The sequence below is a fragment of the Saccopteryx leptura genome, chromosome 6, assembly GCF_036850995.1.
Source record: "Saccopteryx leptura isolate mSacLep1 chromosome 6, mSacLep1_pri_phased_curated, whole genome shotgun sequence".
Lineage (NCBI taxonomy): Eukaryota > Metazoa > Chordata > Mammalia > Chiroptera > Emballonuridae > Saccopteryx > Saccopteryx leptura.
The window spans coordinates 169,666,349-169,727,296 of NC_089508.1; the positions used below are offsets into that span (position 1 = coordinate 169,666,349).

The 60,948-nt window shown below is 41.7% G+C and overlaps 1 protein-coding gene, 1 long non-coding RNA gene, 1 other non-coding gene and 1 pseudogene across 3 annotated transcripts; 3 read left to right on the forward strand and 1 right to left on the reverse strand.

The window, feature by feature from the left end:
* Positions 1-9,344: 9,344 nt before the first annotated feature.
* On the reverse strand, positions 9,345-16,904 carry C6H5orf46 (chromosome 6 C5orf46 homolog). Its single transcript, XM_066342409.1, has 2 exons — positions 16,803-16,904; positions 9,345-10,166 (listed from the first exon to the last, which is right to left on the reverse strand). Exons 1-2 carry the CDS (start codon positions 16,870-16,872, stop codon positions 10,015-10,017), a joined length of 222 nt encoding a protein of 73 aa, XP_066198506.1. The 5' UTR covers positions 16,873-16,904; the 3' UTR covers positions 9,345-10,014.
* On the forward strand, positions 11,518-11,593 carry TRNAS-CGA (transfer RNA serine (anticodon CGA)). Its single transcript has one exon. It is a non-coding gene; the product is annotated as a tRNA-Ser (tRNA).
* Positions 16,905-45,979: 29,075 nt separating the features above from the next.
* LOC136407708 (uncharacterized) lies at positions 45,980-54,473 on the forward strand. Its single transcript, XR_010751997.1, has 3 exons — positions 45,980-46,108; positions 52,125-52,314; positions 54,163-54,473. It is a non-coding gene; the product is annotated as an uncharacterized lncRNA (long non-coding RNA).
* LOC136376031 (MICOS complex subunit MIC19 pseudogene) lies at positions 49,142-50,232 on the forward strand (annotated as a pseudogene).
* Positions 54,474-60,948: the final 6,475 nt, after the last annotated feature.

Genomic DNA, 60,948 nt, shown 5'->3' on the forward strand with positions numbered 1-60,948 from the left:
GAAGTATGTCATTGGTATTTTAATAGGAATTTATTTGACAAAGGAAGTAAGACCATACAATGGAGTAAAGACAGCCTCTTTAACAAATGGTGTTGGGAAAATTGGACAGCTACTTGCAAAAAAATGAAACTAAACCACCAACTTACACTATTCACAAAAATAAACTCAAAATGGATAAAAGACTTAAATGTAACTTGGGAAACCATAAGCATCTTAGAAGAAAACATAGGCAGTAAGCTCTCTGACATCTCTCGCAGCAATATATTTGCTGATTTATCTCCACAGGCATGTGAAATAAAGAACAGGATAAACAAATGGGACTGTATAAAACTAAAAAGTTTTTGCACAGCTAAAAATATGAACAAAATTAAAAGACAAACCACACAATGGGAGAACATATTTGACAATATGTCTGATAAGGGGTTAATAACCAAAATTTATAAAGAACTTGTAAAACTCAACACCAGGAAGATAAACAATCCAATCAAAAATGGGCAAAAGAAATGAATAGACACTTCTCCAAAGAGGACATACAAATGGTCAATAGGCAGATAAAAACATGTTCAACATCACTAGTCATTAGAGAAATGCAAATTAAAACCACAATGAGATATCACCTCACACCAGTCAGAATGGTGCTCATCAACAAAACAACACAGAATAAGTGCTGGCGAGGATGTGGAGAAAAGGGAACCCTTCTGCACTGCTGGTGGGAATGCAGACTGGTGCAGGCACTGTGGAAAACAGTATGGAGATTTCTCAAAAAATTACAAATGGAACTGCCTTTTGACCCAGCCATCCCACTCTTAGAAATATATCCTAAGAACACCACATCACTGATTCAAAAGAAGAGATGCACCACCATGTTTATAGCAGCATTGTTTACAACAGCCAAGATCTGGAAACAGCCCAAGTGTCTGTCAGTGGATGAGTGGATTAAAAAGCAGTGGTACATATACACAATGGAATACTATGGGGCCATGAAAAAGAAGGAAATCTGCCCTGGCTGGTTGGCTCAGCGGTAGAGCGTGGGCCCGGCGTGCAGGAGTCCCGGGTTCGATTCCCGGCCAGGGCACACAGGAGAGGCGCCCATCTGCTTCTCCACCCCTCCCCCTCTCCTTCCTCTCTGTCTCTCTCTTCCCCTCCCACAGCCGAGGCTCCACTGGAGCAAAGATGGCGCCCGGGCGCTGGGGATGGCTCTGTGGCCTCTGCCCCAGGCGCTGGAATGGCTCTGGATGCAGCAGAGCGACGCCCCAGAGGGGCAGAGCATCGTCCCCTGGTGGGCAAAGCATCGCCCCCTGGTGGGCATGCCGGGTGGATCCCGGTCGGGCGCATGCGGGAGTCTGTCTGACTGTCTCCCCGTTTCCAGCTTCGGAAAAATGAAAAAAAAAAAGAAGGAAATCTTACCTTTTGCGACAACATAGATGGACCTGGAAACTATTATGTTAAGTAAAATAAGCCAGGCAGAGAAAGAAAAATATAATATGACCTGATTTGAGGAATCTACTGAACAATGTGAATTGAGGAACAGAATAGAGACAGAGGTGGGATCAAAGGGATCAGAGGGAAAGCGGACAGAGGGAGAAGGGGATGAGAGGATGGGATCAGAGAAGGGAAAGAGATTGATGAAATTATATACACATAGCACAGCGTTATAGAGAGCAGAAAAGCAAATCCTGAAGGGAAGGGGGAGGGTGTTGGAGGGAGGAGGGCAAGGGGGACATTGAGGGGAACACGGGGGAGGGGGGATGCATTCGCAGGGACACTAGAATCTATGTAAACACAATAAATTAAAATCAATTAAAAGAAAAAAAAAGAGCCCCCCCCCAAAAAAAAGTGAAAAAAAATAGAGATCTTTTTTTTTCAGATTTTTATGTGATTTGATTTATAGTAAAATCGACTATAAACACATACCTGAGAAAATAGGCAACAATATAAACAAAAATGCAAGAAATAGAAGGCAGAATTAGGAACCGGGAAGAAGGCAAACTCACTGAGGTTAAACACAGGAATAAATTGAGTCTTCAGTTGCACTTGGGTTTCCAGGCAGAAGAAAAAAAGAAAGAAAGAAGCAGACCAAGTTACATAAACATTATAATCAGAAAGGAGGAAGCAGTCCTTAAGGAAGGCAATTTTTTTTCCTTCAAGATTCTAAAATTCAAAATCCTTTCCCCATCATACCTCAAAGAGTGGATATCGAGTGATGTCATGTCCAACGGCAGCTGTGCTCAGAATAGGTGATTTCCATCAGCTGTGAGGGAATTACCTATTAAATTTACTTTTGCCAAGGCACTTTTATATATACCTTTATCATTTCTCTGAACAGCCCTGAGGTACACTGTGCTGAGTGATAGCCTGTCTACAATCTTCATATAACATCAGAGTTGTTAAACTCTTTTGCAGGCCGGCGTGAAATTTCTGGTGGATGAGTGATTGAAAACCACTGGCCTAGACTATCAGCTTCTCAGTGGCTGGCAGTGTTACTCATCTTGGTAGCCCTGGCCGAATCTGGCACATAATAGGCATGGATTAAATAGCATTAAAGGAATGTATAAGAAAGGAGTGGAAGTTATAGGAGAAAGATGGGATTATCTATTCTCTGTCTATCTATCAATCAATCTATCTGTCTACCTACACACTTACATACATATCTTAATTTAGGAAATACCAAGAATTTTGGCCAAATGGTTTATAATGGAGAAATAGGCATTTCTTTGAATTGCTTGCTTTTGATGTGATGATTTGCTTTTGATTAGATGAGGCAATTATCATAAGAATGAAACTTTAAAATACCAAATGCACAGCCACCAGGGTTTTAAGAGATAGACCTAATCAAATCATCCAAAATATTTATAATATGTCTGTTTTAGAGGCGTTCTTCTCTCAGGCTTCAGTTTTCTTAGGACTCTAGATTGAGCCCTTCCTCCTTGCCTATTAGGGCCCATTGTTTCATGAATCCACTAAAAGCTTTTTAGATGCAGTTGAAAAGAAGTCTGGCATTAAGATCCAGAATAATTAAGTCCCTCACATTTTTAATATTAATAAAAAGAAATGATAGACTCGAGGAGGACAGGTGACCGCCCCATGGTCACATAACCAGTAAGGAGCTGAGTTAGAAGTTGAACTTACTTCATCCATGCCTTTTGCTCTTCCTAACTCTTTCATGGTGTCTGCCTCATACACTGAACCTCTAGGAAGGTGCTCCAAAGATTCGGCTGGTGGGTACTAATGGATAGAGGTAGGTACCGGTGATCTGGATGAAGGCAAAGGGTTAAGGCACCTGCAGTAGGAGGTAGGCTGTTTCCTGAGAAGATGGGAATCGGAAAATGTGAACATCTGTAGTCTTTTTGTGTGTGACAGAGACAGAGAGAGACAGAGAGAGGGACAGAGAAGGACAGACAGACAGGAAGGGAGAGAGATGAGAAGCATCAATTCTTCATTGTGACACCTTAGTTGTTCATTGCTTTCTTATATGTGCCTTGGTGGGGGGGACTCCAGCAGAACGAGTTACCCCTTGCTCAAGCCAGCTACCTTGGGCTCAAGCTGGTGAGCCTTGCTCAAACCAGATGAACCCATGCTCAAGCCGGCGACCTCGGGGTTTCGAACCTGGGTCCTCCATGTCCCAGTCCGACACTCTATCCACTGTGCCACCGCCGGTCAGGCTAAACATCCGTGTTTTTAGGAGCTTAGCTGACTTTGGGTTGAGGGTCAGGAGTATTGGGGTTGAGCATATATTGATTCCATTGCTGAAGCCAGATTCCCCTCCTTCAAAGTATATAGAATGGGGGGGGTGTGTGTGTGGCTAAGCTCTGGGATAACATAGTGGCTTTCTGAGCTTACTAATCACACCCAAGTTATGAAATGGAGCCAGTAGGGAAGAGGAGCCTTCCCAGGTCAGATAGGAAATGGAAGTTGGGAAAGGCCATGCCTCCTGGAGATGCAAATAAGGTAACTAAGTGGTGGTTTATCTCTTTGGGCACCTGAAGGCATGTCTAAGGTCAGATAGCTTAATTATCATTTTCTACTGCTTCCTCTTACACTCTTTTCCTTTGTCCTCATATGGCTTAGTGAGCAAGCACAGACTGGAGTCAGGCTGCCTGATTCAAATCCTTCCCTCCTCCCCTCTACCTCAGCCCCATGCATGAGTCTCCCTGAGCCTTCCTTTTCTTATTTATAAAATTTAAGTGGAATAACAGCTATTTTAAATAAGGATGTTAGCTTAGCACATGTATAGAACTTAGCTTCATGCCTAAAAAGAGTACTCAATTCATGCTAGATACTGATATAATTGCTTTGCAGCTGTATGTTTCTGTTTTTCTGTTTCACTATCCATTCTTAGGAGAAAATCAGATAAGAGAACAGCTGATGTCTCTGAGCCCTCAACCCCATATTGTTTGGACATCAGTCTGACTGTGTGGGATGAGAGAGGTTGGTAGCCCTTCTTCCCGGAATTAGGTTCAGCAGATCTTACTCTTGTTGTGAGTGACTAATGGCATGCTGACACGGGCCCTTGGATTTTCGTGCATCTAGCCTGTCATTTCATGGGTAGAGTTGTAACCGGAGCCACGTCTATTGCTGGGGCTTACTTGTTTCACCCCGCAATTGTGCCTCCTCCCTTATCCCCTGTCATGATCATCTTTAAGATTATTTTTAAAAAATTTATTTGAAATTGATCTTTAAAAACTCCAGCAAGGACAAAGCAAAAACAAAACAAAATAATACACTTTTTTTCTGCTTATAGGTAGGCATGGCTGTCCAAGTTCCTATTGTCCCATATATTATTGTAGTTGTATATTGTTAGTTAAAATTACCTTGAAGCTCACTTTGATGAATGTTTTTATTTATCATCAAATTCCATTAATCAATCCTCTTGGGGGAAAGAAAAGAGGAAAAAAATGAATTATAATTTATACTGAATAGAAACATTAGAATGATAACTAGGCTGTCTTATAACATTTGAACCACAATTTCCTTTTCCAGCTTTTCTTACGTCGGAAAGAAATAAAATCTAGGATTTTTATAATAGTTCATAATTAGAAAGCTATTTTGAATAACTATCTCTTTGAATATGCAAACAAATTTGTTAATTAGGCATCTATTCATATATATACTCCATATAAACATTATTTTGATATAGTTGTTCAGAAATATATCACCAACATCTAGAACAATGCCTGGCACATAGTATAAGTTCATAAGTATTTATTGAATGAAAAAATTTATGATTTTAAATCTCTTTTTACATATGGAAAAACCTCTTAAGCTCAAAGAGATTAAACCACTTGTTCAATTCATATGTCTGTAAACTGCAAGGCCAAGTCTAAAACTTAGATCTCTAGAATCTTGAATTAATGCCTAAATTGCTATAGTCTACTGTTCAGGGCTTGGATACTGGGTAGCTGCTGAGCAGGTAAAAGATGACTTCAGTATTTGGTCTGTGAGGAGGTTATAGACTAGTGGAGAAAACAGACGCAATGAGATACATTATTTAAAATGAGGGAGGAAAGCTGTTATGAAGATTTCTACAAAGCATTATAAAATCCCAGAGTACGAATACCTGAGTTTTTAAAATTTAGAGGTCTGGCCTGACCGGGCAGTGGCACAGTGGATAGAGCGTCGGACTGGGATGCGGAAGACCCAGGTTCGAGACCCCGAGGTCGCCAGCTTGAGCGAGGGGTTACTCGGTCTGCTGAAGGCCCGCGGTCAAGGCACGGATGAGAACGCAATCAATGAACAACTAAGATGTCACAACACGCAATGAAAAACTAATGATTGATGCTTCTCATCTCTCTGTTCCTGTCTGTCTGTCCCTGTCTATCCCTCTCTCTGACTCTCTCTCTCTGTCTCTGTAAAATAAAATAAAATAAATTTTAAAATTTAGAGGTCTGTGATGTCTCCAGAGCGCTTGTCTTTGACTTGGATTTTAGAAAGTGATTAGACTTGCCCTGACCGGATAGGTTAGTTGGTTAGAGAGTCTCCCAATATGCCAAGGTTGTGGGTTCGATCTCCAGCCAGGGCACATACAAGAAAATGATTAGACTTGTCAGATGAAGAGAATGGAGTTAGGGTTTGGGGGCCAGGCATTGCTGGCAGAGAGATAAGCACATGTAAAGATTTTGTCAGTTTACACAAACATGACCTGCCCTGAAACAAGTCCTCTGCCATTAGGTCATCCGGTGCTTGACTTCAGGAGTGAGAGAATGATTGAAGGATATATTGGAATCAGGGAAGAACCTTTAACATCAGCTCAATGTCTTTGCTCTGATTTCATAGGCAAAGGAAGTGCATGGAAGGGGTGTAAGCACGGCTGTGGTAGAACCACATATGTGTTTTGCTATATAACCCTGGTAGTAGGTAGAGGATGGACTGGAGTGAGTATAGACAAGAACGTGGAAAAAGCTACACGTCTTATTAAAAGATTGCAGGGAAGAGATGACAAAGGACCCAACTAGGCTATTAAGCCAGTGGAGTTAAAGAAAAGGGATGGTATGGGGGAAAAGGGGGTAGAATGTTCAGAGTTGGCTGAAGGTAGTGATGAGCAGGCAGACTCCCAGAAGACCCTGAGGTTTCTGGATTTTGTGTGACAAGGAATGTGACTTTCTGAGATGCAGAACACAGGTGGGGTAACAGTTATGTAAATGAGATGACGGGCTTGCATTTAGATGAGTTGAATATGAGATGTTGCTGGTAAACCTTGGTGGGGTTTTGTAACACACAGTTAGTCATGTTGATCTGTAGCTTAGGAAAAAGAGTGCCACAGATGTCTGAATTTGAACCTGATTAGATTATAAGTAATATTCCCAATGTGGAAGGTGTGATGTGAAAAAACCAGGCAAGTTACCTTTGGAGCCTTGAGGAGCAATGATGTTTAAGGGGCAGATGCAGGAAAATAAGTCAAAGAGAATGAGAATGAATGACTAGAGGTAGGGAGAGAACCAGGAAAAAGTGTCACGGAAACCCAGGGAACAGAGAAAAGTCACAAGAATTGAAGGCTTCTCAAAGGTGACCAGAATCCAGTTTACATAGCTCTAAGGTACCCGAGAAGGCAGGTATAGGGAGCAGGCGGAGGACAGGACCAGGTCGATTCACCGTGGTAAGAGCACATATCTAACATTTATTATGTGCCGGACACAGTCCTTAGGCATCAGATATACTGGAGTAAACAGAGCAGAATTTTCACTTTATGAAGTTTCACTATGCCTGTCATTCTCTCTAATCAAATCTCATTGAGTCCTTTATGGCTTAAATTGCATCTCCCTTTTGTCATAAACACTTCCCTACATATCCTGGCTCAGGTGACAGCTCCTCCCTCTAGAAATTACCTGTAATCTCTGGCTGACATTTATCTTATTTAGCGTTTTAATTATTATTGCATTTGCTCATGTCACCTAACCATAAAAACTGCACATTTTTTGAAGAGAAGAGATTTGTAGTCCAAATTTTCCCTTCATAATTTCTGCCTCTACTTTGTATGTATTAAGTGCTTAGAAATACTTGGTGATGGTCCCCTCCCATCCCTCAGTCTTCCCTTGAACAGAAGGAGGATGGCTAGATTTGTCACCTTGAGCAAGAACTACTGTGTCTTTTAACAAAGGTCTCTCAGGATTCTCAGTCAAATTGAGTAGATGGGCTTTTAGATCTGCTCTCTAAGATAGTTTTCCTTAATGAACTAATGAAACAATTTACTAAGTATTTGATACAATTTACAGGGCACTGTGCTATAGCAGTGAACCAAGTCATTTTGTGTTGATCCCTACGTTTTTATTGAAAATATTCATACTGTGGTTTCTCTTCAGATTATATTAAAAATAGTTAATATTTTATATTAAAAATAGGTAAGTTGTTTGAGACATTGATATACCTTATAATGACACTGTGACAAGGTAAAGTGATTGAGAATAACCAGGGAATGAAAAAAGACACCTCCTCATGAATGAAAATCCTCCTCAGAAAACTATTCTACAAACACTGCTACAGTGATTTTTAGGTGAACTTCAGGATAAGAAACCAACCATGAGAAGAGGAAAGAACATTGCAGACAGAAATGAGAGCAAGGACAGGGCGCCTGAAGCGTGTGTAAGTTCCAGGCACAGAAAGAACATTATTCACTCAGAATATAATGAAATAAAATGATAGAAGGGGAGGTGTCATTTCTGAACCCAGAGCTGACTGCAGTCCATCAGTATTTCAGATACTCTACTTTCAGCGTTAGCAGAGAGAAAAAATGTTATTTTAAACCTGGGGAATTCCTCAGGGAAGGAAGAAAAAGAACTACAATATTGTTGTTCCAACCCTTTATATTGCTATTGTTGTGATTTATAGAAATATGAATTCAACTGAATTCTAATCGGTACTTTGTACATAATATTGTTACTCTTAATGTTTGCTTGTCATTTTCCAACTTGTTTGCATTAATAATCATGAGGACACAACTCTTGCTAAAGCAACCACAATAGAAAAAATTACTACACAAAAACAAACACCTGCAAGTTTCAACATTCATGCGTGAGGATTGTATGCAGAATCCTGCCCATCTACATTGTAATATATTGATTTAAGCAGATCAGAGGTTACAAAATGACCCTTAAATCTATACAGGAGTGGTTCTTAATCTGGTAGTAGTCATAGGCCCCATTGAGAAGCTAATAAAAGTTAGAAGCAATTTTTCTAGAAAAATGCAAATAGCCACATTTTAGACAAAATATGAATGAAAAGTTAGGCTATGTGGCTCTTTGGCACCCAGCCATGCAGCCCAGAACATCTCACCAAGGGCTTTCAAAATTTATTGTGTATCAGAATCACCTTGAAAGCTTGTTAAAAGGCGTATCCTTAGCCTTATCCCTGAAAGGTGCAAGATGGAAGGAAGGGAGCTGCATTTTGTGTAAATTCTTCGGGGGACTTCTGAAGCAGATCGATAACAGATTACACTTTTTCAAATTCTGCTTAGGGGTCTCTGAAGGAAAGAATTGGAGAGCAGAGGCTCAGAAAGGTGGTACTCAAAAGTACCTAGAAATTCAGACTGAACTAAATCTTGGAGAGCTGGAATTGGGGCGATGAATGTGGGAGAATGAATAGGGTGAAGTAGAAACAAAAATCGGAGCTGTGTAGACTGGAGCAAGACATGAGGATTGGGACCCAGGCTGAGGTGGATTTCACAGCGGGCGCGACGGGCACGGGCTCTGGGCCCCGACTTCTGAAGGGCCTCGCAAAACCCCAACTTTACACTTTCTTCTAATGACACCAAGTTTGGTTTCATATATGCAATTTTAACATTAATAGTACATAATTTTTTTTATTTATTTAAAAATATAGTTAATATGTATTTTTATTTTCCCTGCCTCTCTCTCTTTATTTTAAGGGACCCAATATTTTCTTCTGCGCCTGGGGCCTCAACTGACCTTAATCCACCTCTGGACTCAGGGGCTTCAGTGCAGACTGGGAACATTAGGAAGATTCTGGGCTGTGTGATCAGCCCCCAGGGCAATTCATCACAATCAAAACCCTCATATAGATTGTCTATGAGGAGCGATTAGCTACTGTCTCTGACCTTTCTGAGTTATTCAAACTAGAAAATAAAGCAGGACTCATCACTATAACAATCTAACACATTATTACACACCACCTTTCCCAAAGAATTACAGTGTGTGTACTGGGCGGGTCCTTTATTCCTTTCATTTTATAGATGAGCAAACTGAGGCACACAAAGGAGAGCCTTGCCCAAGAGCACCCAGTGAAACAGCACCCATGCCATGACCAGAGCCTGGTTTTCTGTCTCTGTGTCCGGTGCTCTTCCTCCTCCTTCCTAGGTCCTGAGATGACGAAATAGTTTATGGAACCCCGTGATGGGAATGCGCTCGCCCCAAGGAGTTCAGGGAAACTCGGCACTTAAGGGAGGGCAACACTTTTCAATTAAAGTCATGCGTTGACGTGTGCCACAATGTTGATTCTTGTTTGTTTTAATACAACGCGGTCATTACCAATGACGACACGGACAAAGCAAGGCTTGTGTGGTGCTCATTTCTCCCTCCTCACAGTGCGGAGGACGAACTTCACCGCGTTCTCAATGATCTCTCTGCCCAAGAGGTTTAAGAAGTGTGGCAAGTCAGGCTTTTTGTCTGAATCCGGTTGGTCATCTGGTTTGTTATCCGGTTTATCATCTGGCTTGTCTGAAAAACACAGCAGAAACTCAGAGGTGATTCTCAGTAGCAAGAAAGGAATGTCTGTCTGCTTTGTAGGGAGCCCCCAGCTCCCATTGGGTACTAAGTTAGCCCCACTAACTAACGTAGGAGCCTCTTGTAGTTGCTTTAAATCAATATTGAATGCCTGCCCAGTGAAAATCTACATGCATTATATTATTATTCCTAAAAACAATCAAACAGACCAACACATATGGATTCTTTGGTAGGTGTTTCCTTTCCTGAATGAGAAGACTGAACCTCATGGAGGTTAACTAACTTGGCGAGAGTTAAGCAGCTGGAATACGCCAGAGTCAGGATTGAAATACAGAGTGTCTGGTTTCATTTCAATTACGTGGACTCTTTCTCCATGTAATCCCTGGGCCCGTGGCAATGATAGTAATGAAGATGAAATAATAATGAGTAGTATTTGTTGACCACATACCTATGACAGAGAACTAACATGCATTGTCTCATTCTGTTCTCACTACAGCCTATGAGATGGGCAAAATGATTATCCCGATTCAAGGTAAAGAGATAGAATTTGAGATAGGCTTAGAAGTTGGTTCAAAGCCACAGTATTAATAAGGGGCAGAAACAGAATGCAGTCTCATGTCTGTCTGGTATTAATTAAAATCTGGACTCTTAAAAAATAATTTTATTTTTTAATTTATTAGGTTGACATGGTTTGCCAAACCATACAGATTTCAAGTGTACAGCTCAATATAACACCCTCTACACACTGTATCGTGCCCCCTAAAATCTGAATTCTTAAGCATTCAGTGATGAACTGCATAGTCTTTGATAGAAAAGTGATCTAACCACCAATGTGTTATAAGATTGAAAGTAGTATAATGACCCTGGCCAGTTGGTTCAGTAGATAAAGCGTTGGCCTGGCATGTGGATGTCCTGGGTTCGATCTCTGGTCACACATGAGAAGTGACCATCCGCTTCTCTTCCTCTCCCTTGCCCCCTTCTCTCTCTCTTCCCCTCTCATAGCCAGTGGCTTGGTTGGTCTGAGCGCATCAGCCTCAGGCACTGAGTATAGCTCGGCTGATTGAGTATCGGCCCCAGACTGAGCTTAATGGGTGGATCTCGGTTAGGGTGCATACAAGAGTTAGTCTTTCTCCCCTCCTCTCACTTAAAAAAAAGTAGTATAATAACAATGATGAGGAGAAATTCAAGCACTTGTAAATCATCTGATAGTTCTGAAAATAATGATTTTTACAAACACTGTACTTTTACCATTGATCAATCTTACGAGGTGTGCATATTTTTGCTCATTAAACTAAGAAACTGAAGAGATTAGGTGGCTTGCAGAAGACTCACAAATAGCAAGAGAGCCCTGGCCGGTTGGCTCAGTGGTAGAGCGTCGGCCTCGAGTGTGGAAGTCCCGGGTTCGATTCCCGGCCAGGGCACACAGGAGAAGCGCCCATCTGCTTTTCCACCCCTCCCCGTCTCCTTCTTCTCTGTCTCTCTCTTCCCCTCCCACAGCCGAGGCTCCATTGGAGCAAAGATGGCCCAGGCGCTGGGGATGGCTCCTTGGCCTCTGCCCCAGGTGCTAGAGTGGCTCTGGTCGCGACAGAGCGACACCCCGGAGGGGCAGAGCATCGCCCCCTGGTGGGCAGAGCGTCGCCCCCTGGTGGGCGTGCCGGGTGGATTATGGTCGGGCGCATGCGGGAGTCTGTCTGACTGTCTCTCCCCATTTCCAGCTTCAGAAAAATACAAAAAAAAAACAAAAACAAAACAAAAAAAACCCACAAAAAACAAATAGCAAGAGAATATGACACTGTAAGTGGAGGCCTCTTACTCTTGACTTTTAATCAGGTGCCCTTTAGAATGAGGCCAGGGATCCAGAGAGTGAGGTTGGAGGTTGGAGGTTGCAGGGTTGGCTTTAGTAGTGGTCTAAATGGCTCCAGAGATTAGAATGAATGAAAGAGGGGCAATGAGCAGCTATTTGTGGCCTCCCCACTGCACCCTGGTGCCAGGATGGAGTTGGATCTTTTTTTTTTTTTTTTGCATTTTTCTGAAGCTGGAAACAGGGAGAGACAGTCAGACAGACTCCCTCATGCGCCCGACCGGGATCCACCCGACACGCCCACCATGGGGCGACGCTCTGCCCACCAGGGGGCGATGCTCTGCCCATCCTGGGCATCGCCATGTTGCAACCAGAGCCACTTTAGCGCCTGGGGCAGAGGCCACAGAGCCATCCCCAGCGCCCGGGCCATCTTTGCTCCAATGGAGCTTTGGCTGCGGGAGGGGAAGAGAGAGACAGAGAGGAAGGCGCGGCGGAGGGGTGGAGAAGCAAATGGACGCTTCTCCTATGTGCCCTGGCCGGGAATCGAACCCGGGTCCTCCGCACGCTAGGCCGACGCTCTACCGCTGAGCCAACCGGCCAGGGCTAGGAGTTGGATCTTGATCTTGTTTTATTATAGCTTCACAAGCAGTGCCATCAGGTTTGGTAAGTAAAAACACAGGATGCCTAGTTAAATTTCAGATCAGCAATAGTTTTTAGCATAGGAATAAACCATGCAAAATTTAGGTCCTACTTGAACTAAACAAATATTCATTGTTTATCTGAAATTCAAATTTAACTGCGTGTCCTGTATTTACCATAAGTTTTGACTTCAACTTCTAACATTGTGCCCCAGGACTCTGAATGGAGGAGGTGTAACTAGCTTTTCCTGTGGCGGCTGTCAGATTATGTTAGAAGCCTTGCATCTGTATCATATCCTAAAATAGAAACTCTTAGTAAAAAGATACAACGTTCAGTTCTATAAACATTCATTGCTTACTATGCCACAACAAAAGATTTGAAAGGAGCACTAGTTGGGACATATAACCAAAATTAATATACTAATCACCAAGTATTCATTCATTGTTTTTTTGTTGTTATTTAACAAGGATTTTTTTGAGCCTACTATTATGTACACAGCATATGCTAAGTGTTAATGTAAAAATGGATATATATGGACATGATTCTCACATGAAGTGCAGGGCAACGTCAGTCACCATAATAGCTTCGTTTTTGTCATCAGAAGGGGAAAGAAATAGAATGGGTATTTGTGATGATGTGCCTGTGGTGCAGGTACTGGGGGAGTGCTTTCATAGCATGCCTTAATCCTGATTCAGTTCAGTGATGATATTGCAGTTTTACAGGAGAGAAAACAAGACACTCAGAGAAATTAAATGACTCACCTAAAATCACACATCTAGAAAGTGGCCGAGCCAGATTTGGACCTAATGTTTTTTAACTCCACAGACGTTGTTATTTATATGATACTAGCTGTACCCAGCCACGCGTTGCAGTGGCTCAGTCTGGTTAAATGGAAAAGAAAGAAAAGAGAAAGCGCACGTTTGTAATATGTTTAATTTTACAATGCTTGTGGGTATACAATATTTTTTGTTGTTCCATTGTCTGTGCAGATATAGAGATTGTCTGGTTTGCCGAATCTAGAACACACAACATATAATTGTCCATGTGAGAGTGTATGTTGCTTTTATGTCCAACAGATGGCACTGTTTTTCAAAAAAGCATGTTTTTACCTGTCACAGGTGTCAGGTGTGACATCTATATAATAGTAGGTACATAGAAACACACATGTATTTGAATGCAACGTGTCAAAATTTCAAAGCAATCGGTGAAGAACTTTTGGAGATTAAAGATTTTGAACAAACGAACATTTACATTTTTATTTACATAGATAATATTACCTTCAAGCAATTGTCCCCTGAAGACATCTACCAAGTGCAAAACAGACGTCTCTTGCACAGAAAGTGAATTATTTTTGCTGTGTTCTTATCTGCCTACTTGTATAATGAGACTTTTTATTTTAATATGACACTAGGCCCTGGATGGTTGGCTCAACGGTAGAGCATCGGCCCAGCATGTGGAAGTCCTGGGTTTAATTCCTGGTCAGAGCACACAAGAGAAGCACTCATCTGCTTCTACAGCCCCCGCCCCCTTTCTCCTCCGGCAGCCATGGCTCAGTGGGAGCAAGTTGGCCCCAGGAGCTGAGAATGGCTCCATGGCCTCGCTTCAGGCACTAAAATAGCTCAGTTGCCAAGCAATAAAGCAGTGATGGGCAGAGCATCGCCTGGTAGGAGGCTTGCCTTGTAGATCCTGGTCGGCTTGCGTGTGAGAGTCTATCTCTGCCTCCTGCCTCTTATTTAATTAAATAAAGAAAAAATAAATAAAAAATAAAAAAAATGTGACACTAAATGGTCGCTTTTCAATATGCATAGAACTTTGGATTGGAGTGTGTGAAGATCAGGTCCTAACCCCATTCCTTGGACCATGTAAATTTGAGCAGTATTAGGATGTAGTAAGTCACACGTTTTAGAGTCCTACATACCTGAGTTTGATTCATATGTACCAAAAATTAGTCATGTAACCTTGCATACAATACTTAACCACACTCTCAGTGTCCTCATTGTATTATTGTCAGGATTAAAAGATGTTTCAGAAATCTTTTATATATATATATATGTATATATATATATATAAGTGTGTGTGTGTGCATATATATACCACTTATCACAGTATCAGGCCCAAGGTAAGCCCACAATAAATGATCACTGTATTATTATTACTATTTGTAATAATGATAACAAAATGATTCATAGTAGCGTTTTCCTCTAGTATTTTTGGAGATTATGAAAATTAGGAAATAGTAGTAAAATTTTAATAAATTTGAAAATATTGGAAAACAAAACAAAAATTAATAATAATAAAAAATTAAGAAATTTAACATACCTGGAACAAATTATGATATAAAAGACAATAGTTGAATATTTTCTCTTTCCAAATATGGGATAGCCCTTATGTACATTAACTAACTGATTGAGTTTCTTAGTAAATGCAATCATCAAGTTTTGAAAAAATACAACAATGCTGATATTTGTACAGTTTTTAAAATTTACAAGTGATTACAAAAGCATGCTCATTTGATCTGGTGAAGTTTATAATTATCCCATTTTATAGACGAGGAAACTGAGGTTCACGGCAGTGAACTGATTTAACCAGTTTTAGTGTTCATGAGAGACAGAGCTGGGACTGATCTTTAAGATATCAATCTCACCTGCCACTTTACCAGGGAGATGACTTTAGGAGTGGATGGACACAGTAGTCTCTGAGGCCATCTCTACAGTAATTCTGTTGGAGCATCTGCCTGTGTATTGCGCCAGTGGACAGAATGTGACTGAGGATGTGAGTTCTGCCAAGTTACATGTAAAACACTTTCTTAATTAATATAGTTTTTTTCTGAAGCTGGAAACGGGGAGAGACAGTCAGACAGACTCCCGCATGTGCCCGACCGGGATCCACCCGGCACGCTCACCAGGGGCGACGCTCTGCCCACCAGGGGGCGATGCTCTGCCCCTCTGGGGCATCGCTCTGCCGCGACCAGAGCCACTCTAGCGCCTGGGGCAGAGGCCAAGGAGCCATCCCCAGCGCCGGGGCCATCTTTGCTCCAATGGAGCCTTGGCTGCGGGAGGGGAAGAGAGAGACAGAGAGGAAGGAGGGGGGGGGCGGTGGAGAAGCAAATGGGCGCTTCTCCTATGTGCCCTGGCCGGGAATCTTAATATAGTTTTTGAAAAAGGCAGGGAGAAGAGGGACAGAGAGGCAGGAACATTGAGCTGTTCCTGTATGTGCCCTGACCGAGAATCGAACCAGCAACCTCTGTGCTTCGGGGTGATGCTCCAACCAACCGAGCTATCCAGCCAGGGCTTAAAACACTTTCAAGGGCAATGTCTGCACTGTCTGTGTTTTCTGACCGATCATTCTGAATAGAGACAAATCAAGACCTCACCATCTTCTACAGACCAAAAAGAAACGAATGAATGAGAGTTCTGCATGCCGCCTGATGTTCCTCTCTGTGCTCAAAACAGACATGAAAGTAGGTGCTCAGTTATGCTGGAAGGGACCGAGGGCCTTAGGTCCCGGTCCCAGGTGCGGCACTGCTGCCTTGGCCATGCTCCATCCAGTAGCTGCCCCTTTGCAAGCTTCATTTCCTTTTGCAAGGCTTATTAACCTGCCGAAAGGGAAATGATAAAACTCTGCATGTTTACATAAAAAGGAGTATGATGAGACTCAAATGAGATAATACATGATACTAATACTTATTGGTGCTCATTATGGACCAGATACTTCTCTAATTTTCTTGACTCTTTAATTTCTCATGCTAACTATTGATATTTTATATGTGAGGCTCAGAGAAGTCCAGTAAAATGCCTGATGTCACATTTCTGATTAGTCACGAAGCCAGTCCTAGGAGTCCTATTCCAGAGTGCATACTCTTCACCTGTAAACATTATTAGTCATAATCACCAAAAAATAAACACCCAGGCTCTCCTAATTTATAACATAATAGTGTCACTGTTATCATATGGATATGTAAGAAAGAAATCATTTTAAACTTCATACATTCACTGAGGATAGAAGCTGTCACTGAAGTACGTTGGAATAAAAACACTATTTTTTGTTAGAAGATCTGCTGCTTGTCCCTTAGTCCAGTGCCCAAAGGTCCCTCCCCCTCTCTGCTTTTTATGTTCTGGATCAGGGCCACCAACTTCCTCCAACTGTGGCTCACTCTGCCCACTGCACGAGCTGTGACTGCAGGCACTTACCAGCACGGCAAGTCAGGATTAAGACAAGCAGCCCCAGGACCATTGTCATTCGAAGCGATGAGGCAGCCATGTTTGTTGCACTGGGAATTGGTGCAGAGAAAGCGTTCCAATGCTCCTGAAGCCTTGCTCCCTTTATAGGACATTCACGGGTGACATCATCTGCTGTGGAATTTAGGTTGTTGCACAAGGTGTCTACACAGCCTCTTCATTGGATCTAACAAGCCCTGCCCTATCTTTCAAACCTACAGTTTTTCATATAGGGACAGGAAAGCCCTCTTGCTTTTTCTATAACGTGTAGTTTTAAATGATGCGGCAATAACTCTTTTAGAGGCAGTTCCTGTGCCAGTATTGACAATCAGATGGGTATCAGACAGCATTATTATTCAGCGCCAGGTAGCAAGTATTCAATCAGATTGGTGAGGTGTGCCTACTCCCATCCCTGCACACTCTGCTTCTTTCCCCATGCTCTGAGCTAATTACTTGTCCCCATAGGGCATGTCCATTCACACCCCCATGCAACCCCCGTGCCTTTGTTCACACTCTGTTTTTCATGGGATGCTTTCTTCATCATCTCCCCTTGGAATGTTCCCACTATTTTGTCAGGCTCAGGTTCAAATGCTCCCTTCTCTGTGAACCTTTATGACGAGCCTTTCACTCTACGCCAGAGAGTTAGTTGCTCCATCATCTGGCGTATAGAACCCTTGGACTATTTATTGGTTGAGAACTACATACTTTAATAGCTCTCTTCTCTTTCAGCCTATGGATCTCTTAAGGTCAGAATGTTTCGTTCACTCCTGAATCCTCAAGGGGCCTAATATTGTGCGTGACAGTGGCTCCAGCTTTGACTTCCTTGGGAAGCTTGTTCTGATTTTTCCAAAAAGCACAAGGTGTTTCTCGCCTGTACCGCCTAGGTCCCTGATCACATGTCTCCACCAATAGGCTGTAAGCTTCTTAAAGGCAATATTATCATTTTCAGAGTTGAATGCATAGTACTTGAGGCATATAGCAACCATGAAAATAATAATAAAATGAGTGTACACAATGAAGAGAACTATTGGGCTTGAGAGGCTGCTATGCATCTAGATGGAAAATATCCTTCCTTTTAGTTATAAACACTCAAGGGGATACAATTTGTTTTGAGTCTAGAAGATGCTGGTTATCCTGAGGAATGCGGTAAGTTCAGTGAATTGAAGTGAGAACTTGTGGGTTCCTGAACTTACAGTTTTTTGTTGTTGTTGGAGGGCCCTTTTAATAAATGGTGAGATGAACTGGGCTCTGGAAAGAGGGGGCTTGTATAGCGTCGCAGAACCATGGCAAAGACATGGCCCTCTTAGCCCCGGTTTCGTACCCTTCACAAGGCACCGAACTGCACTTGAAAGCCATCGAGCTGCTCTGCCTGGCTCCGTCCAGGTCTTTCATTTCATCTTCTCAGGAACACTCTGATCCTGCCTCTCCTAACAAGTAGTGATCTAGAGATAGTGGTCCACAGCAGGAAGTTATCAGGGAGTTAGAGCGACGCCACTGTAGTCATTGCTTAGTACTGAGCGCTGCACGTGTCCAAGGGTCTGTTGAAGAAATGACATTCCAGTGTCTTCTATCAGCAACGGACCCTGACTTGTGGCTTTACTTACCTGGGAAAGGGTGGCAATACCTTTCACTTTTTACACGTTTTGAGCCTAGAGGGGCCTATATTTCTGAGCTACTATAGGAACGCTGTACTGGCTAAAGCTCTGGATATTGCAACCTAGGAGGGAGACCTGCTGGCTGCTCAAGGACTTCAGCCGAAAGGGGCATGCAGAGAAGTCCTGAATCAGATGCTTCAGGTGATCTGGTGTCATGGCTATAGCACTATCTCCAGGGGCGGGATAGCTGGCTTCTACTGTCAGTACTATTACTCCCCATGTGACATGATTGAAGACATGCTGGGCCTGACAGTCTGTTTTCCCTGCTATATTCTTTTCTCATCTCTTGGTTTATTATTGTTAGCTTTAGATTTCAGCTAAAATGTCTTTCTCTTTGGTGAAAATGTGTGTGGCCCACTAATTCACCTCAGATGCCTCTATTATAACCGTTTATGCACTTTGTATTCTTCCTTATTGCCACTTAAGTATTATTTTTGTCTGATTATTTAATGTCTCTCTTCCCAAGAGATGTCACATCACAGGATGGAAGGATTCTGGTCTATGTTGTTCATGGAGAGAGCTTGTGTTTCTAGGACAGTGCCTTATACACACACAATACCCAAGAAATATGTACTGAATAGATAGCTTAATGAATAATTTTGAGAAGAGAAGCCTGGATTCGTGTAATAGTTCCATCAGTTCTTATCTGCATGACTCTGACAAATGATTGATACCACTCTAAGTCGCAGTTTCCTCATCTGTCAAACTGGGACATCTTATAATTTCCTGCCTACTTATCTGCATTTGTTTGAAGATAGAGGAGATAACAGATAAACTGCGAAGAGCCTATAATGCATGCTACCTTAATAGAAGTTAAGAAGATGTGACTTATCTTCCAATGACATAAGCAAATGAACTTGACTCAAAGTAGAGGAGAAACTGGAATCAGAAAGATGGTTTTAAAAAGGCTGGGGAGAGGAAGATGAGGACCTGTTTCCAGAGGCCCTTCGAGTTTGGTAAGACGATATGAGAATGAGAGAGATATGGAATGCTTTAATTCCTATGGATATTTATGTCCATAATTGAAAATCGTCAGAGTTCTTCCTTAGGGTAGGAAAGAATTACAATCTGGGTTGGAAATCACACAGAGAGCTTTTGATGTATGTCATGATTAAGAGTGTGGGAGTAGGGACCAGAGAGAACTGGGTTTGAGTTTCAGGTTTGCTACTTACAAGTTGTGTGACCCTGTGACCTAAGAAATATTTTCTAATTTCTTTTTGCCTTGGATCTAATGTCTGCAGAATAGGGATAATGCTATCTTTCAGAGCTGTTACGAGGATTGGTTCTGAAAATACATGTAAACAGTCAACACAGTGCCTTGTACATACTAAGTGGAAAATTAATGGTAGACTTATTCTGTTCTGTTCTGCCCTGTCTGGTCTGATCCTATTCTGTTCTGCCTTGGGTTGTCCCAGAGGAGGGAGTGACAGTCAGCCATGCAAGCAGGATCAGGGCTAATAATAATATGAATAGTTAATAACAATAGGTTAATGTTGTTAACTCTGGCCAAATTACAAACTAGATGCAACATCTCAACAAAGCTGTTGGGAGACTGCCATAATTATCCTAATTTTATATAATGAAATTCAAGCTTGGAGAAGTTAAGTAATTTTTCCTGGGTTACTGGTCATGTCTGAGCTAGAGCAGGGGCTTGAACTTCAAGACATGTGACTTTAAAGTTTACGCTCTTAACAACGCCATTATGTCGTGTGTGCACGTGCTCAGGGCAGCTACTGGAGAAAGCCTGGGTCAGACAGAGCCCTGCATTCAGGCCAGTTTGTCCGAAGATCACCCGTGTCACCTCCGTTTTCCCAATTAGTCTCTAGGTCAGTTTCCCATTGACTACTTAATGAAGGTCTGACTCACATCATTCACGTCTGTTTTAGCTCAGTTTGATGTAGCAAATATGCCTTCTTTTAAAACAAAAATTTTTTTTATTGATTTTAGTGAAAGAAGAAGAGGAGGAGAGAGAGAGACAGGAATATAGATCTATTTCTGTATGTGCCCTGACTAGGGATGGAACCAGCAACTTCTGCACTTTGGGACAATGCTCTAACCAACCTAGCTATCTGGCCAAGGCACAAATATGCCTACTTAATCCTTGGTGGGAAGTGAATTAGAGATAGGGCTACGGAATGAAATACAAGATGCTCAATTAAATTTGAATTTCAGATAAACAGTGACTATTTTAGCAAAAGCATGTCCCACATATTTCACAGGACATACTTAGAATAAAAAAAAATTGTCGTTTAGCTGAGATTGAAATTTAACTGGGCAGCCTGCATTTTTATTTGCTATATTGAGCAACCCGACCTGAGGAGGTCCCCAGGACTGTTTTTCTTACATTAAACCTCAGCGAAGGAGTGATGGACAGGATTTGGGTGGACAAGTGATAGAAAGGTAATATCTGAAACATTAAAATCATCTATGGGCATGACCAGGCGGTGGTGCAGTGGATATAGTGTCGGACTGGGATGCAGAGGACCCAGGTTCAAGAACCCGAGGTCACCAGCTTGAGTGTGGGCTCATCTGGTTTGAACAAGGCTCACCAGCTTGAGCCCAAGGTTGCTGGCTCAACAAAGGGTCACTTGGTCTGCTGTAGCCCCTCGGTCAAGGCACATATAAGAAATCAATTAATGAGCAACTAAGGAACCGCAATGAAGAATTGATGTTTCTCATCTCTCTCCCTTCCTGTCTGTCTGTCTCTATCTGTCCTTCTCTCTGACTCTCTCTCTCTGCCTCTGACACACACACACACACACACACACACACACACACACACACACACACTATTACCTATGGAAAGTAGATGTTATTGAAGGACCCAAGTTTATCTTTAATATTATATCTGGGGCATGTTCCTTTCACACCCTGTATTATTCATAAGAAAATCACTAGCCCCTCTCTTGCTCTTGGTTTGCTCTAGCTACAGTTGCACGCCAGCCCTTGAAGGGGCACAGGAGACTTTAGGAAGGTCTCCTACTTCCATGGTATCCATGTGCCGAGGAGTGGCCACAGTCTTTGTCATCTGGATCACCTTTCCACACATATCATAGCTTATAACGTAGTCAATCCTCATGGCACCAATCAATTTACTAATTACTTATTCAGTGGCCATTTAGCAAGCTTGCACTATTTGCCAGGTGCCCTGCAAGAACTGGGAACAATGTACAGATGATTTATTATACAATTGTATACCTTAAGCCTATATAATAGCAGTCCCTGACCTTGCCTCTGCTGAGGATGCAAACAGGTAAGCAAATAATTGCAATTTAAATATGAGGAACACTAATGGAGTTAAGGAACAGATTCCTCTGGTAGACCATCAGGGAATGGCTGACGTTGCCTGGGGAGGCAGACATGGAGGCATTATTTGGGGCCTTGGAAAGTGGGTTAGCAGGTGTTTACCATGCGAGCAAGGTGTGGAGAACACGTGGGGTAGGAGGAAGAACATCTGCAAAGGCCCAGGCATGGAAGAGCTTAGTGTATTTCTAGAAACGAGCCCTCAAATTCCTGGGTGTTGATATTAGAAGTAAAAATTAAGGTGAGCTAACCTAATTTCAAAGTTAAATTAATAAACATGCTGAAGAGATAGGAAGAGGGGGAGGGGTAAGAGGAAACAGCACTGGGGGGAGTAGGAATCACGGAACACTGTGTTCACGGCTAGGTTTTCCGCAGTTCCTCTTCCCCTGTTACAATCTAAGGTAAGCACATTGCCACCCATCCAATTACAAGTTAGAAACGCGAATTTTTCACCACAGGGCCCATTGGATCACAAATTTTTGTCAATTCTCATCTCAAATAACCTTCATGATGATCAGAATCTTTTTATTGACAGTAAGTGTCATAGTTTAGGACTTCCTCTTTTTTTTTTACATTAACTTAGATTTAGTGTGATGGATTCAAGTTTCCCATTGAATATAACACCCTCACCCCCATGTCCCCATTTACACCCCTTTTGCCCCCAACTCCCTCCCCCTTCCCTCTGGGATTTGCTATCCTGTTATCCCTATCTCTGTGTTATGTATATATAGTTTCACTAATCCCTTCACCTTCTCTAACCCTATCCTCTCATCCCCCTTCCCTCTGACAGCTGTCTCTCTGGTCCCTGTGACACCACCTCTGCCTTTTTTTTTTTTGTTCCTCAGTTCACTTTGTTCCTTAGATTCCACATATAAGTGAGATCATATGATATTTGTCTTTCTCTGTCTGGCTTATTTCACTTAGCATAATAGTCTTCAGATCCATCCATGCCGTTGCAAAAAGTAAGATTTCCTTCTTTTTCACGGCCACATAATATTCCACTGTGTATATGTACCACTATTTTTTTTTTTTTTTTGTATTCTTCTGAAGCCAGAAACGGGAGGCAGTCAGACAGACTCCCGCATGCACCTGACCGGGATCCACCTGGCACGCCCAGCAGGGGGCGATGCTCTGCCCATCTGGGGCATTGCTCTGTTGCGACCAGAGCCACTCTAGCGCCTGAGGCAGAGGCCATGGAGCCATCCCCAGCGCCCAGGCCATTTTGCTCCAATGGAGCCTCAGCTGTGGGAGGGGAAGAGAGAGACAGAGAGGAAGGAGAGGGGGAGGGGTGGAGAAGCAGATGGGCGCTTCTCCTGTGTGCCCTGGCCGGGAATCGAACCCAGGACTTCTGCACGCCAGGCTGATGCTCTACCACTGAGCCAACTGGCCAGGGCCTGTACCACTGTTTTTTAATCCACTCATCCACTGATGGACACTTGGGCTGTTTCCAGATCTTGGCTATTATAAACAATACTGCAATGAACATGGGGGTGCATTTCTTCTTTTGAATCAGTGATTTGGTGTTCTTAGGATATATTCCTAATAGTGGGATGGCTGGGTCAAAAGGCAGTTCCATTTTTAATTTCTTGAGGAATCTCCATACTATTTTCCACAGAGGCTGCACCAGTCTGCATTCCCACCAGCAGTGCAGGAGGGTTCCCCTTTCTCCACATCCTCGCCAGCACTTATTCTGTGTTGTTTTGTTAATGAGTGCTATTCTGACTGGTGTGAGGTGATATCTCATTGTGGTTTTAATTTGTATTTTTCTAATGATTAGTGATGTTGAACATTTTTTCATATGTCTATTGGCCATCTATATGTAGGACTTTCTCTTGATCGTTACCATAGCAATCCAGTCTTTCTGATGTCTGACCCTTACCTCCTTGACATTGGTGTCATGTTTATCATTCTAAAACCTAAGTGTATTTAATTCCTCTGTCATTTCCCTTCTCCATAATTTCCATGGCTCCTTACTGTATCTAGAGCAATTATTTATATTTCTCTCTTAGTCCATGGTTCCAGCTTTATCTCAGTCATAGTATTGAATGTCTTAGAGTGCAGGGTCTGTGGTCGGATTGCTGGATTCCATTGCTGACTTCATCAGGGCTAGAATCTGGCTGGTATGCATTCAAATGCTTATACTGATTGTTTCTCTCCTGTCCACTGTGAAGGGTCAGTATCTGTACCTTCATTGTTATATATAATTCTTCCAGTTCCTGACAGTACAATCTGGCAAGTCGTTAACACTCTCTAAACTTCAGTTCTCCATCTTTCCTATAAAAGTAACAAGAGTCGGAGCCTCATAAAACTTTTATGTAAATGAGATCATGCTAATAAGAATTGTTACTATGTGTCTTATAACCTCTCACACTCTCTAAGCACATACCTTCCTCTCTTAACTTATCAGGCATGCCTCCAGACTGCTGTTTATTCTATCTCCCTGTTAGTTTTGTTTGGAATATCCAATCCTGACCAACCCAACCTTCAAATATTACATCCTTCAGAAAAACATCGTGACCACATCCCTGACCTAACCCATGGCAATATTAATTACTCCTGCTGTATGCTTACTCCGCACATACCTCTTTTGTAATATGTGTTACATTGAATCACAAGTTATTGTTTTCTGTTTGACACCTTCATTAAGCGGCAGCCTCCTAAAGCATGAGCCACGCTTTGTTTACCCTCAAATATCCTTTACCCACAACTAGGCCTGACAAGTAGACTGTGGAGTAAAGGAAGTGGGTAGTCAATGGATCCTCATGGAGTGTGTGAATGGACTGTTGGGCCAGTGGCTGGAGGTGATTGCAGAGCCCCACTGGAATGAGAGGCAAGGCTAAAGCTGATAGATCAGGTCCAAACAATGAAGGCAGTTAGGAATCCAGCGGCTTTTGTTTTTCTAGCAGCTAAAGCTGGGCTGAGGGTTGAGGCAGAAGAGCAACTTGGTCATGGGTCACGTAGGTACTTCAGAAAGAATGAGGGAACCTTAAAAAAAGCAAGTAAGCATTAACAATCACATGGAAATAGTGATTTTCCCTACATTGTGAAGACCCTCACACTAAACTCCAGGATATAAATATCTCTATGCTAGTCATATGTCAGTTACCTATGCCAGATAAGGGTAATAATACTTAAATCACAAGGCTCTCCTAGTACCAGGTAGTAGATAGCAGAATTAATCTAAAAACTATAAATTGAGAATTATAAATGGAAGGAAAATTGATTAATGAAAGGAGGCTTATGTACTGAGTTGATAATGGAGATAAAAATAGATCCATAGAAAACAGCCATTTGATCCAAAAATAGGCCTAAAGGGGGAGAAAATAAAGAATAGATGGAATCAAAATAAAACATCTAGAAACACTAAATTTTGTGGCACCCTATTAATAATTCTCACTGTAAACAGTCTACACATATCAATAAGACAGATGGTTAGACTCTACTGTACAGACAAACTCACTTTAAATATAAAGACATAGATAAGAGTAAGTGAATATAAAAAGTATGTATCATCAAACACTAATCAAAAGGAACCTGGAATGGAAATATTAATGCAGAAAATATAGTATTCAGCAAAAGAAATATTATCAGAAATAAAGAGGGACATTGCATGATCATGAAGTGAGCAATTCATCAGAAAGATATGGCAATTCTAATTAAGCCCCAGAATATGTGTAGCGAAAACTGACAGACAAAAAAGAAAAAAAAAAGAAATACACAAATTGACAGTTATAGATGGGAGCTTCAGAACTAGTCTCTCAGTGATTGATAGAACAAGCAGAAAAGCAAGAAGGATATAGAAAACCTGGATACCACTATTAACCAAATTCACCTAAATGACATTGTAAAATACCCTGGTTCTCACTAGCAATGCATGAGGGTTCCAGTTGTTCCATATCATAACCAACCATTCTTATTACATCTTTTTGATTCTAGCCATACCAGTGGGTATGAAATGTGATCTAATTTTGACTTTGATTTGTGTTTCCCTAGTAGCTAGTAATACTGAGCATCTTTCACTCAGTATGCTTGCTGACCCACTCATTTTTGAAACCAGCATTTCTACCATAGTCAGAAAAAGAAACCACAAGAGAAGAAAACTACAGATCAATCTCCCTCAGAAACATACACATAAAAACCCCAAAGAAAGTACCAGCAGGTAAAGTAAGTAAGGCTTATACGTGGAATGTAAACCTCGTTTAATATTTGAGAAATTAATAAACATAATTTACCATATAATTATCTCAATAGATGCACAGAATCACTTAAGAAAATTCAATATTCATTATATGCATTTACCTCTCAACAAGCTAGAAATAAAATAGAAATTCCTCAGTTTGATGATGAGTATGATGCATCCATTGCTGACCTCATGCTTAATGTTGAAGGATGAATGCTTTCCCTCAAGATCAGTAATGACACACTGATGCCCTCCCTCATTACCCCTTTTTGCTATTGCACTGGGGTGTCTTACCAGTGCAACATGTCAAGACAAAGAATGGAAAGGCATCCTGATTGTGAAGGAAGAAACAGAACTGTTCCTACTTACAGAAGACATGACTGCCCATGTAGGAAATCCCAAATAATGCACAAAAATGCTACTAGAACTGATAAATGTATTTAATGTGGATGCAGCCAGGATGCAAAGTTAACGCACAAAACTCAATTGTACATCTTTGTACTTTCAAAGAACAAATGGAAATTGAAATTAAAACATACCATTTCCAGTTTATTAATTTCTCAAGCCCATAAAAAGTTAGATATAGCCTGACCTGTGGTGGTGCAGTGGATAAAGTGTCAACCTGGAATGCTGAGATCACTGGTTCAAAACCCTGGGCTTGCCGGGTCAAGGCACATATGGGAGTTGATGCTTCCTGCTCTTCCCCCCCCTTCTCTCTCTCTCTCTGTCTCCTCTAAAATGAATAAATAAATTAAAAAAAAAGTTAGGTATAAATCTAACAAAACGTGCATGTTATATAAACTGATAACTATATAATTTTTTTGAGAGAAGTCTTAAAAATGGCCAAAAAATTTGAGAGATGTATTATATTCATAGATTGAGATACTAGATATTGTTAAGATGTGAACACTTCCCAAAGTGATTTTATATAGAATCTAATAAAGTGATTTTAAAGCTCATATAAAGGGAAAAAACTAGAATAACCAAAAACAATTTTGAAAAAAAAAAAGAAACAGCTTTGAGGAGTTCTTCTAACTGATTTCAAGACCTCTATAAAGCGCCATAAGTAAGACAGTATTATATTGGAGAAAGACAGGATTATTGATGGAAAAGAATAGAGTCCAGAAGTATACTCAACTGAATTTTCAACAAAGGTGCAAAGGTCATCCAATGGAGAAAAGATGATCTTTTCAATGTATGATGCTGAAACAATGGGACATCCCTACACACACACACACACACACACACACACACACACAACCATTATCTCCATTTATACCTTGTACAATATATAAAAATTAATTAAGACTGTGTCACAGACCGATATGTAAAAACTTAAACTCTAAAATGTTTAGAAAAAAATACAGAGGAAAATCATTATGTCCTTGAATTAGACATTAGACAGAGATTTCTTAAACACACCAACAAACATGATGCAGATACACAAAAAGACACTATTAAAAAACAAAAACAAGCCACAGACTAGGACAAAACTCCCATATTCACGCATCTGTTAAAGGATCTATAGCCAGATATATAAATTATTCTCAAAACCAATAGGAAAATAACCAAATTTACCAAAGGGAAAAATATTTGAACAAATATTTCATCAAAGTAGATACATGGGTAACAAACACAGAAAAAAATACACTGTGGCATTTTTCATCAGAGAAGTGCAAATTAAAACCAGAATAAGAAACTGCTACCTACTTATCAGAATGGCTATAATTAAAAAACAAAAACTAAAAATTGACTATGGTAAGTGCTCGAGAGTATAGAGAGGAACTGGAACTCTCATAGATTGCTGGTAGAAATGTAAACTGGAAAAACAGTTTGGCAGTTTCTTATAGTTAAATATATAGTTAACTATGTGACCCAGCCATCCCACTCCTAGGTATATATTCAAGTGAAATAAATACTTGCATTCACATACATAAAAAATACACTAGATGTTTATAGAGCTTTATTGGCAATAGCCCCAAACTGGAACTAATCCAATGTCCCTCACTGGTGAATAGCTGGACAAACTGGTGCATCTGCGTAAAAGAATACTACTGAGGATTATAGGAACGAATTACTGATACATGCAACAGCATGGGTGAATTTCAGATGCATCATTTTAAGTGAAAGGAGCCAAACTCAAAATGTGGCATATTGTATAATTCTCATTTCACTTACATGACATTCTGAAAAAGGCAAAACAATAGTGACAGGAAATGAACTTGTGGTTGCCAAGCAGGGCTTACTCTGAATGGGCACGAGGGACTTTTACAGGGTGATGGGCATTTTATGTCACGAGGGTGGTCATAGCTACATTATCTGTTTGGCAAAATGCACAGAACTTCATACTTTATTTATGATATGCACACTTAAATTGTATGTAAATTATACCTTAATGTTTTACTATATGTAAATTATACCCTAATAAAGGAAAATGAAAGTTATTACAGTAAGAGCCTTGTGGATGTGTTGGTGGTCGGAATATATAAGGGACTGATGGCTTCCATTTGCATCCCGGCTTTGCAACTTACTTGCTAGGTGGTCTTGGCATTTCTTTTCCTTCTTCTTGGGCCCAAGTTTCTTCATTTTTCCAATGAGAACGTTAAATGGTTGAATGGGATAATGACCAGAGTGCCTTCTAGCCTTGGCATTCTGTAATGACTGAAAAGGGTATTTCTCCGCTTGCTTTTTTATTTTCTCAATCCTTGAGACCAGGCATCTTTATTTTATTATTTTTTTTAATTTTAAAAATTTTATTGAGTTTTTTTTGTGTGAGGTTGGTTTATAAAATTATAATATATATAGGTTTTACATGTACAATTCTATAACACATCATCTGTATGTTGTATCGTGTGTTCACCACCCAACGGCAAGTCTCCTTCCTTCACTGTTTATCCCTCCTCTACCTCCCTGCAGTCCCTTCTCCCTCTGGGAATCACCACACTGTTGTGTTTATGAGGGTTTTTCTTGTTGTTGTTTTGGTGATTTTTTTTTTTGCTTAATCTCTTCAACTTTTTCACCTAGCCCCCCTCCCCTCTGACAGCTGTCAGTCTGTTCTCTGTGAGTCTGTTTCTATTTTGTTTGTTTAGTTTGTTCATTAGATTCCCTGTATAAGTGAAGCCATATTTGTTTTTCTCTAACTGGTTTATTTCATTTAGTGTAATGCTCTCCAGGTCCATCCATGCTGTCACAAAAGGAAAGATTTTCTTCTTTTTTATGGCTGAGTAGTATTGCATGGTGTCAGTGTACCACAACTCGCTTACTGGTAGGCAATAGAACTGCTTCCAAATCTTGGCTGTTGTAAATGATGCTGCATTAAACAGAGGGGTGCATATATCCTTTCTGTTAAGCCTAATCTGGAGGGACCCGAAACATTGAAGACACGAACAAAGTCCGTCGATTACACACCAAAGCTTTATTGTGTAGCTTGGCCAAGCAGCAGCTCCTCCAACAGTGGTCTGAGGGAGCGCACGCCGGCCCTTTGTTCTACCTAGTTTTTATAGTTTTGTAAGTGGGAAGTACAGAAGCAAAAATTATAATTAGGAGCCCCTTACCACTATTGGTTATAGTCATATGTCCTTTAACATGATAGGACCACGTTCAATTTGCAAGCCATACATTATTTTGGAGAAAACAAAATTTACAAGTCAACACAATGGTAGGAAGATTTCTCTTTACATATTAAGAGGCTTTCTTATATTATCTAGTGTTTATCTGCTATCTCTCTGTCTAGAGTCACACGTGTTAACCACACGCATTTACATAGGAGAGGTAGTTTCTGTGGGGACAATGCCCACAAATGGCTCATAGTTATAAGAAAAGGTTTATTTTGGCTTTTCTCTCCCTGCACCTGGCTAGCCATTCACCCCTTTCCCCACAGGCATGGTGGAATGTCTGGGGATCCATGTTTCCCCCCCCTTTGCATTTACAATACAATGCCAAGGGCTATCCTGGTTATGTCAATCACACAGTACAGAGACTATTCTCACAATTTCTCTGCACACCTTAACCCAAATTAATAAAATGTTCTCCAAGACTCTTAAAATATTAATATTAATTCTGTAGTTTTTGGTACCTTACAACACCTGCTGGTGAAGTGGCTCAGTGGCTCCTCACTTTCAAATTAGTTTTTTAGGTTTCTTTGGATATAGTCCCAGAATTGGAATTGCTGGGTCATAAAAGCAGTTCCATTTTTAATTTTTTGAAGACACTCCATACTGTTTTCTACAGTGGCTGCACCATTCCGCATTCCCACCAACAGTGCATCTAAGTTGCCTTTACTCTACACCCTCCCCAGCACTTGTTGTTTCTTGATTTATTGATGAGCGCCATTCTGACTGGTGTGAGGTGATATCTCACTGTGGTTTTAATTTGCATTTCTCTGATGGTTAGTGATTTTTGAGTATCTTTTCATATGTCTATTGGCCATGTAGCCATCCTTTTTGCACAACAAAGGAAACCATCAACAAAATAAAAAGTAAATCTATGGAATGGGAAAAATATTTGTAAATAATATATCTGATAAGGGATTCACATCCAAAATTTATAAAGAATTTATATAACTCAACACCAACAAAATAAATGATCTAATTAAAAAATGGGCAGAGAACCTGAATAGATACTCTGCAGAGACTAGGCATCTTGGCTGCGGTCTGGGCTGGGCCCATGTTCTGAGATATTAGGATACACGACAGGTTGGCATGTGGTAGGAATGTCTTGGGCTGGAGTTAATCAGGCCACCACCTTCATTCTTTACAGACTCCCTTTACCAAAATATTTATGGTTGAGCTCTGAGCAGCTGCCATCAACAGCTACCCAGACAGAGTCTGGGGATAGACAAAACACGATAAAACAATTATCTCACACATTGCTAGACACCTTGCTTTCGATCTGTCTTGCTTGAATAGCTCAGTTTAGTTTAGTAAGAATAATTTGCTCCTAAGGCCGTCTCCCATGTGAGAACTCATGCATTTCTCACAATTACCTACCTGAAATGTAGGCCAGGATGGGTATAATTATCATCCTTTTGTAAATTTTTACAAAGAAAAAACAAAAATTAGCCACAATAATAAAAAAATAAAGTGTGGATATTTTAATTCACTAATCTAATATCACTCTACTATTAAGGGCCAGAGCTTAGACTTGCACTCAGTCCTACTTGATGATACAATGAGTGATAAGAATGTATTTAACTAGGTTCTAATCTGGAACTTATAAACCTGGTTACTTCTCATTTACTTATTTAGTCATTCCTGCATTTATTCATTTATTTACAAATACCTTCTGACCTATACTTAAAGAGAAGGCTTTACATGGGATAGAATTGGTAGACATCACTGGAAAACAAAGCTATGGGAGTAACTGAGGCTATTCAAGGAGAGTAGGTGGACCTAGGAGAGAAGAACTTTAGGCAGGAGCTGGAGAAACACCAACTTTTAAGAACCCAATGAAGTGAGAAGCCCTATAGAAGTTAAGAAACTATCAGAAACACAGAAGGAAAAAAGCAGATAATTAGATACTGTGGAAATCCAGGGAAGAGAGACACTATGGAGGGGGATCTGTTCTGTTGTGTTGGATGCTACTCAGAGATCAAGGAAGGTCAGGATTGTGATGTTATTAATCAAGCAACAAAGAGATCAAAGGTCATTTGCAGAAGGCATGCCCATCTTGTTCTGTGATAAGCCTCATTAGATGGTGTGAGTCAAGATAAAAGATTCCTGGATGATAAGCATCTCTTAGGGCCGGTGTCTTCTCTGGGCCACACAGCTGTTGACAGCAGCTCTTTTCTACTTCAGATATGTATATGAAATGTAAAAATCTCTAATGTAAGGTAGAATGTGATAAAGTTATCATCCTGGCATATAGAGGAGAGATCATGTTCTGCTCTTGCTAACTCTGTTGCTCCCATCTTAAATGTCCCATTGAATTCATCACTGCATGTTATAAAATGTTTTAAAATTTAAAGTCTCATATGATGAAAAGGCTTAAATCAGGGTAGTTAATTGTTTTCAAAGGTTTCAGTCAACTCCTCATCATCTGCTTAGAGCCTGCTTCTATTGTCCCCCCAAGTGTGCACACTTTGCTTTTATACTTCTTCCTTTTTTTTGGCGAGTGAGAGAGGGACTGATAGGGATAGACAGACAGTAAGGAAGAGAGATGAGAAGCATCAGTTTTTTGTTGTGGCACCTTAGTTGTTCATTGATTGCCGTTTCATATGTGCTTTGACCAGGGGGCTACCGCAGAGAGAGTGACCCCTTGCTCAAGCCAACAATCTTTGAGCTTAAGACAGTGACCCTGGGTGTTGTGTCTACGCTCAAGCCAACAATCCTGCGCTTAAGATGAATAAACCCGTGCTCAAGCCAGCGACTTTGGAGTTTTGGACCTGACTCCTCTGCATCCCAGGCCAGTGCTCTATCTACTGCACCATCTCGTCAGGCACTCTTATACTTCTAAAGATAAGCGGTTCTTAGGACAATTTAGTGGATGCCATATAGCATAGACTCTAAAGGCAGTCAAGACTAGGTTTATAGACACATCCCTTCCAATGATACCTTGGTTAAGTCACTTAATCTCTCTAAATCTCAGTTTTCTTATCTGTAAAATGGAAATTATAATACCTAGCTCTCAGAGGTGTCAAGAGACTCAACAGGTAGTGATGCATGTAAAGGAACTAGCACATGTTTAAAAATAGTATGTTTAAAAAATGATAGTACAAAGAAAAGTTAGATGCTCCTTAACAGTAGAATAAACCTATTAAAATCCAACGTCATTGAACAAAGTAAAATATAGTATATACACTGTACTACTTTACTTAATGATCATTATCATAGATGGAAAGTGAGGCTGGTCTCAAAATGCTAGATATAAATCACTACATATTTTATCCATTCGACAAGGATTGGATCAAAAATGAAAGGCACATTTCTTTTAGAAAACCCAAGTAGAATTCAGTAAATGTGCAAAACTACAGGCTGATACCCCTGATGAAAGGTGAGTAAAATGGTGGATACCAGGGCCAGGAGGTAGAGGAAATGGGGAGAGGCTGGGCAAGGTGTACAGAGTTTCAATTTTGCAAAATGAGTAAGTTCTGGAGATCTAATGGACAGCACCGTGACCGTAGTGAACAGTAGTGTATTATATACTTGAAATCTGATAGGATAGTAGATCTTAACCAAAAGATGGTATGTTGAGATGATGGGTGTGTTCTTTAGCTTGATTATGGTGATCATTTCACAGGGTATCTGTTGTGAACCTTCCCTATATACAACTTCTAATTGTCAATTATGCCCCAAGTGATGAAAAAACACAGTCACACAAAATGTAATAACTTTGAACTATTAAGAAGAGATTCATGAGGAACTTAACGTACAATATATATACTGTCATACAAAGTATTAAAATAAAACCCATGAACCGTGTCGCTGAGATTTATTATTTGACTCCTACTCTACTACTCATATGACAAAACAATTAAGCCTATAAGCAAATTAAAAAAAAAACTTATTAATTGATTTTAGTGAGAGAGGTAGGGAGAGAGAGAGACAGGATCATTGAGTTTGCACCTGTATGTGCCCTGACTGAGGATTGAACCTGCAACCTCTGCACTTCGAGACAATGCTCTAATCAACCGACCTATCTGGTCAGGGCCATAAACAAATTTTAAAAAGAACCAAAAACTCTTACTAAACAAACAAACAAATAAAAAATTAAGAGCTTTAACACCAGAGATCTCTGGATCAGTATGAAAATAATCAACTTACCATTCAAAAAAGAACTGCTGCCTTTTTTATATGGAAACTTTTTTTTTTGTTATTTAAAAAATAAATGTAAAACATTATGGACAGGCCCTGGCCGGTTGGCTCAGCAGTAGAGCGTCGATCTGGCGTGCAGGAGTCCCAGGTTCGATTCCCGGCCAGGGCACACAGGAGAAGTGCCCATCTGCTTCTCCACCCCTCCCCCTCTCCTTCCTCTCTGTCTCTCTCTTCCCCTCCCACAGCCAAGGCTCCATTGGAGCAAAGTTGGCCCGGGCGCTGAGGATGGCTCTGTGACCTCTGCCTCAGGCGCTAGAGTGGCTCTGGTCACAACAGAGCGACGCCCCAGATGGGCAGAACATCGCCCCCTGGTGGGCATGCTGGGTGGATCCCGGTTGGGCGCATGTGGGAGTCTGTCTGACTGCCCCCCGTTTCCAGCTTCGGAAAAATGAAAAAAAAAAACAAAAAACATTATGGACAGAAATACCATTTTACCCTGAGTAAATCAGACATGTTTTAATTGCTAGCTAATAATGACTAACAATAATAAGAATACGAGAAAAAAATTAGATTCCCAATAAATTTCTAGGGAATTTGCCAATAAGATCATTAAAATTTTTTTTCACATATAATCATTAACAGTTGATAAAGCTTATTTTGAATCAAGACAATGAAAAATAGTAAGACACATTCAATTAAAAGATACATGTTCATTACTTTCTATGGAAATAATACCAATGACCATTCTGTTGCAAAACCAGGAACATTCAGGGGTATGGTTTTAGAATAATCTAGTCATCTCTGTCTCCTCCTTAGCATCTTGTTTCTTCTTTTGCCCGGAAGACCTTCTCCTTTGTCTTCTACTCTCTCCTTGTCAACATAGTCCTTACAATATGCATCTTGAAATTCTTCTTTTTCTGAATATGAAAGATTTCTTCTGCTCCCTTTCTCAATTCTGAACTTGCCCCATCTTGCCCTCCTCTTCTTCTTCTTCCTCCTCCTCCTCCTCCTCTTCTTCCTCCTCCTCCTCTTCCTCCTCGTCTCTGGGTGGACCAGCTCCAGTCTCCTTCATTATTGTTACTTCCATCCTCATCCTCTTCCTCTTCAGAGTTGAGGATCTTTCTTACCAAAACCCCCTCGGTATGTTTTGATACAGCAGTTCAAAAATTACTTTCCCAGCTTCTTAGGATTGTGATTCATAATATTAAACAAATTGTGAATTTTCTATCTTCTAATACATTGCAGAACATCTACTGAATTGAGTACTTTGATTTTGGTTCCACTGGGATGGAAATAGTTTGGGCATTTCTCTTCCAGAATTTCTAAGCCCCCAGATGTAATATGTTCACTGGGAACACTAGCCAATGAAGTTAGTTCCACTTTAGCCATAGTTAGAAATTCTGGCTCTTTAAAATAACTCTCCATGCTTTCAGTTTCCCAGTGAATGACTGGCAATTATAAAGGGCCACTTTGTTCACTCAGGGTCTGTCTTACTCCTTCCTCCTCTACTGCCACGAATTATGTTTCTCCTGTCTTCCCTCTCATACTATCTCCAATTCCAAAATTTGTAAGAGATTTGGAAATGAATGAGAAGGAAGACAAATATACCACTCATCTCCAAAAGAAAGCTGTAGAGGTTAAAGAACAGACTAGAAGATGGAGTTCCTAAAGGGTAGATAGACTGCTAACTTAGCCTCACCCTCTTCCTTGTTCCATCCACATTCACAGTTCCTTTCTTTTCAACAGCAGTTCAGAGACTGAATGATTTTTTAAGAGGTGTAATATGATCAGCACTGTAGCTTTTGAATATTAATCTGATGGACGTGTGTATATTGGACTAGAGAGAAGAAAAACAAGAAGTAAGAAATTCATTAGGAAATTATTTTGTTAGCCCAGGCAAGAAAAAAATGAGGAATTAAACAACAATCTTGTCAGTGGCAAATAAGCAGAGGATATAATTACTAGTGGTATTGTGGAGCCAGAATTTGTTAGACTGGGTGTTTAGCAGGAAAGCATTGGTGACTTCATCATTAAAAGAAAGCAAAGGAGAAGATGAGGGGAAACATCTTAAGTTTTAGCTGGGCACTTACTGAGATAGAAGGGTGGAGTTTCTCCATAGCCAGATGGCAAATGGAACGAGAGGAATGAGGTGAGAGTGAGTCCCAAAGATGGATGGCTAAAGCATTGAACAGAGAGAACACTTTAGAATTTCAATTAAAAAAAAACTATAATATTTAAGGTGAGATACTAAAGAATGAATCTGACAAGAAACAGTAAAATAATTTGTAGGAGAATCCTGAGAGCTAATTACCTAGAAGCTGAGAAAGGAGAGACTCTAGAAAGGTGAGGGTCACGTAGTTAGAAGAAAGAGTGGGAAGTTTTTGAGATGATGCTAAGAGCACAGGCAAAAGGGTTATCCTTCCAATGAAGACACAGTTCTTTAACACAGATAGGAGTCTGATCTAGTCTAGGCAAAATACTCAGGTGCAAAATAAAAAGCACATCTCTCCACCTGATCTCTTTTTATTTTCTGGACATTTGTTCTACTCTGGGTGAAAGAGGAGGTGGAAATGAGCCAGGTCTGGTGTCTACAGAAAGTCAAGTGCAGTGGCTAGTGTCAGTTTGCCTTCTATACCCACCCTCTCTTTACTCCGCTGTTTGCCCTTTGAGCTGACTTGGTTGGATCGTATCAGTGGGCTTTCGTGACTTTTGTTTTCCTGTTGGGTTTGGCTAATGGTGATCAGTTGTGGGAAATCACAGGACAGTAGAAAAGTGTCATGGGGTATTTTTGCCCCACTTTCCTCCTTGCTACGTCCTTGTGTGTTGGCTATGTCACTCTGTGGTGCCTTGTGCAGTGGGATTTTGCTCTAATTTTAGCTCAGAATAATGATGTGAAAAATCAATAAATGGCCCAAGAGTGAGCACTTTGTAATACCTGGGCTTCATATTTCTAACTTGATCATCTAAGTTTTCTCCATTAAACTCTGGCATTCTATGATTGTGGACTAGTGTTGCTATTCAAATTGTAGTTGGTAGAGTCCTTACCAGATAGCTTGGTTGGTTAGAGCGTTGTTCCAAAGCATAGAGGTTGCTGGTTCGATCCCCTGTTGGGCCACATACAGGCACAGATCCTGTCTATCTCTTGACTCTTCCTCTCTCTCTAAAACCAATAATTTTTTTAAGTTAAAAAAAAACTGTAGTCTGTGGAACAAAATAATAACCTTCTCTTGGGGGGGTTGTTAGAAATGCAGTATTGTAGACCCTAACCATGGCCCACAGAATGAGAATCTAAAGTTTTATATGCATATCAGGATTTGAAAAATACTGAGATAGTAGACAATCATAGTTACTTCCTAGCTATATGAGTTTGTGAGAAGTTGCTGTTTCTTTCTAAATCTCAGGTTTCTAATCTGAAAATTATAATACTAATTTTAGGGTTGTTGTGAAGAGTCGACTCAAGACATTTTGTATTGTTGTGTAACACCTACTCACTAAATAAAAAGTTATGGATACCTTCAGTGTGCTGAGTGCTGTGCTGGTTGCAAGTAGTTAACAAAGTAGAGTCCCTGGACTCATGAAGCTTACGCTGTTTTTGAGTCCCTTGGACAAAGTTATTCCAGTTCCATGAAGCAGCATGGTGTTGTGAATTGGTAATTGACATCAAAGGTGAGAATACATGAATTTCAGCCTGCATTTTATTTGTTATTTTCTCAGCTTTATTGGGGAATAATTGACAAATAAAAGTGTTTCTATGTAAAGTGTAAAACATGATGATTACACACACACACACACACACACACACACACACACACACACACACACACATAATTATTGCCACCATCAGGTTACTTAATACTTCTATCACCTCCCATAATTAAGTCTTTTTTTGAGAGTGTATAGTGGGAATGTTTAAGAGCTGCTCTCTGCAAATTGCGAATTGCAAGTATACACTACCATATCATTAACTAAAGTCATCATGCTGTACATTAGATCCCCAAATCTTAAAGTCTGTATTATTTGACCTACGTCTTTCTCTGTTCATCTCTCCCTGACTGCCAGTAACCACCATTCTACTCTATGTTTCTATATCAGCCTTTTACTTTTACTTAGAATGATGCCCTCCGGGTTCATCCATGTTGTCACAAATCAGTTCTTTTTTTAAATGCACATTGTAAAACCTTAAACAAGTCATTTCAGCTTTCTGAACAGTGCAAATCAGATCTTAAGACTATTGGAACACATTAGCTATCTCAAAGTATGCTTCCTAGAACACTAAATGCATGTACTTCTCCACAGTGGAAATAAAAAGGATATCTCTGGTCAAATAACTTAGGAAACTCATTTTCTTATTAGGAGATCACAATGCCCTTTTACCATATAAAAGGAATCAAAAAGTACCAAGTAATAACCCTACTTTAACTGAGTATAATTGAACATTTCTGACAACTTCTTAACAAAGATTTCTTCTTTTCTTTCCCTTCCTTTCTCCCTCTCTTCCTTCTTTCTTTTCTTCCTTTCTTGCTTTCTGTCACAGTAATTTTAGGAGAGTCACATTGGCTCTCAGAGGTCATTTATGGATATGGTAGTTTGTGGATCTATTGCAGAAAAGGCAGAAGGGGAGAAAAATTTTGCCCAGGGCAGTCCTCCGTAGCTGCTGGTCAGGACGACTCCCTGTGGTTGCTGGGTTTGCCAAGAGGAAGTGTCACGTTTAATAGGAGGGCAGGGGATTAGGAGCACAGTCTTGAGGAGTTGACTGACATTGAGCAAGTCTCTGGGCCTCAGTTTCTGTGTCTACATCAGGGTGCGGATCAGCCTGGTGACTCTGTCATGGTCTGGAATGCTAGTGTTATGTTTCAGCTTTGTAGGCACCTGCTGTTGGAAATGCCTACTTCCATTGGATGAGGAGAGAGCCACGTGCTGGGCCCAGGGAATTCAGAGGTGAACTCTGGGGCTCTTGCTGTTTGACTTGGAAGTGGTGTTTTCCCCAGTGAAAGCTGGGCTTCCTCTCCCTGGGTAAGAATTCGAGGGCAGTGCTTATTTAGATTGAAGAAGGCCTCCTGACTTAGATGAAGTGCTCAAACCTGTTCCACTTGCTTAGAATGTGGGTTTCAGAGATATGACCACAATTCAGAACAAAGCCCAAAGCTTGTCTCGCAGGTATTTTGAAGTTGTCTTTTTTTCACACATCACGTTAAACCTCTAATGTGAAGAAAAGAAACATTATTCTTAAATTCTACTTTCTGAGGTTTACTTTCCTGTATATGAATAGATAGACACTGTATAACTGAGTATATCCTTGCTTAGAGCAATAGAAAGGGAAGTTACAGAAAGAAGGGAATGGATTCAAGGCCTCCAACCTCTAAGCCAAATGCTTTTGCCTCTACATATTCAGCAGTTTTCACAGAGTAATATTTGAAAATCATTTTTACAGTGGAGAAGTGCGGTGACAAGTCTCATGGAGCCCCGGGGGACTTGCAGTCAGAGATCAAAGTTAAAATCCTGCTCTGCAACTTACCAACTGTGTGACCTTGTGAAAGCCTGCCACTTCTATGACCCTCCTTCTGCTCCTCTTGTAAAATGGTGGTAATAACCCTTGCTTGCTTACCAGGAATTTGTCAAGTTCAAATGAGATAAAAAAGAAGTTTGGAAACTGTAAGGAGCTGTAGGTGTATAAGGGATTTGTATTTATAGGAGGTATTTCCAGGTGGCAGTGAGAGTAATTTGCTTTAATATTGGTTTGTCAATGTTTTCAAAATGGCTTAGAAGACCGGTTTGTCTTTGGAGCAGGGAGAGTAAAGGGGATAAGAATTGCTCATTCTGGCAAGGTGAGGGCACGTGTGTGGGTGCCTCTGAGGAGCGTTACTGTAACCAGAATTAACCTGAGAACTTCTGCTGGCTGAAGTTCCCTGTGCGTTCGTCTTCAAAATTCACTATCCAAAAGTATTCAAAGTGAGTCAAGTCTTTACTTGAATCTCTTGGCAAATGTCAGCAGAGATAAAATTCTTACTCGATTCTTCTACAATTCTCCTTTTCCCTGTCCCCGCCTGTCTTCACATCTCTCACGTCAATGAAGACCACCACAAGCCTTTATATTATTTTAATTTTTTTAAGTTAAAAAAATGAAGTTGGGGCCCTGGCCGGTTGGCTCAGCGGTAGAGCGTCGGCCTGGCGTGCGGGGGACTCGGGTTCGATTCCCGGCCAGGGCACACAGGAGAAGCGCCCATTTGCTTCTCCACCCCCACCCCCTCCTTCCTCTCTGTCTCTCTCTCTTCCCCTCCCGCAGCCGAGGCTCCATTGGAGCAAAGATGGCCCGGGCGCTGGGGATGGCTCCTTGGCCTCTGCCCCAGGCGCTAGAGTGGCTCTGGTCGCGGCAGAGCGACGCCCCGGAAGGGCAGAGCATCGCCCCCTGGTAGGCAGAGCATCGCCCCTGGTGGGCGTGCGGGGTGGATCCCGGTCGGGCGCATGCGGGAGTCTGTCTGACTGTCTCTCCCCGTTTCCAGCTTCAGAAAAATACAAAAAAAAAAAAAAAAAAAAAAAGAAGTTGGGTTTATTGGACTGATACTGGTTAACAAAATTATCCACGTTACAGGTGCTCAATTCTACTACACATCTGTACACCACACTGTGTGTCCACCCCACCCCCAAGTCAAGTCTTCCTTCATCACCATTTATCGCCCACACCCTCCTCCCCACTAACCACCCACTGCAGTCACCATACTGTTGTCCATGAGTTCTTTTCTCATTTTTGCTCAATGGCTCCACCCCCCGATTAGTGCCCCCGCCCACCACCCCCACCCTGACAGCTGTCAGCCTGCTGCTCTCTAGGAGTCCGTCTCTATTTGCCAAGCCTTCATTTTAAACCTTCACTCTCAATCCTCCAGGAAACTCACCTTGATAAAAATACGAAACAAAACAAAACTGATTCTTAGTAACTCCATTTTTCTTCTCTCCTCTTACTTTCTATATTATATACTCTTAATTGGCTAAATCTTTGTTTTTCTGATGAAATTTTTTTCACTTTGCTTGGCCATTAGTCCCTCTTCCTATTTGCCAGAGCCGTATCAGAAGAGGCCCAGAAGGCCCTGGCCGGACAGCTCGGTTGGTTAGAGCGTTGTCCTGAAACGTGAAGGTTGCGGGTTTGATCCCCAGTCAGGAAACATACAGGAACAGATCCATGTTTTTGTCTGTTTCTCTCTCTTCCTTCCTCTCTCTAAAAATCAACAAATAAAAAAGAAAATTACAAGGAAAAAAAGGCTCAGAGGCTGAACTGGAGCACTTGGAATCGATTTTTTGAAGTTGGGGAAGGATTGTGATCTAGTCAAAACCCCAGAACAGTGCAGAATATTTTTTAACACACTGGGGAACGGTCAAAGATAATGAATGTATAAATTAATATATACATTGTTTAAGTTTAGTGTGGTTTGTTTTCATCTCTCCAAGGCAATGACTGTATTCACAGTGCAGATGGGGGATGTGAAGTTTGTTATGAGACTAGACATAGGGTAGTTAGTTGTAGGAAGTAGCTTATTTTTTGGTGAACAGTCATGAAAATTTTCCATCATATTTTTTCAAGAATTTAAGTGCCTCTCTGTGCCCTAAATTTACACTACTGATCAGACCATCTATCTCTCCTCTTCTTCCTCCTCCTCATTATTTTTTACTTTTAAAATCTATTCTCAACAACTTTCAAATATTGTATGGAACACAATATTATTAGCTGTAGTCACCATGCTGTATATATTACAACCCCATGACTTGTTTACTCTGTAAATGCTGACTTCAAGTCCTGCTCTTGGAGGAAAATGCCTTAGTGAGAAATACTGACTCACCACTATGGGGCCTCATTTTGAATTGCTAATCCTTTGCTTGTGAGGTTTTAACAGAACAGGCCACTCTCCATTGCTGCGCGCCACCTTGTGGGTAAACAATGAGCCATGATGGTGTAATTGGCATGTTGCAACAGTGGTTTGGGCCAGAATTCTTGGATTAAAATTGGTGCTCCACTCCCTACTAGCTGAGTGGCTGTGGGCAAGCTATTTAACTGTGTCTCAGTTTCCTTTGTAAATGGGGATAATCTACCAATTTAATTGTACCGAATATTATAGTAAGCATTAAGAGCTACTAATACAATGTCTTTGTATATCAGTTTGAGGGCTTTGTCAACTAAGACTAGATCGCTAGATAAAAACAATCATAATAACAAGCATTATTCATAGTATTATTAAGATAATAATGGTTAGCATTTACTGAATACATACCTGTAGCAGGCGCTGTGGTGTGCTCTTTACATGAACCATTTCATTTAATCCTCATAATAGTTCTTTTTTTTTTTGTATTTTTCTGAAGCTGAAAATGGGGAGAGACAGTCAGACAGACTCCCGCATGCACCCGACCGGGATCCACCCGGCATGCCCACCAGGGGCAACGCTCTGCCCACCAGGGGGCGATGCTCTGCCCCTCCGAGGTGTCGCTCTGCCGCGACCAGAGCCACTCTAGCGCCTGGGGCAGAGGCCAAGGAGCCATCCCCAGGGCCCGGGCCATCTTGGCTCCAATGGAGCCTTGGCTGCGGGAGGGGAAGAGAGAGACAGAGAGGAAGGAGGGGGGAGTGGAGAAGCAGATGGGCGCTTCTCCTGTGTGCCCTGGCCGGGAATCGAACCCGGGTCCCCCGCACGCCAGGCCGACGCTCTACCGCTGAGCCAACCGGCCAGGGCCATAATAGTTCTTTGTATTGAAGAATTTTTATGCTCAGTCCACAGGTGAGGGAATTAAGTCTCTGAAGTAACCATGCATGTGTGTGTGCACGTGTTACACACAAAGGGTGCAAGAGGAAAGAGTATGGCAGGTTTATGGTAATTTTCTTTTTTTTTTTAATTTTTATTAATTTTAATGGGGTGACATCAATAATTTTCTTCAAATTGTTAAATAGTTGTCAGAGGGAAAGGAAGAGTATGTTTTTATTTTCCCAAACAGCTTCAGATATTGTAATATTTGGTGCAATTAAATTTTTGCTTATTTACACAGAATAACTTTCTAATAGCCAGAATTGCTCAAATATCAAGTGATCTGCTCTCGGAGACAATAAACTCTTCATTACTAGAGTTTCTTAAACAGGGTCTGCTGATACTTGTTAGAGAGAGTGGAGGGGTCACGTCTCAGTGAGAGGGATAATTAAGGTATTTTCTAATCAGAGGTGTCAGTGTTTTTATAATAAATTTGAAAATGCAGTGATTTCTCTGGACTGCAGTAGGTTTTATGGCAGAAGCAGTCCTTCAGCTGGATTTGTACATTAGATAGTACATTTTTTTTATTGCAAGTTGTAGAATGAAAACTAGTTTAAGAAAATAAAATGTTAATTGTAAGGATTAGATGGTGTCTCAGGAAATCCTCAGGCAGGAAGAAAAGAGGGTTTCGAATAGCATCTGTTTTCTGTCTCCATTATATTTTTTCCTTCTCTACTTCTCTGCAAAACAGCTTTCTCTCTGTTCCCCCATCCACGTGGTAGGCAGTAGATTATTTCCACTACGTTAGATCAGAAATCTAAGCTGACATGTTGCAGATGCTGCCATCCTGACACAGAGAAATTGTACTGCTGGTTCTAATTCCAATGTATTTTTGGTGATACAGTATTTTAATTGAGGTAAGATTCACATAACATAAAATTAACCAATTTAAACTGCAATTCAGTGGCATTTGATACTTTCACAATGCTATGAAACCATCACCTCTAATTTAGTTGTAGCATGTTTTCGTGACCTTCAAAGTAGACCCTTTACCCATTAAGCAGTCACTCCCCCACGCCATGACAGCCACGAATCTGTTTCCTGTCTCTGTGCGTTTACCCATTCTGAATATTTTATATAAATGGAATCATACAATATGTCACCTTTTGTGTCTGGCTTCTTTCAGTTTGCAAAATGTTTCTGAGGTTCATCCACAACATAGAAGTGCTCCACTCCTTTTTATAGCTGAATAATTCCCATTGCATGAATGTACCACGGTTTGTTTATCCATTCCTCTGTTGATGGACGTTTGGGCTGTTTCTGCTTTTTGGCTGTTGTGAATAGCGCTACAGTTTTTGTTTGTAATTCTTCTGAGAATATTCCAGGAATGGAATTGCTGGGTCATATGCTAATTCTGTAGCATTCTGAGGAACAGCCAAACCATTTTCTGCAATGGCTGCACCATTTTACACTCGTTCTAGTAATGTACCAGGGTTCCAGTTTTTCCACATCCTTGCCCAGACTTTTCTTTTCTTTTCTTTTTTTAAGATTATAGCCATCCTAATAGGTGTTAAATTGTGTCTAATTGTGGTTTTAATTTGTATCGTCCTAATGACTAATGGTATCAAACACTTTATTTTTGCCCACTTTTATTGAGATATGGTTTACATACATCACTATATAGTTTTAAGATGTATAGCATAATGGTTTGACTTACACATATAGTGAGATGAGTACTGCTATACGTTTAGTTAGCAGCTATCATCTTGTATAGATACAATAAGAAGAGAAATAAAAAAAAGAAAGGAAAATAAATTTTCCCTTGTGATGAGAATTCTTAGGATTTATTTTCTTAGCAACTTTAATATGTATCATGTTTCTTTTTTTTTTTTTTTTTTTTTTTTGTATTTTTCTGAAGTTGGAAACAGGGAAACAGTCAGACAGACTCCCGCATGCGCCCAACCGAGATCCACCTGGCATGCCCACCAGGGGGCGATGCTCTGCCCATCTGGGGCGTCGCTCCGTTGTGACCAGAGCCATTCTAGTGCCTGAGGCAGAGGCCATGGAGCCATCCTCAGCGCCTGGGCCAACTTTGCCCCAATGGAGCCTTGGCTGCAGGAGGGGAAGAGAGAGACAGAAAGGAAGGAGAGGGGGAGGGGTGGAGAAGCAGATGGTTGCTTCTCCTGTGTGCCCTGGCTGGGAATCAAACCCGGGACTCCTGCACGCCAGGCCAACGCTCTACCATTGAGCCAACCAGCCAGGGCCCATATGTATCATGTTTCAATGTTAGCTATAGTCAGCATACTGTCCATTACATCCCTAGTACCTTGTAACTGCAAGTTTGTACTGTTTGACCATGTTTCTTTCTCCCATTCCCCCCTGCCCTGCTCCCACCTCTAGTAACCACAAACCTGGTACCTTTTAGATTCCACATAGAAGTGATAACCACACAGTATTTGTCTTTCTCTATCTGACTTATTTCACTCAGCACAGTACCCTTAGTGTCCATCCCTATTGTTGCAAATGGTAGGATTTCCTCATTTTTTATGGCCCGATAATATTCCATTGTTATATAAACCACAACTTCTTTATCTAGTCACCCATCAATGAGCACTTGAGTTGTTTCTATGTCTTGGCTATTGTAAATAATGCTGCTATGAACATGAGGGTGCATGTATTTTTCCAGTTATTGTTTTCATGTCCTTTGGATATATTCCCAGAAGTGGAACTGCTGGATCCTATGGTAGCTTCTTTTTTGAATTTTTTGAGGATCCTCCATCCTGTTTTCCATAGTGGCTACAACAATTTATAGTCCCACCAACAGTAAGGACTTTTCACAGTACTTGCTGGCCACTTGTATATATGTCTTCTTTGGAGAAATGTCTATTTATTTAAGTCTGCTGCCCCTTTTAAAATTTTGCTTGTTCATCTTTTTGCTGTCACAGTTCTATATTCTGGATAACATTCCCTTATCAGAGAGAGTTGATTCTCCTTATGTACAGATTCTATATTTTCAAATTTGCCTACTTGGTAAAATTTATTTAAAACCCTCAAATCAGTACAGGTTTTTTTTTTTTTTTTTTTTTGTATTTTTCTGAAGCTGGAAACGGGGAGAGACAGTCAGACAGACTCCCGCATGCGCCTGACCGGGATCCACCCGGCACGCCCACCAGGGGCAACGCTCTGCCCACCAGGGGGCGATGCTCTGCCCCTCCGGGGCGTCGCTCTTTTGCGACCAGAGCCACTCTAGTGCCTGGGGCAGAGGCCAAGGAGCCATCCCCAGCGCCCGGGCCATCTTTGCTCCAATGGAGCCTTGGCTGCGGGAGGGGAAGAGAGAGACAGAGAGGAAGGAGAGGGGGAGGGGTGGAGAAGCAAATGGGCACTTCTCCTATGTGCCCTGGCCGGGAATCGAACCCGGGTCCCCCGCACGCCAGGCCAACGCTCTACCGCTGAGCCAACCGGCCAGTCAGTACAGTTTTGTCATCACTTGAAGACACACTGAGGTGCACGTTCCCAGGTGTGACCCTGCCTCTCTTTTCCAGCTCCCATACAGAGGTGACTGGAGGATCGCAACAGCGGGGCAGAGCGGGGCAGTGCGAGAGGCGCCGGCGGGTGCAGTGGGACCAGGTTTGATTTCCAGCTCTGGAATCTGTTCGCAGGGCGGCCTCAGGTATGCTGGCTTCACTCTTCGAATACTGTTTTCTCTTTTGTGAAACAAAGAAAACGGAATCTGCCAGGATGAGTGGTTTCTAAGGCTTAAGAATATAATCTATGTAATGATGTCCTTTCTTCTCTTTTCTCTTTCTGTATCTCACACACATATATATTGATATATGAGCAATGTGACAGTATTTTCTAAGTCAGTGTTTACAGTGGATTTTAGAAGGTAAATACCAAAAAATATGAGAATAGACTATATTTTGTAAATATTCTTTCCCATTGGTAGGTTGTCTTTTCATTTTCTTAATGATCTCCTTTGATACATAAAAGTTTTTAATTTTGATGAAGTCCATTAGTTCTATTTTCTTTTCTTTTGTGACTCGTGACCCCAGTCCTAACTGTTGAGGGGATGTGATCTTGCTTTGTTCAGGCATAGACAAAGCAACTATGCTTACATGTGTGGGGTTCCATTTACTAGTAAATGGCTGCGAAAGTACTTTGGGGAGCAGGTTAGTTGGTTACCCCGTTATATAACTAGTGAAGGGAGGGGTTAAGAGTCAGACTCACCCCGATGTTAAAATCTGTAGCCTTACTTGCTTTAATTATGCAGAGAAAGGGTCACTATGGTGAACTAAAGGAAAACCTAAAGGGTGATCAACTTTCAAGTATTTTTAGCGTTTATATAAAGAGGAGGAAGGAAACACTTCTCTTTGTAGAAGTTCATGTTTGTAGAGGATGTGTTCAATTAGACTAGATGAGTGTAAGGAAGAAATGACAAACCCTTATCACTCCCTCAGCTCTCCTGTTCCGGATATTTCCCACCCACTACCTTATTAGAAAATATTTAGGGGAATTGGCTGTTGCGATCACTAATTATGGACACAAGAGGGTGCTAAAAAGCTATTGTTCTCCTGGTTCTAAGGCTCCACTGCAGAAAAGAACTTGGATTACAAGACTCAGAAAAATCTGAATAGAAAGAATGAAAATATAGCTTGATATTCAAATGTTTAGATTTCGAGATTAACCAAAGGTAGTTCCAGAGTTGTTGACAATTTGGTAGCTTTTTAGATGAATATGGCAGAATTTTAAACCCAGAAAGAGCATTTGAAAGCATCTCTTTTTCTCCTTTCCTGCCCCACTCCTACCTTCCTCCTTCTTTCCAGAGATTGTGTTAAACACAGTCTTTCCAGCTTGGAAAATCAAACAGTATATAAGGAAAGCTGTTCTTTTAATGGAGGTAGAATGCTGAAGCCCAGTCTCTGATCTTACCGTTGCACCATGGCAAGCCCAGAGGAATGCTGGGTAACCAAAGGATGCCACATTAGAGATCCTGAAAAATCATTGCTGAAAGTCAAGTTGTTGGCAGGCTGCATCCTTGGATAAAATCCCACCCCCTGCTTGTATTTGCACAGCTTGCAAACTAACCGGTTTTATATTTTAGATGGTTGAGAAGAAATCAAAAGGAGAATATTTTATGATATGTGAAAATGGGATGAAATTCAGTTTCAGTGTTTGTAAATGAAATTTTATTGGAACATAGCAATGCATTTATATATTTAGCCAATCCTGCTAAATATGTACATATTACCTATGGCTGTTTTTAGGCTATAATTACAGAGTTGAGTAGTTGCAATGGACTCTGTAGCTCAGTTTTTTTTAATACCTATAAAATTACATATGGTAATATTATGATTAAGTAATGTTAGATTTTTAACAGATATGGTATAATGTAATAACAATAGCATGAAAGGTATAAGAGGGAATAGTGCTTATAGAAATGACATTTCTATATTCCTCATCAATTATGTTAGTATAAATTGGAAGTAGATTGTGATAAATTATAATGAATGCAATATCCCTGAGAGCAACCAATTAAAACATTTAAAGTAAAAAATTATTTAAAGAATGAAAGAAAATGTTCCATTAGGCCCTGGCCGGGTAGCATCGTCCTGATACACCAAGGTTGCGGTTTGGTAATTGGTCAGGGCACACACAACAATCAACCATTGAATGCATAAATAAGGGGAACAACAAATTAATGTTTCTCTCTCTCCCTCCCCCTTCCTCTCTATCTTTGAAATCAATCCATAAAAAATCTTTTAAAAAGTTACATTAGCAAATATTTACTTAATGCAAAAGAAAGAAGTAAAGGCAGACTGGAAGAACAAGAAAGATATAAGAAGCCCTGGCCGGTTGGCTCAGTGGTAGAGCGTTGGCCTGGCGTGCAGGATTAGATTCCTGGGTTCGATTCCCAGCTAGGGCACACAGGAGAAGTGCCCATCTGCTTCTCCATCCCTCCCCCTCTCCTTCCTCTCTGTCTCTCTCTTTCCCTCCTGCAGCCAAGGCTCCATTGGAGCAAAGTTGGCCCAGGCCCTGAGGATGGCTCCATGGCCTCTTCCTCAGGCGCTAGAATGGCTCTGGTTGCAACAGAGTGACGCCCCAGATGGGCAGAGCATCGCCCCCTGGTGGGTATGCCGGGTGGATCCCGGTCGAGTGCATGCAGGAGTCTGTCTGACTGCCTCCCTGTTTCCAGCTTCGGAAAAAAAAAAAAAAAAAAAAAAAAAAAAAAAAAAAAAAGATATAAGATATATACCCCCACAAAGAAAAAAGCTAAACGGCAGGTGTAAATCCAAGTCTATGAATAATAACATTAAATCTGAATGGATTAAACAATCGGTTAAAAGGTAGAAATTTTAACCCCGTCAGACTGGGTTAAAAACCAAGATTTAACTATAATCTGCCAACAGGAAGCACACTTTAAATTCAAAGATACAAATAGGTTGAAAATAAGAGGATGGGAAAAGATATATTATGCAAACAGCAACCATAAGACAGCTGGAGTGGTTTTATTAATATCAGACAAATTAGTCTTTAAAACAGAAAATGAATAGACTGCAAAGCCTAAAAAATATTCACTCTTTGGGCTTTTACCCCTCCTCCTCCCCCAAATCTGCTGCCTCCTCTAGATGCTTATAATGAGTCACTGGGATGAAGCGAAATATAGACATTAAAAATCTAATTATGGGCTTCTTGGGGTCGTGGCCTTGCTCCAGCTGTGCAGGGCATGCGTCCTGCCACATCTTCATGCGCGTGTGTGTGCGTGGGGCTTGAAGTGCTCTTGGGTCCTCGCTAGAACTCTGCGGGGGCAGAAGAAGCTATGGGCGGGACCTCCAGCACCCGCTGGGTCACCTTCGAGGCGGACGAGAATGAGAACATCATGAGAACATCACCGTGGTGAAGAGCATCTGGCTCTCGGAAAATGTGATTGATCGCATGAAAGAAACATCTCCATCTGGCTCGAAGACTCCACGGTTTTCTGGTGCTTACGGTGCCTCAGTTTCTGATGAGGCATTGAAGAGGAGGGTGGCCGAGGAGCTGGCGCTGGAGCAGGCCAAGAAGGAGTCGGAGAGTCAGAAACGACTAAAACAAAGCAAAGAACTGGACCGAGAGAGGGCTCTTGCCAACGAGCAGCTAACCAGAGCTATCCAGAGCGGATATCGAGTGAGGAGGACCGTGCCAAGGCAAAGCACCTGGCTAAGCTGCTGGAAGAGAAAGACCGTGTGATAAAGAGGCAGGATGCATTCTACAAAGAGCAGCTGGCCAGACTGGAGGAGAGGAGTTCAGAGTTCTACAAAGTCACCACTCAACAGTATCAGAAAGATACCGAAGAGGTGGAAGCCAAGTTCAAGCGGTATGAGGCTCACCCAGTCTGCGCAGACCTGCAGGCCAAGATTCTCCCATGCTACCGGCAGAATGCCCAGCAGACCCTCAGCTGCTCTGCAATGGCTGACCAGTACCGTGCGCTGTGTCCATCAGGCCAAACAGAGCATGATCGAGAAGGGAGGAGAAAGTCAATTTAGAACAAGCAGAACTCCTTCCGCGTTAATTCCAGAGGTGGACCATTTTTTTTCCTAGTAAGAGAGTGACCTATTTCAAGATCAGATCACTGAAGAGAAGCCCCCAAGAGCAGAGTCAACAAGAAGCACATCGCAGTTCTATCCATGGCAATCTGCGAAGCCAAGGCCTACATCAGGGCTCAGCCGTGAAGGACACCTGCAGTGTTAATGAACCCTGTTTGTGATGACAGAGAGAGAGAAAGCAGCCCTCTCCACCTTTTGTACTTTCTCTTCAACTCTCTCTTCTGAGCCCGCTCCATCCTCTGGTGAACCTCCTCTCCAGCAGAGCTCGGGGTGGGACCCGGGGACAAGGGAATTGGAGGGGGGAGCAGAGAGGGCCTGATAGCTCCATCTCAGGCCTGTGGTGCTGGGCAGAACTGTCTAGGACAGGGGTCCCCAAACTTTTTACACAGGGGGCCAGTTCACTGTCCCTCAGACCGTTGGAGGGCCGGACTATAAAAAAAACTATGAACAAATTCCTATGCACGCTGCACATACCTTATTTTAAATTAAAAAAACAAAACGGGAACAAATACAATATTTAAAATAAAGAACAAGTAAATTTAAATCAACAAACTGACCAGTATTTCAATGGGAACTATGCTCCTCTCACTGACCACCAATGAAAGAGGTGCCCTTCTAGAAGTGCGGCGGGGGCCGGATAAATAACCTCAGGGGGCCGCATGTGGCCCGCGGGCCGTAGTTTGGGGACCCCTGGTCTAGAATGTGGCCTGTTGGGTTTCTATGTGTTTTTTTTCTCCCTTAACTGTAGAAAAGCTCTTTTATTTTAACTTATTCTGGCGATCATGTAAGTATGAAGAAAACAAGGAGAGAAAATGTATCTCTTCCCCTGAAATAATGTTTATGATTACAAGTGAAGTAAGGCATTTTCTACCAATGTGAAGACAACCTTGGCTTATGCAACAGCTTCTCTGTCATGAATACTGACATTTTGACTTCACTCACTATCGATAATAAATCTATTTTCTGACGAGAAATAGAAATAAAAAAAAATCTAATTATGTGAAAACTTTAATTTGTGGCATTTTTTTATGTTATACTTAGAATCAAAGACCAGAACATCTGGAAGGAAGTAGGACATAAAGCATGTGCTAAAACAATGGGTTTGGAAATACAGAGCTGGAGACTCACCCCTAAGAACAAATAAAAATTCCACGGGCTATAGATGAAGGTAGTGGGGGAAAGGAGATGTTGAGGGAGGAGGTCGGTGAGGCCCAGGCTGCCTGGGGCTCAGTGTGCCTGGAGGAACCAGGGACAGAGCAGGGGAAGCAGCACTAAGACTCATCAGCCACCAACAGGGAAACCCTCTTTCACAAGGTGGGAGTCAGGTCATTAATGGAGATCATGAGATCACCTTAGCCATGTGAGTCAGTGTTATCATCCATGACATAGAGCACTATTAGCTGTCCTCATTATGTTCTATGTAGGACAGTGGTCCCCAACCTTTTTTGGGCCACGGACCGGTTTAATGTCAGAAAATATTTTCACGGACCGGATAACATGTGACTGAGACGAGCGTCAAGAGTGAGCCTTACAAAAAGCCCGTCAATAGATGACTGGATAAAGAAGATGTGATACATATACACTATGGAATACTACTCAGCCATAAGAAATGATGACATCGGATCATTTATAGCAAAATGGTGGGATCTTGATAACATTATACAAAGTGAAGTAAGTAAATCAGAAAAAACCAGGAACTGCATTATTCCATACGTAGGTGGGACATAAAAGTGAAACTAAGAGACATTGGTAAGAGTGTGGTGGTTACAGGGGGAGGGGGGAGAGGGAGAGGGAAAGGGGGAGGGGGAGGGGGAGGGGCACAAAGAAAACTAGATAGAAGGTGACAGAGGACAATCTGACTTTGGGTGATGGGTATGCAACATAATTGAATGACAAGATAACCTGGACTTGTTATCTTTGAATATATGTATCCTGATTTATTGATGATGCCCCATTAAAAAAATAAAATTATTTAAAAAAAAAAAAGAGTGAGTCTTAGATGGATGTAACAGAGGGAATCTTGTCATTTTTTAAAAATAAAACATCGTTCAGACTTAAATATAAATAAAACGGAAATAGTGTATGTTATTTATTCCTTCTCTGCAGACCGGTACCAAATGGCCCACGGACTAGTACCGGTCCGCGGCCCGGGGATTGGGGACCAGTGATGTAGGTGACCTCCTGCTGGGACTTCAGCAGAGTGCTGCTCATGTCCTATAAGAGTTATAGGTCTATGGGACCCAAATTTTGCTCAGCGCCATCCAGCTTGCCCTGTGTGGAAACTTTTGTTCACCAGGTATGTTCTAAGGCCCCATGGAGATGACAGGAGGTCTCCTGAACACCGATAGGAGGAGTGATCATAGGGAAAGGAAGCCTCACTTCTGTGCCTTGGGAGGAATGAATAGAATGGTTTGAGGTCCAGTCTGCTCCCCTTTGGTTGCACTGAAAACAGCCAACTGCACTTGCATGTCAACCATTCTTTGATCCTTTCCATCCGGTTGTAGTTAACTTTTCTAGGTATGTGTTCTTTTGAACGTTATAACATTAAGAAGTATTTTACAAGGTTGCTCTGAGATTAAATGACATAGTGCAGAAGGTATAGTAACATTGATTGTTTTAAGATATGTGTTGATAAATGAAAGCTGTTATTATTATTCAAGAGGTGATGATCTCATTATCCCTTTGGATGTTCTTGTGAAACTGAATGACTATGTGGTGTTCATGTGGTGAAGGGCATTAGATCTTCTGAAGGTGGTCGTGGTCTCAGTGAATGATTTGTTCGTTAAGATTCAGTATTTTTCACCCTGGGCTGACAGCATCAGAATAACCCAGGGGAACTTTGAAAAAACATAGAAGTCTGGGCCCAAATCGAGATATTCTGATATAGTGTATCTAGAGCATGGGCCAAGATTCTTTGTCATTAATAAGCTGCTTCCTTCCAGAGGGTCTATGGGAGAATTCATTCCCTTGCCTTTCTTCCAGCTTTTAGATGCTACTGCATTTTGGTTTGTGGCCCTGCATCACTCCAGCTTCTGTTTCCATGGTCACATCTCCCTTTCTAACTCTGACCTTTTACCCACCTCTCATGAGGAGAGACCTTTGTGATATATTAAGCTCTCCAGGATAACCCAGGGTAGTCTTCTCACCCCGAGATTCTTAAGTCAATCACATCTGCAAAGTCCTTTTGGCCATATTCACAGATTCTGGGGGTTAGGATGTGGACATCTTTAGAAGTCCATCATTCCATTGTAGATGGCAATCTAACTTTTGGTTAGGACTGTAAAATACACAGAGAAATCCCAGGTGATTTCATTCATTCCCACCTGAATACACATATAAGCTTTTTCTTCTATACCACTACCTCTCATTGGGGTATATGTGTCCTGAGAGGTTCACGAAGGATTGACAATTCTAGGGTAAGACGGATGGGAACAGAACAAGCTTAAGAATGAGGATATGAATGGCTCTCACTCCTACTAGCTGATCAGTGGGCTGGGTGCCGACATCTGTCAAAGGAATGACCTCATCATAGCTACTCAGAACAGGCAACATATGAGACTTCCCATCTGAAAGTGGTAGCTTCTGTAACAGGGCCGTGGCTACAGAGGCTGCACACTTAAATGGACACTGACCATTACTTGTCCTCATGCCCCCCCTAAATATTTTCCTTTATTCTTTATCTAATTAATCTCTAAGTCTCTCCCATCTCTTAGTTCTCAGCCTTGGGAATCTGCCCTTTATCTTGAAGGTAGGATAATTTTCTCTTATCAGTCATATCATCATCATATCATCTATTCTCCCAGACCTCGTGTGTCTATAGCTGAGCCACAATATGTGGGCTACTAAACTCAAAACCTAACAAGTATCTCTGCTTTCTCTGCTTTCTGTCATCGTTTTGTGTCTAAGACAATGATAGAGAAGGCTTAGCTGGCTGAATGAGGGAAGAAACGAGGGTTGAAGCAAATTCTGGAAACAAAAGCATGTTAATTAACATTTCAAAATCATATCCACCTTTATGATTTTTAGGATTCGTTCCAGCATTGACATTCAAAGACAGTTTCCCAAATCCACGGCTAGTGCTTGCTGTATTAGACCACACCCCTCTGTGCTGTCTCGAGTTCATTTATTTCAATAACTTTTTCAGAAACAACTTCAAGACCTCGGATTTCCAAACCGGCAGTGACATGGTCCACCTTCACCGGGACACCGCCCACTGTTGCTCCATCTCCACTCTCACTGTGTGAGAGCATGCTGCTCTCCCACTCTTGGTAAAGGCTGAGTTACAAGAGCCCGGCACCACCCTGACTTAAGCTGCTGCTCTGCCTTTCCACAATTGCAGCCAACTCTCTCTCTGACTCAGCTCACTGCCTGCAAAACCAGGCAAGGACTTGTAGACAACATCTCTTACTGCTTCCCTTCTCCCAGGGAGAATAGGATTAGCGTGCAGTACACTGGGCACAGGGCAGCTCCTTTTCAGCTTGTTTGTCTGGTATTAAAAGGGGCTGGGAACTAGCTTAAGGTCTGACATGAGCTCCTTCCCACAGATACCTGCCACCCTCTAATACCCAGGTACAAGTCAAGAATGTGGACTCTGCTTGGCGGTTCTACTGGTCCAGCTTCCTTCATGCAAGTGGCTGCTTGTCTGACTGTCTCACCAGTCTAGCTCTCTGCCAGCTGCTTAATGGAGTAAGTAGTCAGTACGGGGAGGCAGCGTAGACTAGTGGGTGACTTACACTGTGTTTGCATCAGAAAAAATATGGATTGAGTCCCAATTCGGCTCCTCACTAATTACATGACCTTGGGCAAGTTATTTAACTTCCTTAAGCTTCTATTTTCTCCTCTATAAATCAAAACTGAAGACACCCACATCACTGGATTGCTATTAAGGATTAAATAAAATAAGATATGTAAAGTCCTTAGCGTCATGCCTGGCACATGTTACTCCATAATTGAGAGTCACAGCTTATTCTGTTTTATTTAATAAAAATGGTGCTGAGTCCTTATGCAAAACTTCGAGCTTGGAATTGTGGAAGTAGATAAAAAAGTAAGAGACACCGTCCCTGTCGTCAAAGAATATTGCAGTCTAATGAGGAAGATAGAAGGTACTGAAGGAAGTAGAGTGAATGGATGAGTGGAGATAAAAGTTAGAAAGAACTGAGTGGAGATGAAGTCTGAACTATCCAGTCTGGAGGAGGGTTCAGAAGGAAACTTATTGCAAAAGTATGGCAAAGGCCAGCTTGACATCATGTCCCATCCTGTGGACCAAAGCTTTTCCCCATGTCCCTGTGCAAGACTCTTCTACTCAACAGTAATGCATCAGGATTATGAAAATGTATGCCTTTGTTATTCTATATTTCGGCAGATTGCCATGGATTAGAGCTACAGTGAGCTAGGGTCCTCTGGGGAAATGAAGCCCCTAGTCTTTTATTCCTAGTCTACCTCTCTTTTACTTACACCACTGTGGCCATCTGGTTCATAATTTAAAAAGTTCAGATTTTTCTTTTTGGCTAAATGACATTTAATTACATCATTTTCTGGATAGGTTTTAGCCAGCTCTCAAATGTGGGATCAAAACAAACGGAAGTTTCTGTGTGCCAGGCTGAAGGCATGGATCCCTCTCCCCAATTCCCTTGGCTGCCTGACCAGACAGTTATCACGTGTGTGGACCGAGCAGTACTGTGGGCAGCGGGCTGGGTCTTTCCTCAGCTGACTAGCACAAAAGTTACAGTCTCTGTTCCCCAGATGTCAAAGGAGGCAGTGAAGAATTATAACAAGAATCAGTGCACCCCTAGTACTCTAGTGCTAGCCCAGCTGTGATAATTGTATGTAAGATCAGGCAAATTTTCTTAGGTGCTTTCTCAATAAGCAAAAGAGGTGGCATAATCCTTGCCCATAGCTCTGTGGAACACACATGTCATTTTCTTTGCAGATTCGGATGCTTTTTTTTTTTTTTTTTTTAACTTAGAAAATGGTAAGAAACAATAACTTCAGCTTGGACCACTTTACCTGGAGATTGTGAATATCAGATAGATAGCAAGAAAAATGTATTGGTAACTTTGTTTCCAAGGCTGGCTTTTAAGGGTCTGAGGAGATTGACTGTGTTCCCATTAAGACTTCCCCAGGCTTTCCTGTTCTTCTAGCCTCCTCCAATGGAGTTTCTGAGTCTCTGCAGACCCTCCTACGCTGGTCACTCTAGGTTGGTGAATGAGTTGCTGTTATCCACCATATATACATCTAGCAGGACCATAATCAGCTGCAGCATTTCCAGTTCCAGTAGGGAGACAATAGGAAAGGAAATGTCTTCCAGGATTTGAGTTTCTCCCAATGAGACATATTGTAAGTATGATAACTACATGTCAGTGTACGTAAGCAATTCTAATGACTTCTTGGACTTGCAGTAAAATCCAGACTGTTACCAAAGACTGCCAGCATTCAGTTGCTCTGGCCCCAGCCAATCTTGGGCAACCTGCATTGTGATCTGATCACATGGGCCTTCCTTCTGTTCCTCATGTGTGACAAACCTATTCCTGCCCCAGGGCTTTGTTCCTACCCTTTTCTCTGCCTACAGTGCTCTCCTCCTAGATTTTTGCATGACTGGCTCTCATTCCTTCATCCTCTTTCTTGCCTCCACTCAACTCTCACTTCCTCAAGGAGTTCTTCTCTGATTGTGCTATCCGTGGTTCCCCCTCTTCACCTCCATCACTATCTCATTCCTTTCTAGCTCTTATCACCATCTGCAATTGAATTATGCATTGTTCCAGTTGCTTGTTTACCCTGTATCTTGTTGATAGAGTGAAACCTGTTCTCTCTGGGTTGTACTGTATTATAGATATTCCCAGCCAGTGTCACATGCATTAATCAGTCTGGATTGACAGTGACCAAAATCCTGGAACAGGGTCTAGGAACCCCTTTATCTGCCCTTCACCCCATAAGTTGCTGGCATTTGGGGAGGTCTAGAAGTCCTAAGGGTGGGGTTGGAGTAACTAGGGCAATACATGAGAACTTGGAAATTTAAGAAAACGGCTATCCATGAGCATGAAAATATTTTAATATTTAAGCAATCAGTATGGCCACTAGTTTGTACTAGTTTACCATCATCTCTACTTGTCTCCCATGTTCAACTCTCTGTGTCAGGACCTAGAACAGTGACTGGATCATAGCAGTTTCTCATGTGGTGAATTACTTGAGTATCATCAAGTCTTTTCCATAACACTCTCTCCAGCATGTGTTTCCTAGAAGAGCTATAAGGTGCCCTGGGTCCCTAACTTACTCAAGGGGGTAGGTTATAGTGTATTTAGGCCACAGGGTCTGCTTTAATGATAACTCTTTAAACTCCTCATAGTTCATAAAATCTGCACATCAGTCGTCTCATTTTATCTTCACAACCATCTTGAGAGGCTATCAAAACAAGAATGATCATATTTATTTTTTAGTTAAGTAAGCTCAGGCTTCGATAAGTCAACTGAGAGGTAAAGGCTGGGCAGAGCTGGGAAACAGCTCCTGTGTTCTGGGTGGGGACTAAGTGCTCTCCACTCGGCTGTCCTCAGTCCTGGAGAGAGCTGAACCTGAACTCAGAAGCAGCTACTGGGTATGGATGTAAAGACTCTAGAATCTATAACTAAGGTAATATATGCCCTCACAGAACAGCAGTGGCTGGCTGCAAAATAAGATATTTCAAGCAAGAATGACCAGACTGTAGGGTCTAGAGCAGAGGTCCCCAAACTACAGCCCGTGGGCCGCATGCGGCCCCCTGAGGCCATTTATCCGGCCCCTGCTGCACTTCTGGAAAGGGCACCTCTTTCATTGGTGGTCAATGAGTACTGTATGTGGAGTACTGTACGTGGTGGCGCCGCAAAGTGCAGCATCACTCACGTACAGTACTACTTCCAGTGACGCAGGATGCACATGTCACGGCTCCGGAAGCATGTCACATCACTTGTTACGGCTAGCAGTGACAAATATGGAACCGGACAGTGACCATCACATTAGCCAAAAGCAGGCCGATAGTTCCCATTGAAATACTGGTCAGTTTGTTGATTTAAATTTACTTGTTCTTTATTTTAAATATTGTATTTGTTCCCGTTTTGTTTTTTTACTTTAAAATAAGATATGTGCAGTGTGCATAGGGATTTGTTCATAGTTTTTTTTTTATAGTCCGGCCCTCCAACGGTCTGAGGGAGAGTGAACTGACCCCCTGTGTAAAAAGTTTGGGAACCCCTGGTCTAGAGGAACCTAGAAACTTTGTCCAAGAGGCTGGAGGAATGGAAAATGACCAACCTAGAGAACCTTTAATGGAGACATAGTTAATTTTCTTAGATACTTAAAATCTATTCTTATAAGATTGCCAGGACTTTTTCTCAGCAAGCTCACAGGGCAGAGTTTATTCAAATATGAAAAATAATTACAAAAATCAGGGCTCGTTTTTTAAATTCAGAAATATACTTAAAAATGAGAAGTAATATAGCTTAAGGCAATTTTCACCAAAATATGTTATATACAAAATGATACCAAGAAAGGTTATTTTACTTTAAACATGGTTAAGCATTGGAAAACTGTTGTTAGTTTTGAATTTATTTTAACATAGGGAACATATATAACTAGTAGACAAATTTTCTGATTTCAGATATATAACAAGTGATTAAAATTGGTACTTTTAAATTGAAATAGAATAATTTAAGAGAAATTTTAAGTGGGTAGTAGTACAGGTAACAGATGAGCGAATAAAATAGAAAATTTTATTTGTAAGAGTCATATTTCTTGAAGCTCACTCTATCACTCTGCACAACTCTGAATACATTCTTTCTTTTTTTTTTTTTTTTTTTTTTTGTATTTTTCTGAAGCTGGAAACGGGGAGACAGTCAGACAGACTCCCGCATGCGCCCGACCAGGATCCACCCGGCAGGCCCACCAGGGGCGAAGCTCTGCCCACCAGGGGGCGATGCTCTGCCCCTCTGGGGCGTTGCTCTGCCGCCACCAGAGCCACTCTAGGGCCTGGGGCAGAGGCCAAGGAGCCATCCCCAGCGCCCGGGCCGTCTTTGCTCCAATGGAGCCTTGACTGCAGGAGGGGAAGAGAGAGACAGAGAGGAAGGAGGGGGAGGGGGTGGAGAAGCAAATGGGCGCTTCTCCTATGTGCCCTGGCCAGAAATCGAACCCGGGGCCCCCGCACGCCAGGCTGACGCTCTACCGCTGAGCCAACCGGCCAGGGCTGAATACATTCTTAAGATCATGATGCTTAATATTCTGACCTGTTTAATAAGTTTGAAGCAAGGGTTTAATAGTTCAATGCACAGTTTGGCACATAGAACTCAATAAATGTTAGCTGTTGTCTTGACTTTTTTTATCAGTAACAATTAGTACTGTTCAACCAAGGAAAGCCACCTAGCGAAAAGAGAGCTCCTTAGTATCGAAGGTGTGGGAGCAAGACTAGTTGGGCATTTGTAAGGGGACATTTTTACATGTGTGGGAGCTCAGCTAGAACTGCAAAGTGGTTCCAGCTGGGAGATTTCTGTAATTCTGCTCTTTGGTGAACTCAGGAAGCAGAAGATACTTGGACCTAGAGTTTTCCTCCTATATCTTGGGAGGACACTTAACTTACTGCTCATCAGTACTCAAAGAGCCATTGCTCTCTGAGCATCATTGTTGGCTGTGACACCTAAGTCTGGCCTTGACATCACCCAGGTCACTCTCTGAGAACCACTCAGCTATTATCCCATAGTTCTTGCCCGACCAGGAAAAATGACTGTCTTGTCTTCACATTCTTCCTCACAACCGTGGGAAAGACTATGAGGGTTTCTCATGGGTACAGAGTGGTTCCGTCCTGTCTGATTCTCACCTGGAACCTGGCCTTTCTCGGGTGGCTATTCTGGGTATGGAAAATCCTTCCCTAAACAAGCTGGAGTATGTTTCTCTGTCTCTTTCATCCATGTGCCCTGGTTTCATCTCCTTCGACCACAGAGAACAAGTGTGCCCATTGCCTCCCATGGGAACCCGCGGAAGGTTGCAGACTGATGGAGTGTTTGCCCTGTAGTTGTTGATTTCCATGTGCTTCTCCACTGTTCCCACGGCTATGCTGCTCCTGTCCAGCATAGTTTCCAGTTCCCTCCCTTCCTAGTCATCAGCACCATGTTTTAACACAATGAGTCTCTGCTCTTTATGAAGGCCAGATTATGTGGAATGTGGGCCCCCCCCCCTTTTTTTCTTTTTTTTAAATTGAATTCATTTGGGTGACATTGGCTCACAAAACCACACAGGGTTCAAGTGTACAACTCAACAAAACATGATCTGCACACTGCATCATGTGCCCATCACCCCAAGTGAAGTTTCTTTTTGTCTCCCCCCTCCCCCCCATGGCCCACCGTGCCCCCATCCCATTCCCCTGGCCATCGCCACACTGTTGTTCGTGTCCATGTGTCATGTATACGTGTTCCTTGGCCAACCTCTCACCTTCTTTTATCCAGTCCCCCAGTCATCCTGCCCTCTGACAGCCGTCAGTCTGTTCCATGTGCCCATGCCTCCGCTTCTGTTTTATCAATTGATTTTGCTCATTAGATTCCACATATAAATGAGATCTTATGGTATTTGTCCTTCTCCAACTGGCTTATTTCACTTGATAATGTCCAGGTCCTTCTATGCTGTTTCAAAAGTTAAACTTTCCTTCCTTTTCTATGGCCAAGTAGTATTAAGTTGTCAGTTGTGTAAATGTACCATAGCTTTTTTATCCGTTCATCTACTGATGGACACGTGGGCTGCGTCCAGATTTGGGCTATTGTAAATAGTGCTGCAGTGAACCCGGGGTGCATATATTCTTTTGAGTTAGTGTTTCAGGTTTCTTAGGATATATTCTCAGAAGTGAGATCACTGGATCAAAAGGCAGTTCCATTTTTAAATTTTTGAGGAAACTCCATACTGCTCTCCACAGTGGCTGGACAAG

What these genes read in the sequence shown, in the direction of transcription:
- C6H5orf46 (XM_066342409.1), bottom strand. Translation starts at nt 16,872, where the DNA reads ATGGCTGCCTCATCGCTTCGAATGACAATGGTCCTGGGGCTGCTTGTC. An exon ending in AATCCTGACTTGCCGTGCTG is followed by an intron (nt 10,167 to 16,802) that starts GTAAGTGCCTGC and finishes TGTGTTTTTCAG; the next exon opens with ACAAGCCAGATGATAAACCG.